At 34.8% G+C, this 72,089-nt stretch overlaps 4 protein-coding genes and 3 pseudogenes across 5 annotated transcripts; 6 read left to right on the forward strand and 1 right to left on the reverse strand.

Moving 5' to 3' along the window:
- Nucleotides 1–4,689: 4,689 nt before the first annotated feature.
- LOC110258257 (olfactory receptor 10AG1-like) lies at nucleotides 4,690–5,658 on the forward strand. Its single transcript, XM_085003044.1, has one exon. It carries the CDS (start codon nucleotides 4,708–4,710, stop codon nucleotides 5,656–5,658), a length of 951 nt encoding a protein of 316 aa, XP_084859170.1. The 5' UTR covers nucleotides 4,690–4,707.
- Nucleotides 5,659–14,286: 8,628 nt separating this feature from the next.
- Nucleotides 14,287–15,246, forward strand: LOC100512761 (olfactory receptor 10AG1-like). Its single transcript, XM_013987104.2, has one exon. The coding sequence runs from the start codon at nucleotides 14,305–14,307 to the stop codon at nucleotides 15,244–15,246; it is 942 nt and encodes a 313-aa protein (XP_013842558.2). The 5' UTR covers nucleotides 14,287–14,304.
- A 6,948-nt stretch (nucleotides 15,247–22,194) lies between these two features.
- LOC110258260 (olfactory receptor 10AG1-like) lies at nucleotides 22,195–23,136 on the reverse strand (annotated as a pseudogene).
- Nucleotides 23,137–34,827: 11,691 nt separating this feature from the next.
- Nucleotides 34,828–35,769, forward strand: LOC100621704 (olfactory receptor 10AG1-like; annotated as a pseudogene).
- A 9,537-nt stretch (nucleotides 35,770–45,306) lies between these two features.
- Nucleotides 45,307–49,729, forward strand: LOC146406241 (olfactory receptor 5I1-like; annotated as a pseudogene).
- A 5,973-nt stretch (nucleotides 49,730–55,702) lies between these two features.
- On the forward strand, nucleotides 55,703–56,638 carry LOC100621807 (olfactory receptor 5W2-like). Its single transcript, XM_085003089.1, has one exon. The coding sequence runs from the start codon at nucleotides 55,706–55,708 to the stop codon at nucleotides 56,636–56,638; it is 933 nt and encodes a 310-aa protein (XP_084859215.1). The 5' UTR covers nucleotides 55,703–55,705.
- Nucleotides 56,639–62,254: 5,616 nt separating this feature from the next.
- On the forward strand, nucleotides 62,255–63,225 carry LOC110258271 (olfactory receptor 5W2-like). 2 transcript variants are annotated; one of them, XM_021081448.2, is made up of 2 exons: nucleotides 62,255–62,656; nucleotides 62,698–63,225. In XM_021081448.2, exons 1-2 carry the CDS (start codon nucleotides 62,258–62,260, stop codon nucleotides 63,223–63,225), a joined length of 927 nt encoding a protein of 308 aa, XP_020937107.2. In that variant the 5' UTR covers nucleotides 62,255–62,257. The 2 variants fall into 2 exon arrangements, with proteins under 2 accessions (XP_020937107.2, XP_084859222.1); XM_085003096.1 differs by having other exon boundaries at nucleotides 62,258–62,667; nucleotides 62,703–63,225.
- Nucleotides 63,226–72,089: the final 8,864 nt, after the last annotated feature.

Consider the following 72,089-nt stretch of genomic DNA (forward strand, 5'->3'; position numbering starts at 1 on the left):
AAGATGTCCTAAACACAAATATGAATCAGAGCAACCCACAAAGAAAAAGGTGTATTTATGGATGCACCATGAGTATGAACTGAAAGGGACTGAGATCCTTCAAAATGAAAAAAGATTTATTTGAAACCTGATTTTTTTCTTAAAAGGAAGGGAATAAAATCCATACACACAGAAACATAATAACTATAATGAGCAGCATACACACAAAAATACTTCATATGTCACAAAGCAGGAAAAATGTGATCCATAAAAATGGAAGAATTTAATCAATAGAAATAAACCACCAATAAAAAGGAGTAATGGTATTAGTACCCAGGGGCATAAATTAAATATTTACAACTGTGAACAATTTCTTAAAGGGAAACATGTTCAATAAAGAAAAGTGAGAAAAAACATATTTTGGAGATGAAATAACTAAAATTAAATAAAAAATAAATTATAAATAAAATAAATTTTTAGAAAGTATTCATAAAAATAAGTAAAATAATAAAAATAAAAAGAAATTAAAGTTATCTAAGATATCTAAAATTAAAATTTGCTGTGAAATTAATATCTCATTATTCACTGAAGGAGATAATTTTAGAGAAATTGAAAACAGAAATAGTGTTAATTAGAAATAAGAATAAATATATAGATTTAATAACAAAAACAGAACTTCAGAAACATTCAGTTCAGTGTCTTACTATTTATTGTACATATTATTGGAATCTCAGAATGGTAGACTTGAAAAGCATTTAAACCATAACAGAAAAAAAAATTAAAAATAAAAGTTAGAACTATAAACCCCCAAATTAAATAATGTCAATAAAGTGTAAGAAGCATAAACATTCAGGAGTGCCAATAACAATGAAATTACAAAAAAAAGGTGATAAAAAGGTAAAAGTAGGCAGAGGAAAAATTATATCATGACAGTGGTAAAGATTTGATTAATGCAGATTTCAATTCAGAAATTAGAACAGAGAGAATGGATGACATTTTTAAAGATCTGGCCAAAAACATTGTCAATCTAAAATGATTTGTCTAATGAGATAATTTTGCAAAACAGAAAGTGAAATTTAAAGAAAATAATTTTATACAACTTTAAGGGAAAATATAGCACCAACTAATTTGCAAACAAAAAATATTAAAGGAAGGTCTCTGACTGGGACAAAATAATACAGATTAAAATTTGGATCACCAAAAAGAGTGAAAAGATATCAAAATGGAAAATAAGACTGCTGATATTAATAGCATTTTTCATATTTTAAATGACATTTAAATTATAAATAGTGGTTGCAAACCAACAACAACAACAAAAACAGTATCATGGTATTTATAAATTAATAAGAATAAAATGTCAATAATTCAAAACAAAAGATAGGATTGTGGAATTGGAGTATATTCTTGGCTTGATGCTCTCCACATGCATTTCTGTTTTATTGACATATAGTAAACAACATTCCCTAACCTTCTCCTAATGAAATCAGGTCACAGTGGATTGACATGTAGATAGATGTGATATGCCTATTATACATAAAGGCTCTTACGAATATCTTTGCTTCCTTATTTTCTGTCTCTCTTTCCTTCTCAGTTTTCTGCATGCTGAAGATCCAAGAGGATGCTGCCAAGAGAACTTGGCAATGGGGACTCTTAGATGAACACAGTCAGAGTTTCTTCATCACTGACAGCAAAAATTGTACTGTGATATGTTTGCAAGATGCTTCTTTATTTTGTTAACTGCTAATACATTTGATGCCTTGTCTCAGTTTTTAGCTTTGTTTTAAAGGGATGGTGATATTTAATGGAATAATGAAATATCCAATTTATTATCCTAATTATAGAATCAGGATTAGATCAGTAAAATCCAATAGACAATGGATGTTCAATTTGTCCCAGCCTGTAAGTAGCTGACAACATTATGTGAGGCGAATCCCTGAGTGCAGTTCTCATTTTTAAATCAACAAGGAACACCTACATGGATACCAAATCAGTCCTGAGAAAGAGTTCAGAGGGTCAACGTGTGAGAGGCATGCTGTAAAGAGTGAAGAGAAGGCTTAAAATACCAAAAAAAAGCCAGTTTTAGAAACACTAATAGTGTTTCAAATTGTCAAAGCATCTAAAAATAGGAAGAAATGAATATGATGATAAATAGAAGTGGATATTGGACTTTTAACTTCGTACCTGATATATTACCTCCATACTTTCCTGGAAGTTGCTAAAATGGAAAAGGGCTTTTGACAGAAAAGCCTCTTTTATTTTCCTTAAATAATCTTGTTTAATTTTTGTTTTGGTTATTCATATATGTTTATTTTCCTTGAAAGTGAATGATGGAAACATGTTTTTTTTTCTTTTAAAATGATTATTTTTAAGATGTCTTGATTTTGAATCAGCTAGATACCTTCACTAATGCCTAAGTAAACATCCTACAGATAAATAGAACTATCTAAATTTTTGTCAGCAGATAAAATGTGCTCTAATTTCCACAAAAGTTAATCTAAGAACAAAAAGTTCCATTTCTGAAAAGGGATCTCACAACCTGATATAGTGAAGAGACCAAGCATATTACATTCATGTGATAAAACATGAGACACATTTTTCTAAAGGTATGAAAATTCTAGGGGTAAATTATTGGAGTAAAAACAGCAAAGGCCAAGTCCACCCTGATTATTAAAAGTCTGAAATACAATAAGTAGAATTTTTTTAAACTTTTTCCAGAAAATACTACCAGATGAGAAAGTGGTATTTTTCCACTAAGTTTCTACCCCTACGAAGGGGGAGGTTTTTGCCCAGAGAAGGATGGTTCATCTGCAGAGAAAATAGTTTTAAAAAATAAATTCAGGTGATTGCCAAACAGAAGGAGTCTTGTAGAAATTAAGTTGATACACCAGAGAAGATGTTCCCCAGGGTGAGCCAAACTATGTCCTATTTAAGAGCAGCTGATGTTCAAAATTCGCCTGAATATTGTAGAATGACAGTGACTTCCTGATTCAAAGCAGGGTAAAAATTTACAGGTTGAAAAAACACGCACGGAGTTCCCATTGTGGCTGAGTGGTTAACAAATCCAAGTAGGAACCATGAGGTTGTGAGTTCAATCCTTGGCCTTGCTCAGTGGGTTAAGGGTCCGGCATTGCTGTGAGCTATGGTGTAGCTCGTAGATGTGGCTTGGATGCCAGGTTGCTGTGGATCTGGCATAGGCTGGTGGCTTCAGCTCTGTTTAGACCCCTAGCCTGGGAACCTCCATATGCCAATGGGTTGGCCCTAAAAGGACAAAAAGACAATAAATAAGTAAATAAAATAAAATTAAAATTAAAAAACGCCCACACTCGCATAGACTGCTTCATGCAAATCCATGAGGTAAGCTATAATTTTGCTTTTATCCTGTTTTATTTAAGAATAGTTCTAAATCTGAGGTTCAAGATACAAAGAAAAATACAGGAAATTATGAAATTCTGTGATCTTTATCTGAAAACAAGTTAATGGCTTATGCTAACTAATATGATTCTTAACCTACTTAATAGTCAAATAAAATTAGATGTATGTCAAATTATAATAATAATGACATTTATAATTAAAATATTCACTTAAGGTAATTTTGAAAACTAGTGTTAATGGAAATAGGGAAATATGGTAGAATATTTGTGTTTTATTTGTCAAAGTATTAAGACAAAAACAATAGTTCATGGGATGAAAGGTGGAAATGGGTATAGCAGATTTAATGAAATGGGGAAATATATATTGGCTTGGGGAAGTTAGAGAACAAATGTCAGTAAAGTGTAAGGAGGATTGTCAGTAAGTGTTGACTGCCTGCTACTGAATGACATGAACATGAAGTGATGTAAGACAGCATATGTGTTTGTGTGCATTTTAGTGTCACTCATATACTTTGACCATTTTTATGTCCAGAAGTAATAGTATTTAATTCAAGTTTCATTTCTTAGATAAAATTGCAAAGGAAAAATAGAGGAAAGGAGTTGTATTTTGCTACAAGATCTATGACAACAGATCACAGAATCTCACATAAGTAAAGAGAAAAATATTTTAATATTTATAATAAATGGATAATATATATGAATTGAGTCAAAGGTTAATTCTTATTTGTCATACACTGTATGGTGGGTGTAAATAGGGAAAACTATTGGATAGTTTGATGGGACTAAGTCCTTCCATATTTAGCAAAACTAATGGGAAAGACACAAAAAAGAGAACAATAATATTACACACATTTATTCCCTCATTAACAAAAGATTGCTTTAAGAAAATTGATTCTCATTGGAATGTAAATGGAAGGACTTAGAACATTTTGAATAAGAATTAAACAAATGCTTTAAGGGAAAAGCTTTGAATTGAAAGAAGAGGGAATAAGTCAACTAATACAGAAAAGAAAATGATGGCTCCAAGGAAAAACAATAGAAAAAAAACCTGTATCATAATTCCACTTTTAATAGAGGTGAAATTAATGCCTCTTAATAGACATTAAGTACTAATGCACACTTATTATTTCTGGTATTATTACATCCAAGTGTAAAATATATGATTTTATTTCTTAGATTGATTTTAACCACACATCAGTTCATTTCTAAGGTTTCAAATCTCTTCTCTTAGAAACAGAGCAAGGCAACAGTGACAATACTTTAAGAGACTTTATAAATAAACTCATACATTTAATCCAATTAATAGAACAGGAAAAGCATTAATTAATTAACCATCTTGAATTTACCATATTTGCAGATGGGGAACAAATTAAAACCAGAAAACTCAAACATCACTACAATAATGGAATTTGTTCTCTTGGGTTTTTCCGATATTCCCAATCTCCAGTGGATCCTTTTCGGGATATTTTCAGTCATCTACCTGACCATCCTGATGTGCAATAGCGTCATAATACTGATAACAAGAATTGACTCCACTCTCCATATCCCCATGTATTTTTTTCTCAACAATTTTTCCTTTTTAGAAATCTGTTATGTAACAGTAACTATCCCAAGGATGCTCATGGACATTTTGACCCAGAAAGGACACATTTCTTTCATTGCTTGTGCTACACAAATGTGTTTCGTCCTCATGTTTGGAGGCTCAGAGTGTCTGCTTCTGACCGTGATGGCCTATGACCGCTATGTGGCCATTTGTAACCCTCTTCACTACTGTCTCGTCATGAATCACAAGGTCTGTGTCCAGCTGGTCACTGCTTCCTGGCTCAGTGTGGTTCCTGTCGTAATTGGGCAAACATGGCAGATTTTCTCTCTGCCCTTTTGTGGGTCCAATACAATTAATCATTTCTTCTGTGACCTCCCCCCAATATTCAAGCTTGCTTGTGGGGACACATTTGTGAATGAGATAGCAGTCTATGCAGTTGCTGTGGTGTTTATTATGGTTCCGTTTCTGTTGATCGGTGTCTCCTATGGCCACATTATCTCCAACATTCTGAAACTGTCATCAGCCAGAGGAAGGGCTAAAGCCTTCTCCACCTGCTCCTCCCACCTGACTGTTGTGGTTTTATTCTATGGAACAGCAAGCATCACTTATTTGCAACCCAAACCAAATCAAGCCGAAGGGACTGGGAAACTGATTTCTCTTTTCTACACTGTTTTGATCCCAACCTTGAATCCCATTATATATACTCTGAGGAACAAAGACATCATGGTGGCACTGAGAAAACTACTAACTAAGTTATTAACCTGATTTAAAGACTCAACATTACAGAAGGGGATTGCTTATCTTTGTCATGTAAATACATCAGAAAGATTTATTTTTGTGTTTCTATGTTCCTAAAAAATGATAGTTAATATCATCACTGCCACCTTGCATTATGTTAAAGGATTTTGTTTCATAGTATTGAGCTTCTGGGTAATCAAAGCACAAATTTTATCTCCATGGCAACCATCTAATCTGAAGACCCATCTTTCCCCTCACTGGGAACCATTGAGTTAAGAGATTGCCTGAGCATTATCATTAACTCAGAGCATCATATAACCAAGGGTTAGGGTTATGCTCTGTGAGAACTTTTCTTTATCTTTCCCTTCACTTCAGATATATTTTCTGCCTTTCTCTGTACCTATCATTGGATTTAACCAATGAGGAAAAAAAAAAAAAACAGCAGCAGCCAAAGATGGGGGGAGCAGGGGAATCAATGTTGTCTTGCATTTTTTTTTCTTTGTTTCTATGTCTTGCAATTGTCCATGTACCTTTAAGACTACAAATTTTTGTCTTCCTTCCTTTATTATGCCAACCCTGATTGTTCTCTCCTAACATCATTTTCTTCCTCTTGTAGCTTCAAGTTTTACTTTGGTAATGTCTATTTAGTATTAGAAATTTTGGAAATTTTCACTATAAATCCATGTCAATGTGTGTTAGGTTCATGATGGCCCCTCTAAATATGTGTCCATTTAGAATCTGCAAATGTGAATTTTTGTAGCTGTAATTAAGCGAAGGAGTGTGAAATAAGCTTATCCTAGTTTAAGGTGGGCATTAAATCCTATGACCAGTGTTCTTCGTTCTTATAAGGGTCAGAAAGAGAGATGAAGTTAAGAAAAGAGATACAGAGATGCAGAGAACATCACATGAAGATGGAAGCAGTGAATGGGAGTGATGCAACCATGAAGCAAAGCCTTCTCCACATGCTCTTCCCACCTGACCAGGATTTCTTCTCTTTGGAGAGAAATCCTGCCAGCACTGTGATTTTGGGCTCTGGCTTCCAGAAATGTGAGGCGAATTTTTGTTGTTTTAAGCGACTCAATTTCCGATCGTTTGTTAGAGTAGATGGAGGAAAGTAATACACCATGTAAACAATGTTTCATTAAAGTGTTTTTCTTTAGGAGTTCCCACTGTAGTGCAATGCGTTAAGAATCCGACTGCAGCTGCCAGGGTTGCTGTGGATGCTTGGGTGGTCCCCAGCCCAGCACAGTGGGTTACATTATCCTGTGGTTCTCATTCAGTCCCTGGCCTGCGAACTTCCATATACTGAGGGTATGGCCAAAAAAAAAAAAAAAGAAAAAGTGTTTAACTCTGAATCCTCTGGAATAAATTGTGTCCTTTTGAAGGCAGTGTTTTGTTTTTAATTTAAATATTTATTCTTTTATTAAAAAACACTGTATCAATGAAATCTAATTTTGTAAAAATAATATTTGCCCAAGAATGACTACTACCTGTTTCTTCAAAAGTGTTTGTTAAAGTTTTTTTTTTATTTTTTTATTTTTTTAGTAGTGCAAATGACAAGGTAAGCAAAAGGAAGGTGTTCTCGGCTGAAACATATTTGAAACTGGAGTACATCAACCACGTAACACTTCACGGCCTCGACTGCAATGTCTTAAAGCCGCTTCACTGAAGAAATCCTAAGCTTTCCTGGCATGTGAGAAAAAAATGTAAAGATTGGTGTAACAGGAGTTCATTTGTGCCATATATTAGATTCCAGATAAAAGTGAGCTGTAGCATAGGTCACAGAGCCGGCTCAGAGCAGATGTTGCCCTGGCTGTGATGTAGGCCGGCAGGCAGTTCCAGCTCTGATTTGACCCCTAGCCTGGGAATTTCCATATGCCACAGGTGTGGACCTAAAAAAGAGAAAAAGGAAAAGAGAAAAAGAAACTAATTTTTAAGTAGGTCTCATATTTGCTCTTGATTAGAGACTGTTTACTAAAAAAATATAGTATATTTTATCCAGTCATTAAATACTGGACAAGATTTTGGGGGACACGTCCAAGAATGTCCATTTTTGCATTACTCACAATGTCAAATGTGGATTGGAATATGTTTGAGATAATTTCATATGGAGAAAAACCAAAGATTGACAGAAATTAATCAAAATGCCATTACATTTAAGATGGAGCATATTTTTGAGTGAACAAGCCATAATGATAGCGTTCAGAATATTTCCATTAAGGTAAAAAGCAGAATTTAGAATACTCATTAAGTATGTATTTTTTCTATGTTTCTATTTCCAATTTTTTTAAATGAACATGTTTAAAATGAAAAGAAAAACATAATATCCTTTATTATATTTATGTCACACTTCTATTTTTTCCTGAAACTAAATCAGAAATACAAATTGTGTTTTACCTAAAAAAATCATCATCATCATCAATAGAAATATGATTCAAGATTGGTGATAGTGGAGTTCTCATCACGACTCAGTGGTTAACGAATCTAAGAACCATGAGGTTGCGGGTTCGATCCCTGGCCTTGCTCAGTGGGTTAAGGATCTGACGTTGCTGTGAGCTGCGGTGTAGGTTGCATATGCAGCTGGAATCCCATGCTGCTGTGGGCGTGGCATAGGCCAGCAGCTATAGCTCTGATTGGACCCCTAGACTGGGGACTTCCATATGCTGCGGGTGTGGCCCTGGAAAAGGCATAAAGAAAAAAAAAAAAGATTGGTGATAGTATTGTATTGTTTTGGACAAATGAATCAATATTTCTATAAATGGACTTACCAAAAACTACATCACATATAATTCTCCAACATTTAAAACAAATGAAGACATGACATCCTTCTCTGGTTAACATGCACTGTTAGGCTTTTTGTTACTAGCACTATAATTAATTTGATAATTTTCATAAATTTGGTAAATTATAAACCTCATATTTTGAAGGCACCATAGCTCTGGTATAAGAAAGAATAGAAAACAATATCAAAATTGCCTCATTAAGTTAGACAACCCATGTGATTATTCACACTTAAGAGTCCCACAATCTTTTGCAAGCACAAATTTGTTGCAATATCATGCTATTGCATATCTTCATATCTTTGCATGCTTTATTGATTAGTTCAAGTAAACACAAATGTGATATTGGTCAATAGTGCCTGCTTCCTCTCCACATACACAATGCATAGGAAAATGTCTCAGATATTTTAAAGACTAAATCATTGTTCAGATTACAATGTAATTAGTTTTTTTTTTTCATAAATGAAGTTGTGTATCTGTCCCTTTCTTGAAAGGATAATTTATATCTCCTTTTTGTGAACTGTTACTTCAGCTTTTTCGTCTTTTATTCTATTTTGAATTTTTTCTCCATATTCAAGAATGAGCCAAGAGCATGTTATTTCAGATCCAAGGTATAATTATTTTTTCCATTATATAAATTCTATTTTAATTTATTTATGGGATTTCTTTTAATTATCCAGAATCATTTATTTGAACACAGGTGTTTTTGTTTCAATTTTTGTGTCCTGCATTCTAAAGAATGTCAAACTGTGCTTACTCCAAAATGATTCCAAAACTATAAAACCTTTTTCTTAGAATGCTTTCATCACCTCACCCTCTAAAATATTTAAATCTGTGTGTCATTTGGGGTTTTTCCTATATAGCATAAGGTATTAAGAAAAGATTGCTGTTTTTTCCTGCCCAGTCGTCCCAATATCCTTTATTTTAAATGTCTGTATTTTACCAATTTGGTAGGTTATCTTTATTAAATGAAAAATTCTCACTTGTATTTGAGCCTTTTCTGGAATTTCTAGTCTACTCCATCAGAAGATTTCTCTATTTATGCATAATACTGCACTGTCCCAATTACGGGGTTTTAGGACTCCAATTCAACATAGCTGAACAGCTTGGACGAGCATCTTCAGCAGCTCAGTCCTGGCCGGGCTCCCACACTCTTGCTTTGCTCTGTCTGTCACCTTTGGTCCACATGTGAAACTTTTCCCACCACTCACTCCTCTCTCAGATTATGGGAATAATCACTGCCAGGTAGTTCCTGATGCTTTGTAACTATCTTTCCAAATACTCCCTGTTATATATGTGTCTTGCAAATATTGTCTCCTCATAATCATAGACTCTTATAAATTACTACTTACTGAATAATAGGAAGTAACCTCCCATTTTTTTTTGTCATGAAAAATTGGCTCTAAGCCAAGGTATTTAAACAATTTAACTGTTGAAAAAAATTCTCCTCCCCACGTTTGAAGCCGACAACTCACAGACTATTGGTTTGGTATCTTCCCCAGTATCTTAGCTGGACGTATTCCAGATCCTCATTTGATCATATGTAAAGTTCAAAAGCATTCACACCTTAAAAATATAAAATAAATTCAGGAAAGGATGGTGACAGGCTGCAAAAGGAAGGAAATTTTTTCTCCTATTCTGATTAATCTTGGGTTAAATTTTTAATTTTGAGCTACATTTCATATATTCGATGGCTAAATTTGGGGTTGCTGAAGTCAATGCCATGCTAGTTGTGTAGAGAAAAATATTTGCCATCAGAACATGTATCACAACAAATACACAGGCCAACCCTCTAACTAGGAATTAAGGAACCTATCAAACAGTTGGATCCATGTGACATATTCATAATCAATAAGGTAATAATTGGATATGGGTCAATTTTGAATGGTCCCAAATAATGTTAATCAACACCCTATTTGTATCTAGGAAATAGAATGCACTGTACCCCCTATTCCATGGAGAGGCTGAAGAAAAAGTAGTATGGGCAGAGTGAGAGCAATCTGGGGAAAATACTATACAACAAATCAGAGTATACCAAAGTGATGGTTCTAATTAGAAATTTAAATGTATCAGGTGGAAGAGATCCCTGGGGTAGAGATAACTATTTTTACTTTGAAAGTACTTTATGTTTAGAAAGAACAGGGTATTTTAAAGGTGGATTGAAGAGCCTTGAGATACAAGTAATTTCACCTGCAGTAATTTAAATATTCAAATTCTCTCTAGTGAGAAAAATCAGCAACATCTCAAGAAAGGTAAAAAATTACTTTATACTGAAATTAAGCTTTACTTCGTATTTTAAAATGTAAAAATAATATTTAACACCTGGTAGAAAATGTGTACTTTTTAAAAAACAACTCCTGTATATTTCTTATTCTATGAAATAATATTTACAACAAAATAATGGCAATAAATAACAGTATTACATCATTTTGAATACTATAAATTGTAAAGATTGTAATTTTTTTTCTAGGTGTAGATAATATTACCGGAAGCTTAATTTCAAGCCAATATATTGTAACTAATAAATGTTACATTTATGTATTCAGCTTAATATTGTAATAGGATAGCTGAAGTAAAGCAATCCATAAAATAGGATTACAATCATTGGGGAATCCAACAAACAACTATTTTAAAGAAAAAAAAAGATATATTTGAGGACTAATAATAAAAATTGTCTTAAGTCAATATTTATTTTAAGTTAATTTCAAGGATTAAGTTGCTAATTTATATCTCATATACAAACATGTTTGAAGTGTGCTTTATTTCACTCTTAAGAAATACATACACAAATCTTGCCTATTTCATGTTATACAAGATTTCATCACCAAAATGTTGGATTTGTACAGTCAGAAATTATATTCTATTCAGCACTAGAATAATTATATTTATGAAATAAGGAGGAAACCATTTATGTTAATTTTTTCATTTATAAAAGTGATACATAGGGATTTCCTGTTGTGGCAGAGCAGAAACAAATCTAATTAGTATCCATGAGGATGAGGGTTCGTTCCCTGGCCTTAATCAGTGGGTTAAGGATCTGGCATTGCTGTGAGCTGTGGTGTAGGTCACAGACGCCACTCAGATCCAGCATTGCTATGGCTATGGAATAGGCCAGCAGCTGTAGCTCCTATTTGACCCCTAGCCTGGGAACTTCCATGAACCAAAGGTTCGTCCCTAAAAAAAGCAAAAAACAAATAAATAAACAACAACAAAAATAAATTGCAAGTGATACATAAAGATTGGTATGTTATTCTTATTATATATAAAATCTCCTTTTCCTCCTTTTTAAGAATGATGACTTCATTTAAAAGTGTCTATTGCTTTACTTAGTTCAGAATCAAATACTAAACACTGTATTATTAGTTGTACAAGCATTTTCTAAGATCTAAATTGATCCCAAGTTGGAAAATAATCACAGTCCTTACCTTTCAGATCATGTGGTGTTAGCAAAATAAAAGGCGTACAAAAGGGATTAGCCAAATTGTAACAGATGAGAAATAATGATTTTAGTAACAAAAAGCTTGGCATAGAATTCACATTTTAAGAGCCTGGAATTTTTCTAACACTCTGATGATTGCTTTAAAATCTCATTCATTTAACCATGTGACAAGAAACTAAATTACAGAAAATTTTTTCATTTTGCTTAAGTAGAGAATAAAATTTAGATTGCTAAAATTTATTAATTTTCTTAGAGTACAGTTGATTTACAGTGTTGTGCCAATTTCTGCTATATAGCATAGTGACCCAGTCATACATAAACAATGACGCAGTCATACAAAAACTTAGTTTTTCATAACAACAATAATAGCTAGCTTTTCAATAGACTTTTATATATGCCAGGACTTCTCAAGTTGTTTCATATGTATTGATTGCATTAATAGTTATAACAACCCTAAGTGTTGGTATAGTTGCTAGCTAAGTTGTGAATGGAGAAAAGAGTGACACAAGGAGATTAAGTAATATGCAGGAGGTCACACAACTAGTATATGGTGAAGCCATAATTCAATTCTGACCATCCAGATAGAACTATATTGTTTGTCCAGGACACTATACTTACACTATGTTGGTGGGCAAAGTCCAAATGCACAAGATGGAGAAATGACAGGCAGAGCTTGGACCAATCTTGAGTCAATAGATGTTTGGGGTGCAATATCTAAGGAGAAACTGACATTTAAGATGTCTCAATGCAGAGTCAGCTCTGGAAATGAGTGAGTGCCTCAAATATTGTACACAAGGACTATACTTATTTTATTCTACTCCTGACTCTGATGAAAGGAAAAAAATGAAAAAAAGTAATTACTAACAAGTAACTCAATAACACAATTTTGCTAGTAAATTTGTTGTATTTAAGAACATATTTCGGGAGTTCCCATGGTGGCTCAGTGGTTAACAAATCTGACTAGGAACCGCAAGGTTGTGGGTTCAATCCCTGGCCTTGCTCAACGGGTTAAGGATCTGGTGTTGCCATGAGCTGTGGTGTAGTTTGCAGATGCGGCTCGGATCCTGCGTTGCTATGGCTCTGGCGTAGGCTGACGGCTACAGCTCGGATTGGACCCCTAGCTTGGGAACCTCCATATGCCACAGGAGCAGCCCTAGAAAAGGCAAAAGGACAAAAAAAAAAAAAAAAAAAAAAAAAAAAAGAACATATTTCACAATAATCATTATAGAACTGTAACTAATAAGTAATCATATTAAAATTGATAGTTAATTTTTTACCAATAGTATGTCATTTAATTATCATAAATAAGGAATAAAACTTTAGAAAATGTAAACAATTGCTTAATATCACAGGTAATAAATCATGAAGTTAGGATTCGAAGTCAAGTCCAATTAAAAAAAAAAAGCCACTGACTTTCAATCACAAAACCAACCTGCAAATGATCGAGTTATCCCTCATTACAAATTTTTGATACTTTTAGCTCTAAGAAAAGTGAGTTTAGAAACTGCTATTTCGCATATTTATGAGGAACCACAAAGGCAACAACAGCACGTAGGGTGAAACATAAAGGCAATATATTTTCTCCCTCTGCCCACACACATACACACAGGTAATGAACACACTCCAAGCTATCCATTTTCCTAGGGTTACTCTCTTGATCCCCCCAACCCTGCACCAATAGCATGTGGAAGTTCCTGGGCCAGGGATCAAAGCCGTGCCATGGTAGTGATAGTGCTGGATCCTTAACCTGCTGAACCACAAGAGAATTTTTCTATTGATTATTTCTCTCTGTATCTTTGTTCCTAGGTAATGTTTCCAAGGTAAAACTCTCTTATACCTTCCACTTAATATTCTACCATAAGATATGTTTTATTCTCCTTTGTGCTGTGAAAGAAAATATTCTCACTTTCTCTCTCTCTGCCTCTCTCTGTCTACTGCCTAATCATATGAATCATATACAAGGGCATATGTGCTTAAGATAAAGTGATAGGAAGGGGATAAATGGTGAAATATGCAGTTGAAAATGTATGGGGAAGATAATTTCTGATATAGTCCTAGTAAAAATTACGGAGGAAATCACAGAGAAGTACAATAAGACCATCAGGAAACATGCATAATTACAAGTGAGATAATATGGCAACTCTCTGGATCTATATTTGACTATTGACTATCACCATTTTTTCCAGTGTCTGTGCTGAGCTGAGAATAAGTTGATTTATTCTGGGCTGTATTCAGAAAGAATGACCTTAAAGGACATTTTAGGGGAGTTTTTACAGTGATAATCTATAGGATATAAGTACAGAAAACAGAAAAAATATAGTAACATACATATATAGTAACATTATTAAATTAGAAACACTGACAGTGAATAGGAAAACCAATTTCCATTAGAGAACGGACACTAATTCATGAAGTTAAAATTAACAGCATATACTAAATGTATCCTTTCCACAGATGAAACACCAAGAAAAACCATCAGAAGAAAATCTAACTAAATTGATGGAATTCGTTCTCTTGGGCTTTACTGATGTTCCCCATCTTCAGTGGTTTCTTTTTGGGTTGTTTTTAGTCATCTATGTCATTATCCTGATAAGTAATGGCATCATATTTTTAATAACAAAACTGGATCCTGCTCTCCAGACACCCATGTACTATTTCATCAGCAATTTTTCCTTTTTGGAAATCTGTTATGCGTCAGTTACTCTCCCTAGAATGCTCATTAATCTTTGGACCCAGAAAAGAACAATTTCTTTCGTTGCCTGTGCTACACAGATGTGCTGCTTTCTTGTGCTGGCAGCCACAGAATGTTTCCTTCTGGCTGTGATGGCCTATGACCGCTATGTAGCCATTTGTAACCCTCTGCATTATCCTCTAATCATGAAACACAAAATGTGTATCCAGCTGGTGGCTGGCTCCTGGATCAGTGGAATTCCAGTCCAGATAGGGCAGACGTTTCAGATTTTCTCTTTGCCTTTTTGTGGTTCTAACCTCATCAACCACTTCTTCTGTGACATCCCCCCAATACTCAAGCTGGCCTGTGGGGACACCTTTGTAAATGAAATGATGGTCTTCACAGTTGCTGTGTTATTTGTCACAGTTCCATTTCTCTTGATCCTTGTCTCCTATGGCAAACTCATCTCCACCATCCTCAAATTGTCATCAGCCACAAGTCGCACCAGAGCCTTTTCCACCTGCTCATCTCATCTTATGGTTGTTGTGTTGTTCTTTGGATCAGGCATGATTACCTATTTAAGACCCAGGACCAGCCACTCAGCAGGAACTGACAAAGTGCTTTCTCTCTTCTACACTATTGTGACTCCTATGTTTAACCCCATGATATACAGTCTAAGGAACAAGGATGTTGTAAGGGCACTGAGAAAACTACTATGTAAATAATTTACCTTATTAAAACTAAGTTGTATTTACAGAAATTGATTCTTTATATATTGGTATTGGAATTTTAACATGTTTAACTCTGTTTATACAATCATTTTTTCCAAATTAAAATTACTTGTAATGTTTAATGTCTCACATAATACATTTATGTACCTGACAGTGAATAACAAATCATTCCCCTGGTAATTCTATAAGTTTACTGTGCAGTGTCCCCTCTCAGTAAGAAATTTAACAATGATTTATGCAATAGTCAATTGTCATATACAATAATCAATCCCTTTTTGGAAACTCTGTCATTTATTTCCATAGAATCGTAACAGCCATTTTAAGAAGCAGGTTGGCAATGAACATTAAATAAAAATATTTTGATTTAGTAACGACTATACAAGAAGTCAATTCTAAGAGAAAAATATCTTTCATTGGGAATGTAGCATTTTAAATGATTTTAGCATATAAATAACAGAACATATTAATCATGATTTATGTTTATATCAGATTAAATATTTCCACATAGTAACAATTTGTTAAAATTAATATTACTATTAAAATATTTGCATATAATTATAAGAGAAATCCACAAGCATAGTTTTAAGAATATTTTCTTTTTTTTTATTTTCCCACTGTACAGCAAGGGGGTCAAGTTATTCTTACATGTATACATTACATTTTTTCCCCACCCTTTGTTCTGTTGCAACATGAGTATCTAGAGATAGTTCTCAATGCTACTCAGCAGGATCTCCTTGTAAATCTATTCTAAGTTGTCTCTGATAACCCCAAGCTCCTGATCCCTCCCACTACCTCCCTCTCCCATCAGGCAGCCACGAGTCTGTTTTCCAAGTCCATGATTTTCTTTTCTGTGGAGATGTTCATTTGTGCTGGATATTAGATTCCAATTATAAGTGATATCATATGGTATTTGTCTTTGTCTTTCTGGCTCATTTCACTCAGCATGAGATTCTCTAGTTCCATCCATGTTGCTTTAAGAATGTTTTCTTAGAGATAGCACTTTCAATGCAAAATTCAGGGAGAAAAAATAAACTTGAATTAAATATATCTGCTATAAACACAAATATGCTTAAACTTGCATACCACATACATGCACACATTGAAAGTAATTAATGTAAATACAATAATCAATGTTAATTGCATATATATCAAAGTAAAATTACTTATTATTGTCTTCTTATTTTTTATTAATATTTATAGTTTATTACAATAAGTCTGTGTTTCATACAAACATGAAAAATAATAAATCTGTATCCACTGATTATTAGAAAAATTGTTATGATCAGTTGCTTATTTTAGTTCTCTGTTTATACTGAGGTAGTTGAACCTTATCTGTATTTATGCTTATCAAATGAACTATTTGTATATGCAGGTAGTAGATCTTTCATGACCTGTCACCAGTACTTAAATGTAAAAAAAGAATGTGGTGATTCTTGTATCTGCTTTTAAAGTTTTTGTTCATAAGTGAAAAAAATCAGTTCTATTCATATATAGTTTCTATCAGAAACTATAAAAATATAATGGAGATGTTTGGAGACAGGACATAAATAGAAGAAAGAGAAACATAATAACTAAAAAAATTCTAGGAAATTTTTCAATTAGAAATTAGATAACTCCTGACACTATTACATGTGGAATGAAATGTGGCAGATATTCAAGTTCTATCATTTTCACTGTCTCTCCTACCTAACAACAGAAAGACAAAAATAAAAAATAAAAAAGGCTGAGAGAGAGGAGTTAACTAACAAGGGGAAAATATTTAAATATATTAATAACTTTAAAAGATGTGAACTGATTCAATAAATTTTAAGGAAAGGCAAATAAGGTATCTGTTCTTGGAGCAGTGTAATTACTATTTTTTCCTAGATAAGGAAGTTCCATACCCCTCAAATCTGTGAGCACTATCAAAAATTGTTTTCTCACTTATATAGAAAACTTAAAAACAAAAACCTAAATATTCACTCATTCAGTGATAAAAGTAAACCAAAAATGCATGCCAAAAATTCTTTAAACATGACAAATATTTTTAGCTAATACACGGGCTTTTTAAATTATAAATATCTTTATTTTCATGACAAAATTTTATTATTTGAATTGTATCATTCTTATAACAATCCATTTACAGTCCTAAAAAGGTATCTTCTTTATTAACACAAACACAAACATTTATTTACATAAGACTCATGCTTGAATGTGTTTGTGTGTATGTGTATATGGGTTCCTCGGGAGAAAAATATTTCTTTCCTGGACTGAAGTCAGTTGTTAAGGGAGGAGCAGAGGTGCATGTAGAATCTTTACAGTTTGATCTTGGGAAGGAAAACATCTGACTATATTAAGAGTTTGAATTTGCATTAATAGCTATGGTTTCTTATATATTAAAGAATATGCAGGGCATAATGATAGACCATCTACTCTCTCTTTTTTTTAAGTATACTATATGGTATGTATTAATGCATATTATATACACTGCAGTTTTTGCTTGAAACAGTAAAGTGCTATAGGTAACTTATGTTGACAAATTGTTCCTTCAGCAGAGACATGCAAATTAAATTTAACTTCACTAAGTCAGATAATTAGTTCAGAGCATTTACAGAGAAATAGAATTGTTATTTCTATTTCAAGGAGATTAAACCCAAAAGCCTCTGGCTATGTCTCATTGTAATGGCCCTTCCCCCACACTGACCAGCCTGGGTCACTCCCTCCTAGAGAAGGAATGTCACCCATTCCTCAGGCCTCCTCTTTCTGACATGTTCCCCATGCAAAGAAGGTATTGCCCAAGACCAATCAGATCAAATATGCCCCCTACAAAAATCAAACAACACCTAGCCTTACTCATGCATGGTGTAGGGGGCTAGGATAGGAGAAATTGGGTCTTCACTTGGATCTGCATTGTGGGGTATAAAGACAAGTGCAGAGTGAGTCTGGCACTCTTTTTTAACCTGCATGCACATGAGTTCTCTCTCTCTCTCTGAAGATGTACTTTTGCTTTAATAAATTTGTAAAACATCTGCTGTTCCGAGCTATGCTGTGGTGAGATGGGGACTGAGGAAACTGTGACTCTATCAACATAATAAAATTAGAAGACAAAGGGAAGGTTGTCATGTGGACTAACAGTAGAATAAGAAAGAAAGAAATTATAAAATACAATTTTTTGAAATATGATACTGAAAATTCAAAGGAGGAGAATTGCTGAATTTTGCTGTAATATGCCATATGCCTTTTATGTGTAAGGCAGATGATCGTGTGTGTGTGTGTGTGTGTGTGTGTGAGTGTGTGTGTACATGTGTGTATGTGCATGAGCATCAACACATTGTAGATGTTAATTTCTAGACAGTGTCATGCAACCGATTTATATTTCTGATGATTATAGTCATAAACATACAGTGGTATATATTGTGTTCCTCGAGGATCATTATTCTATGACAGCCAAGATATTCGTCAAAGCAGTGTGTTTGCTAATTAATCAATGGGCCACCACATACATTTGATTTCCATTTCGGAAGTATATACAAAGATTAGAAAACTGTTTCATAGTCTATAACAAAAGGAAAAGAGACTTCTGTGTATCTTTGCACTTTCTCTTTTAATGAGATCATATTTATAACTGAAATTAAACTAAGATAACATTTAATGAATTATCTCCTTTCTTTCTGTATGATAAGGAATGATAATAGATGACAATGAAGAATATATTACAAAAAATCAAAATTAGTTAATTAGTGAGAAAACAATTCTAGAGCATGAGATTTTTTATTGATTTTTATTTTTTCCATTATAACTGGTTTACTGTGTTCTGTCAATATTCTACTGTACAGCAAAGTGACCCAGTCACATATACATGTATACATTCTTTTATTTCACATTATCATGCTCCATCATAAGTGACTAGACATAGTTCCTAGTGCTATACACCAGGATCTCATTGCTTATTCACTCCAAAGGCAATAGTTTGCATCTATCAACCCCAAATTCCCAGTCCATCCTACTCCCTCCCCCTCGCCCTTGGCAACCACAAGCCTGTTCTCCATGTCCATGAGTTTCTTTTCTATGGAAAGTTTCGTCTGTGTCATATATTAGATTCCAAATAAGTGATGTCATGTGGTATTTGTCTTTCTCTTTCTGACTTACTACACCTAATATGAAAGTCTCTAGTTCCATCCATGTTGCTGCAAATGGCATTATTTTGGGTTTTTATGGCTGAGTAATATTCCATCGTGTGTATGTGTGTGTGTGTATATATATATATATATATATATATATATATATATATACACACCACATTTTCTTAATCTATTCATCTGTCAGTGGACAGTTAGGTTGTTTCCATGTCTTGGCTATTGTGAATAGTGCTGCAATGAACATGTAGGTACATGTTTCAAGGAAAGTTTTGTCCAGATATATGCCCAAGAGTAGGATTGCTGGGTCATATGGTAGTTTCATGTATAATTTTCTAAGGTACTTCCATACTGTTTTCCATAGTGCTTGAACCAATTTACATTCCCACTAACAGTGCAGGGGGGGTTCCCTTTTCTCCATACCCTATCCAGCATTTGTTATTTGTGCACTTATTAATGATGGCCATTCCGACTGGTGTGAGGTGGCACCTCACGGTAGTTTTGATTTGCATTTTTCTAATCATCAGTGATGTTGAGCATTTTTTTCATGTGCTTATTGGCCACCTGTATATCTTCCTTGTAGAAATGTCTATTCAGGTCTTTTGTCCATTTTTCCATTGGGTGGTTGGTTTTTTTGTTGTTGGGTTGTATAAGTTGTTTGTATATTTTAGAGAGCCTGAGGTTTTGAAAATCGATTGTCTGGAAACAAGAAAAAAATAAAAAATAAAAGAAAACAGCGTGATCTAAGAGTTGCTATACAGATAAATTATGTTCCATGTCTACAAACAAAAATAGATGCTGAAAGCCGAGGAGCCCAACTAGTTTCTCATGCACACCTCGAGAAGTCAAAACAGAATTAACTCTGCACAGAGGTTTAAAAAGGCAGGGAAATTTGTAAGCTATTATAGAATGATTTGCATTGGCATTGCTAGGTTAATGCTAAAATAATTTTCATGTTTAAATATGTAGCCATTATCCTCTCAAAAACTAGATTTCATCAAATGTCTCCTTTTCCAATATACTTGAATTTTCAACAAAACTCCTTAACTCCACAATCATCATTATATATTCATAATATTGCTATGAGATAATAATATCTGGCTTTATTACCATTTTATTGGCAGAGAAATTGATACAAAGAATAGTTGAGTTAGTCAAGAATGCAGGGTTGAGAACAAATCAGAAATAAAAATCTGTTATCTATTATCTTGGCTCCTGAACTTGTTCTGTTTTCATTATACTGTGTCATATGCTCATCTAAGAGGAGAAAAAAAGTACATTCAAACAAAGAGCTTAATTATCTTCAATACTATCATCATCACGACGATGGAGAATGTGTTCAATCCTTGATACAAGAAAATCCATGAAGCAGATTATAACATTTACACTCATATATATGTATAAAAACAAAATGACACTGGGCACTGTGATAACTGATGGGAGGTTAAAATGCAAGCCCTCGAAATGAAAATTCAAACTTATTAACCAAATATTACAATTAGAGTGTAACCCCTTATAAAAAGAAACTTATCAGAAGGGGCAAATACCTGCAAGAGGAGTCGAACCTTAAAAGTGACACAGTTATTCAATGATACAGTCCTCAAGTACTTATAAATATTTTTAGAAATAAGAAATTATACGTGACATCAAATCCCCCAAGTCTTTTTACATATTAGGATGTTCATGATTGATTATTTCTTCTCTGTCCTCTCTGGTAAAAAGAGTCTTATTTCATATAAATAAAACCAGGATGTGGAGTTCCCTTGTGGCACAGTGGGTTAAGGATCTGGTGTTAGCCCTGCAGTGGCTCAGGTAGCTGCTATGGCATGGGTTCAGTCTTTGGCCTAGGAACTTGCATATGCTGGGTGAGGCTAAAAACAAAACAAAACAAAAAGCAAGTATAAAATGGGCGAGATTAATTACAGTTACACTAATTTTATTATAATTTGCAGACAGGTCTTAGTGGACATTTTCTATGTGTGTATATTACTATTTTAGAGGTTGAGTAACTGTGAATCTTTGTTTTAGCTTTTCTTTCTTCCTTTCTATGTTTCAAATGTGTTCTTTTTCAATGGTGTGAGAATACTCAAAGCCTTTATTTTCTTTCCACTGCAACTTTGAAAAATCTAGTGAGCTATAGTAAAGAAGTTGGAATTGCCTTTCAGCAACTGGTGAATATAGTTAAAGGAGTGTGACAGAGCCAGATAAGATCTCTGATAGTCAGTTGCCATGGACTCTGGAAAGAAGGGGGAAGCAAAGAGCCAGACGTTCAGCTCCCTCTAGAGACACATGGAAACATTTTCCTAATTTGTACTAAGAAAGAGGGTGCAATTAAAGGTTTTTACTCTGTCTGTAAATTTTGCTTCATAATTAAACATATGATCTAAGATTTAGTCTTGCATCCACTCCCTCAACACATCTAGAGTAAACATACCATGAAAATAATGTGTGTCATAAAGACAGATGAGATTGCCAGCATACATTAGTAGCTGAAAATTGTAAAGAAAAACCCTATTTCTTCTACACATTTTAAAACACAATTCTAACAGTTTAAATTATCTAAAAGTGTTGTAGGTGGGTAAATTTATAATGTTTTGTAAAAACGTAGATTTATTCTAGAGAATTGAGCATTTGCAAATTAAATAATTTGCTTATTAAAATGCAGTCACAAGTGACTTTAGGCAGGGAATGAAAAATACATAATAATTGTAAGTGATATAATAATTGTGAATGATTACACTATCAGTAAACATAGGAAGAGTGAAATTAAATCATAGTTCTGTGATAGCTATGAGCCATATTTATTTAAAAGTGAACTTCAAGATCCTCACACTAAATTCTTAAGTAATAATTTCTTCAAAGCTGCAATTACATCCTTATTTCTAAGCCTGTAGATTAAGGGGTTAAAGAGTGGAGTCACAGTAGTGTAGAAAACGGAGAGCATTTTGCCAGTTCCTGCAGAATGATTTGATTTGGGCCATAACTAGGTGATAGTAACAGAGCCAAAGAACAAAAGCACAACTATCAGATGAGAAGAACAGGTGGAGAAGGCTTTGGACCGACCTGTGGCTTAAGGCAACTTTAAGATGGTAGAAATTATTTGGACATAAGAGCCCAGTATCAGTAGAAAAGGAATCATGGCAAATAGTACAGCAACTATATAGACACATATCTCATTAAGCACAGTGTCCCCACAGGCCTGCTGGATCAATGGGGGGATGTCACAGAAAAGGTGGTGGATTTGGTTGGAATCACAGAAAGGCAGTGAGAACACCTGACATGTCTGCCTTATCTGGACCGGAATTCCACTGAGCTAGGCAGCAACAGCCAACTGGACGCATAATGCATAATGCAGAGGGTTGCAAATGGACACACAGCGGTCATAGGCCATCACTGCCAGAAGGAATGCCTCTGTGGCACCCTGAACAAGGAAGAAGCACATTTGGGTGGCACAGCTTAGTAAAGAAATGCTTCTCTCTTGAGTCCAAAGGTTCATTAGAATCCTGGGGAGAGTCACAGACACATAACAGATTTCCAGAGAGGAAAAATTTTCCAGGAAGAAATACATGGGTGTTTGGAGAACAGAGTCCATCCTTGTGATTATTATGATAAGACCATTTCCTGTTAAGATGAATATATAGACGAGAAAGAAAAGTCCAAATAGAAGCCCCTGGAGGTTTGGAAGTTCAGAAAATCCCAGAACAAACACCATGACAGAAGAGAAATTGCCTTCTGATATTTGGTCCCTAAGCATCTGTGAAAATAAAGAATTCAGCCCACAAAGTCATTTTATCTGCCTGAACTGCAGTTTGCTCAACTATGAAATATGTCTGTACACTATGCTTTCATAAGTCACAAAGTCATTAAGAATGAGTCCTATCAAAACAACTAAATTGACATTAAATGTTAGTTTTTTTAAAAAGTTCATTACCTCACAAAACATAATCCATCAGTGGGAGTCCCCATCGTGGCTCAGTGGTAACAAACCCGGCTAGCATCCATGAGGGTGTGGGTTCAATCACTAGCCTCACTCAGTGGGTTAAGGATCCAGTGTTGTGTGAGCTGGGGTGTAGCTTTCAGACATGGCTGGGATCCTGAGTTGCAGTAGCTGTGGCATAGGCCAGATCTGATTCAGCCCTTAGCCTGGGAAATTCCATATGTTGCAGGTGTGGCCCTAGAAAGAAAAAAAAAATTCCATTGGAAAACATTCCTATCAGGAATTAAATCTGCTGAGAGATGGCCGTGTTTTCTTGTTCCCACAATTAAATTGTTGTTTTGTTATTTAGCTTTGTGATAGGAATATCAAAATCTAATTTGAATTAAGTTAATGAAAATAAATTAAAAATAAAAGTAATGACATTAATTATACAAAGAGGTTTGACAAAATTGGTTTGTAATATCCTTTTCCATCAATTCTTTTTTCTATTATTACTTTTAAAATAATTTTATTTAATCATATTTTGATTTAAGCAGTCTCAAATTACTTTTAGATATACCATAGAGTTATAATATAAAAAATAAGCTGGAAAAGGTGATTTGGGGATGATTGTGATTTTTTGCATTCTAACAATTCTTTTTTTTTTTTTTTTTTTTCTTTTTAGAGCCACACCTGCAGCCTTTCTAGTTTCCCAGGCTAGGGGTTGAATTGGAGTTGCAGCTGCTAGCCTATACCACAGCCACAGCAGCATGGGATCCAAGCCACATTTTCGACCTACACAACAGCTCACAGCAATGCTTGATCTTAACCCATTGAGTGAGACTAGGAATCAAACCTGCAACCTTGTGGATTCTAGTTGGATAAGTTAACAGAGCCACATAGGGAACTCCTGTATACTAACAATTCTTATAGTCACTTTCTTTCAATTGAAAGAAGTCATAAATTACTCAGTAACAAAGATATTTATCAGATCTCAAAAACTGCTTTTGCATTGTAGTTTTAATTCTTGGGATCTATAGCCATGCTTTTGGTTCAAAACATGGTAATGGAGGAAAAGAAATATCAAAGGGTTTTTGAGTCCAAGCAGAAGGCTGTCCTTCCAACTCCCATTTGCCTATTTCCAACCTTTTCCACTAAAGTGGTCTATAAATGGCACATGTGTCCCAGGTCCTTTATCAGGTTCTCTTAGGTCATCCAAGTCTTTCGTGAAGTCTGTTGTCTCCAAACACACTCTCTCTAATAAACACATTGTACAAATATTTCTGTGATACCAACAGCACACAGTTGCACTCTGTAAGAGTTTGATTCACAAAGTGCTTGAATAACACAAAGTTATTCATCCTGGTGGTCTCTGCAGTTATCCTACTTATGGTGCTGAATAAAAGGACTTGCACATATTCCACCATCTAAGGGTTGTATTAGAGCATGCAGCTTCTTGAAGATAGCCTTATATGGAGGAAGACATTACTTGAAATAAGCTTGCAAACTATCAACAAAGTTGGTAAAAACAGGAAACTAATGAGTACCTACAGTGATTCACCACTACATTAGATGTATTTCACAGATGCTGTCTTATTTAATCCTCACGATGGTGTTGTGAGGCAATTCTGTCACCATTTTACTTAGGAGTAAATTTCAACTTATGTTTGTTATATTAATCAGCCAAGGTCACAGCCAGGAAATGGTGTTGTTGAGATTTAATGGCAGTCTTTTAAAACTCAAAAATCTAAGTTACTTTTGCTATAACAGGTAATACCAAGGGACCCCAGAATGTAAGGTTTGTATGGTATATCCTCTCAGGTTATAATGTATGTAACAACCCAGTAAGTATTTGATTTATGAATTAATAACAATTTGCATTATAAATTAGTTTTATTGAATACTTAATTAATAATTGTGGAGAATATGCTGTTCTCATTCGTGTGCTTTGTGTTCACATCAGCTTCTCCCCTCACACCGAAGTCCTGTATTTTTTTTTGTCTTTTTTTTTTTTTTTTTGCTGAACCCATGGTATGTGGAAGTTACTGGCCCAGGAATTGAACCCATGCCACAGCAGTGACCCAAGCCAAAGCAGTGACAATCCTAGATCTTTAACCCACCAGAGCACAAGGGAATTCTGAAGTCCTGTCTTAATTTGACTCCTATTCTAACAGCTGAGTGTTTTTGAAAAACAAAGTAGAACAAAGTAAAGTTAACAAGTAATTGAAAAACAAATTGAAATTAATAATCTACAATTGAGTCATTAATTACTCCCACAGTACTTGAGGCAAGTTCTGAACAAGAAGTAATCCTAAGCATTTTTTGTTTTTTTAAAGCTGAACCCATGGCACATGGAAGTTCCCAGGATAGGGGTCAAATCAGAGTTACAGCTCTCATCCACAGCCACAGCAATGGCAGGATCCGAGCTGTGTCTTTGACCTATACCACAGCTCATGACAACACCGGACCTCTGACCCACTGAGCAAGGCCAGGGATTGAACCAGTTCCTCATAGATACTTGTCAGACCCCCTTCCACGGGGCCACATGGGAACTCCCAGTTTTTTAATTTCCATATGTATTGTGAATATTAAATAGTAATTGCATGATAAAGCCTTTCAAAATGTAGGAAATAGGATTATTAAGCAATTTATATCCAATTTCTAATTTCCTCTTTAATATTATAGTAGCATAAAATATTTCCTTAATATAAAAATATTGAGCATTTTCCCTTTGAATCTGGGAATTTTTTTTTCAGTTTCTTCCAGAGTACCATTCATGAAGAGCTTTATTATAATTTCAAAAGATAGTATAAATTGGTCTATAAAACTGACAGATATTATATATTAGAAACTCTGTTGGGTTCATATATTATCCCTAAACATTTTAATAACCCAGAATATTTGAGAGAACTAAGGCTTAAAGAAAAAGTACACAACAGTTTCTGACTACAAATCCTATTCTAATTCCACTGTATACTTCAGACTCAAATTAACAGTTTCTACTTGTGTTAAATGATTTTATATTTGATTTCCAAAAAAAGAGTTTTAATGAAATTAATATGTTTTAAAACAAGGAGAATATTATTCACCATATCAAGCACCAAGGCTATTGACATTTTATTTTCTCAAATGATATTTAAACAATATGAGAATCAGGGACTGAATGAAATTTAAGCAACAGAAAGAAGAAAGAGAGAGAGAGAGCAGGTCGGGTCGGGAAGCAGGAGGGAGGGAAGAAGAAAGGAAACAAGGGAGGAAGTGAGAGAAAAGCCACAACCTACGAGTTTTAGTAATTTAGTATTTTTAGTATTTTCATACTAAAATATTCACAGCAGAGTTCCCACAGTGGCTCAGCAGTAACGAACCTGACTAGTATCCATGAGGTTGCTTTTTTGATATCTGACCATGCTCAGTGGGTTAAGGATCCCACGTTGCTGTGGGTGTGGTGTAGGTCAGCAGCTGCACCTCCAATTCCACACCTAGGCAGTGAACTTCCATGTACTGCACCTGCGGCCCTAAAAAAAGAAGCAAAAATAAACAAAAAATAAATATTCACCTTAGTGATTAGTAAAATATGGTTGCCCATTTTTTAAATACACTAAATTCATGCCTAACGTTGGAGATGAGATTTGTACTATAATTTGATCTCATATATGTATCCTTTCATTGTACCTAGTGAAGAGAACAAATAAGTGGTATTTCACTATTCCAAAATTTATACTACTCACAATCTTCTTTTCCAGAAGTCCTTCAAGGTGACCAGTAGACAAGGACCTGATTCTTTTGTTCTTTTAATTGAGGCTTTTTTTTTTTTTTTTTTTTTAATGCAGTTGAGTTCTTTACTCAGGGATGCAGGACAATTTCCGTTGTACTTAACTAATGACTTCAGGGATCCAAATTCCCTTGGGTAAGGACGAAGACAGTTATATGTGTCGTCAGATTTTGTAGTATGTCTTTAATCAGAAAAGTATTAGACCAATGAATTTTTGAAATACCTTAAAATTTTAGATTCCTTTTAAGATAGGGTTTTTTTGGAAATAATTCATTTCATTGATGGTCATGTGCAAATAATGTGAGAAAAAAGAATGTATAAATGTATGTGTAACTGGGCCACCATGCTGTATAGCAGAAAAAAAATAATGTATTAAGGAAATAAAAAATTAAAAAAATAAAATAAAGCTATTAAAAATAAAATAATCAATTACTGCCTTCTTCGGTAAGTTTTCTTATATTAGATTTTTTTCAACACTGCTTCAATAATTTTGTTACAACCTAACAATATATTTCAAATTTTTTTAATTGTTTATCTCTTATAACAGAAAAATGTGGATGTTGCCTGAAATAGAGTTTAACTTACCAAGTTTACTCTGTTAATATACTCTGTTAATATGCTGTAAATATTTGGACTTACTGAACTTTGATATTTAAGATGTAATTTTCTAAGAAAACCAATTTAAAATGTAAATCACACTTTTGATGAAAAAGTTCATGCTCACCTTTACAGACTGGAATGACATTATTTCCTTCATCAATACAGTGTTTTATATATTGTTTTATTGAAATCGAGTTTTAAACTTTTTGATGTTAGGAGTTGCAAATACATTTCTAAAACTTTTTTTCCTTCAAAACAAATAGTGCCCTTTAAATATTTTTTTTCTATCTTGTGGGAATTTGTCCTCTTCCATATCACTTTTTAATTGAACTACCTCATTATATTTGTCATTCAGATATTTTGGAAAGCAGCCAAAAACATCTCTGGCCATAGCATTCCTATGCAGAGATGTCTTAGTCTGTGTTCTCTCAGGCATTTTGTTTTTCTTGTGCTTTGTGTTTTTTGTTTTTTGTTTTTGCAAACTCAAACAATCAAATGTCTTTAGTTACATATTACTAAGCTTTTAATTAGCACTTTTATTAGACTTTAATTTAGGTATTCTCTTGACGTTTACAATTTAGATACTCACCTGACCTTTATAACAGTTCCTAATCTCTTACTTGCATATAAAAGGCTTTTGTACAGAAATTCAAAATGCACCATAAGTGGAAGAATTTATAAAATCAGAGTATTTGTGAAAGTAATTCAGGGAAGTGTGAATTGACTAAAGATGACTAAGATGAAAAATTGTTGTTTCTAGGGAAGAAATAAATATCATGTAAAATTTCAGATATACAAAAGTAGACAGAAAAATATGGTTAAATCCCTTGAAATAATAAAAATATATAGACAACTTTTTTTTCACTAATATCATCACCATGTCTTTACTCACTGGATCAATATTAAGTTAATTTTTGTGTAAGGTTTAGGTTTATATTGAGGTTCAGCTTTACGGGTTTTTTTTTTTTTTTTTGGTTTGTTTTGCATGTCCAATTTATCAACACTGTTTTTAGAGACAATATATTTTATCATTTGAATGGTTTTGAAACTTTGTCAAAACTCAGTCATGTTTGTGTGGGGTGATTTTTAAATTAAGTTCCATTGGTCTCTTGCTCCACCACTGTATTGTCTTTATTCTTCTAGACAATAGAATATGCAATCTGCATATGTGTGTGTGTGTGTGTGTGTGTGTGTGTGTGTGTGTGCTCTGTTACAAAATTCAGTGTAAAACTACACCAGGTCAATTGAAGCAGAAGTACTAATGGCCCAGACACTTCAGGAATGAGGTTTTGTATCATGCCACCAAAGACATGGCCATGACCAGCTGAAGTGCTTTGTGGGGGCAAAGGAATATGGACTAGATGTTGGAAGAAGGGAGTTATCACAGTTAGTTACAAGTAATGGGAAGTTGCAGAAACAGGGACTGTAATCTGTAATTGTTATGAGTACTTCTTCTTCATTTTATTATGAATATATCAAAATATCAAGAACCAGAATGAATGTTACCCCAGAGATTGTATCTTCTTTTGGCAAAAGGATAAGCATTCTTTTGGTTGTATGTAGAATACTTGTATCATGCTAAATGGATTTATTTCTTTGTTATTGTCTTTATTTGGAGATCAGTAGGGCTATGGAGATTTGTATGGTTGTCAAGTTGACAAAGGATAGACTCTGACAGCTAGTTTTATGGTAACATGTCCAGGCTATAGTACCCAGCTAGTCAATCAAACAATAATCTAGGTATTCTTTTCATATATTCTGTAAAAGTGATTAATACCTAACACCAATACATTTTAAGTAAAGGAGATCACCTTGTATAACGTAGGCCTCAACCAATCAGTCGGAAGCTCTTAAAAGCAAAACCGAGGTTTCCCTGAGGAAGAAATTCTGACTCAAGGCAGCTTCTTCCTGAGAGTTTCAAAATCAACAGTGATAAAAGAAACAACAAACTAATCAGAAAATGTACCAGAGACTTTAAAATATATTTTACTTAAAGGAATACACAGAAGTCAAATAATTTCATAAAAGATGCTCACCAGCATTAGTTATTATTAAAATACAAATTAAAACCTAAATGAGCTTATCCTACACATACATATTCAGTGGCTAGAATTAAAATAAAATAAATCACAAAATAATATAACTCAAAATTGGTAAATGAAGAGATAACCCTTTATTAATGAGAGCTTTCAAAGCATTAATATGTTTCTTATTTTTCATTTTTTAATTTTTTTTGTCTTTTTTTAGAGTCAAACCTGTGGCATTTGGAGGTTTCCAAGCTAGAGGACGAATCGAGCTGCAGCTGCTGGCCCACACCACAACCACAGCAACACCAGATCTGAGCCACATATGTGACCTATACCACAGCTCATGGCAATGTCAGATCCTTAACATACTGAGTGAGGCCAGGGATTGAACCTGCATCCTCATGGGTACTAGTCAGACGCGTTTCGGCTGAGCCACGTCGGGAACTATAGCATGGACATATTTCTAATGTGGGTTTCTCCATGCCTCTATCCATTCTTCTTTATACAAGTATAAATCTATTCCAGCTTCCTATAATTAAATCTAATACTCTCCTCCATTATATTTTGTGAGTGTGTGTCTCTATGGGTTTGTTTGTAGGGGGTGTTACAGAAAAATTATTCTATCACTGCATGCTCACTAAGCTGAGAGGAGCTCTAATTAAGCTGAGGACACCAGTGGCTGGAAACTCAATAAAGGAACTACTTGGAATTTTAGGTTGTGACTATGGAAGGGAATTGAGGATAGAAACAGGCAGTCTCATCTCACTTGGCAGTGCAGCGAGAAATATTCCCAACCTCTATTCCAGCTTGGTGTGATCTTGTAACTAAAGTTGAGTTTAGGGACTGCAATCATGCATGCTGTGTTTAGTTTGTGTATCGAAAAAGGAAGAAGTGGAGTTCCCGTCATGGCTCAGTGGTTAACGAATCCGACTAGGAACCATGAGGTTGTGGGTTTGATCCCTGGCCTCACTCAGTGGGTTAAGGATCAGGCATTGCCATGAGCTGTGGTGTAGGTCGCAGATATGGCTAGGATCCTGCATTGCTGTGGCTCTGGCCTAGGCCGGCAGCTACAGCTCCTATTAGACACCTAGCCTGGGAACCTCCATATGCCTCAGGAGTGGCCCTAGAAAAGGCAAAATGACAAAAATAATAAAAAAATAAAAAATAAAAATAAATAAAAAGGAAGAAGTGAGTGCTTCCCTTTATTCCCACTCCCTTTCTGTGTTCCAGGAGGTGAAGAGGCCTGCTGGGCTAGTGTGGATGTGGAGATGGAAGATCCGTGTATAAAAAGACATAACTGCCTCCCAACAGCCCTAGATTTCCTATGTCTGAATTTACATTGACAGAGAAAAAAAATTCTATTTAACCTAAGACATTGTACAATTGCATCTTCTTTAGAACATCTTAGTTTATGCTGAAGGTAATAAGTAATTATGCATTTCTGATTTTACAAGGCTTGCATTTCTTAATAAAGAAAAAATCCAGTAAGAGAGGTAGATAACTTAGAGAAGGAGTGGTATGGAAAGATAGGGATTTTTGTTGTACCAACTCCTCGAGTGGCAGGCAGAAAGATTTAGTTCAATCAGGAAGGGGCCTGGGGAACAAGCTAATCCCCAGAGTAAAGAATAGTTCCTATTTAAAGAACACTTTGTTATGACAATAGAACATATTATAGACACTGGTTAAACTCTGTTTCAAATGAATATGAATTTCCTAATTGTCCGCCAAAATCTCATTTTCCCTCTGTCTTTTAACTCAATCCATAAAGGTAAGATTCTATTTTAACTTCAATCCAAACAGGTAAGCATGAATCACTTTTTGTCCAATAAAGACTTTAGTTTTAAACATATCAATATATATTTAGCATCTACAAAATAATGCATTTTGGAGAATTTACAAGAGAACTTCTTTGATGTAATTGTTGTTTAATTTCAAACCCTGATTCAGACAGCTTTTGACATTATTATTCTCATCATTATATTATCAAATGAAAAATTACAAATTTCTTTGTAATATAACTGGCTAGTATACCAAAGATTATGGCTCTCTTCATCATCATCATCATCTTAGGTTTTAATAGTTATTAAGCAATTGCCTGTAATAAGCAGGTGTTTAAGTAGTTTACATATATTAAATCTGGGGATATCTCATAAAAATTTAATTGCATATAACTAAAGAGTAAGACAGTGGATGGACCTTATTAAAATGGGTTTGCATCCTTCTCATGCCAAAGGAATCATTAGTTTGTTAAAATTAAGTTCAATGGTAAATGAATCTGAAAATACTAAGAGATAATAGCATATTTTCATTTTTATCTTTGGAGATGTCTCCTAAAGAAAAAAGGCTTCTGAACTGCATTCACTAACTTTAGATTATTTCTTATTTTCTATTTGATTTTATGAACTTGCTCTAAGTAGTATCAAATGTATTGTGATATAGCTGGTATACCAAAAAAAATAATAACTATTAAAGTTGAAAGACCAGAAAAATAAACACAAATTATTTTAGTAAAAACAAAAGTGGCTACATTTACCTGAATTTAGTATTTTTCTTTCTGAGTTTTATAAATAGAAGCACAAAATGTTTCCAAAAGTCAGAAACCAGCAAATGTGTTGCAGGATTTAAGGAACTCTTTGTACCTGAGTTTAAGTTTAGAAGGTAAGTACATATAGACAGGATTTGAAAAATTATTTCTTAATTTGCAAATGGTTTTACATTGATAATTCCATTTAATAGTCATAAATATTGTTTCATTTTACAAATGATAAGTTTAGGTTAAAATTGTTTTCAGTAAATGTGGACACTATATTCTTGGCTGCAAGTTTTATTGTTCTTTGTTTCTCTGGCTGTTTTTTGTACCTGAGTTTCCGTATGCTTTTCAAATGCACTACCTTACTTGAAGAGTAAGGAAAAATTTAGAGAAAGGGTCAAAGATGAGAGGAGACCTTATACGAAGAGCAGATACAGTAAGAAGAATAAAGCAGGTGACAGTCTCTGCAGACAATGGTGAGCCCAGCCAGTGTAGATGCATGCTGCCTGCTGGTCTGAAAAGATTGCTGATTCATTCAACAAACAATTTTAATCAGTGTCCAAGTACTACACCTTATATTGAATTAATTAAGTGAATAAAACATGAGTAAAGGTGGCAGGATGAGATAAACAAAAAACAAACAAACAAAAGGTATGGTCGTGTAGATCCAGACACATGAAATCATTTCTTAGTAGTATCACCTATCAGCCATTAGGTTCTGAATGTTTTAAAGAAACAGTTATAGCATTTTGACATTTCCTACAATCACATTTTCTTGGGGAGAAATGCATATAATGGGCAAGGATAAAATACATTTTGTACCTTAATATGGAGTCTGGAATAGTGTAGATGGAAATTACTTTTTTTTTTTTTGACTTTTTGTGTTTTTAGGACTGCATCTTCAGCATATAGAGGTTCCCAGGTTAGGGGTCTAATCCTAGCTGTAGCCACTGGCCTACACCACAGACACAGCAACACCAGATCCAAGCCACGTCTGCAACTCACACCACAGCCCAGGGCAATGCCAGATCCTTAATCCACTGAGCAAGGCCAGGTATCAAACCCGCAACCCCATGGTCCCTAGTCAGATGCAATTCTGCAGCGCCACAATGGGAACTCCAAGAAATTACTATTTAACTTTCCCTTTCTAACTCACAGAAAATCCTGGGATTCCCAAGTTTTAGATGAACTGCTGCTTCTGCCCCATTTATGTCTACATTTTTGTAGCTGAAATGTTGACCATTGTCCTCCCTTAATTCTTGTAGAATATGGATATAGGTGTCTCTTTGTTCCAAGTACTTAGTCTCTTTGGACTTTCAAATCAGTTAACACGTACCATGAAAGTTATATACATCATATGGCAAACAAGGAAGCAATTTGCTACTTCTGCCAGAGGGAGTGAAAAGAGTATAATTTCTAACCCCCATTCCTCCCCTCCACACATACACACACACACACACATGCTTGAATATACCAGAAGGAGGAGGTCAGTCTGAATGCTGGGTAGGAACTATCGCTTACACCTAGGGGACCATTCCAAAGAAGCAATCAAGTTGACTCACTTTTAATTTATTCAAGCAGTTAGTAAATAAATTTTTGTGAAACAAATATGCTCCACATAGCCTAAAAAATGTACAGAACATAAAGAAAGTTATAATCTACATAGAGCATAAAGAAAAGTACAATATAAAGATGGATCTAACATATTCACATGCCTGAACCAGCAGACATTTGTGTGCAAAACAGAGGAGAAAAGGAAGAAGAAAAATGAAAGAGTGGATTAAATGGATATAGCATAATAGTAGAAAATGTTGAGGAAGTGAGTGATTTGGGAACTTTCTCAGAGATGAGTTGTGGCTGCTTTCTCTTTCATACCAGAAGGGTGGAGGTGTGAGCATTCTAGTTAGAACTGCTTTCTTGAAAAATGCTTGGTGTTTCTGCCTCTTACCTGATGAGAGTTCCTGGACAGGAAGACCACCTTAGAGTTTCTTTCCTCTTGACTGAAAAATTTGAATAAAAGTGACTGTTTAATTTAAAGACCTTATATTGAAAAATTAGTTAAAAATTGAAAAATCATCCCAAATATTGAGTGGTCAGGTCATTAATTTTGTTTATAATAAAATAGATTAAATAGAAAATCATAGGTAAACAGGACATTAAAATAACACGGGAAGGCCATCACATTAAAAAATTATCTTGCCTGGCTTACAAAATATTTACTTACACAATAAAATTAATTTTGAATTGATAATAATGTAAAACCGAATTGAGAGGTGAGAAGAAGAACACGTCAGCTGGAAGAAAGAAATCACTGATACAACTGAACATAAATTCCGATTTTGCATTTTTGAGTGTTCAGATGACTAGCAAAATTACAAACGTATCTTCTGAAACAAAGAAATATGATAATATGTAACAGAAAATGGAGGCTAAAGATTTTTTCTTAAAAATATGTTTACTCGCAATGAAAAAAATGTGCTTCACCCTTAATAGACCTCTTATCAGTTATAGTTTTGCTTTTATAGGCAACCGGAAAAACTGAAAAGAGTATCATCCTGTTTTACGTAAGAAAATGAGCCAAAGAGAGTGGAATAACAGTGCAGCAGATTAAATCATTCCCACAGATGAAATATGAAGAAATTCAATCAGAAGCCAATGTGTCCACAGAGATGCAATTTGTACTCCTGGGATTTTCTGACCTTCCAAACCTCCAAGGGTTACGCTTTGGGGTGTTCTCCATCATTTACATCATGTTCTTAATCAGAAATAGTCTCATAGTAATAACTAGGCTCGACACTGCACTCCAGACACCCAGGTATTTTTTTCCTGGCAAACTTTTCCTCTTTGGAAATCTGCTATGTGTCTGTCATTCTCCCTAGGATTCTGGTCAACCTTTGCACTCAGGATAGAAGCATTTCTGTGCTGGGCTGTGCCACTCAAATGTGCTTCTTCCTTATGCTGGCAGCCACTGAAAGTTTCCTCCTGGCTGTGATGGCCTATGCCTGCTACATGGCCATTTGTAACCCACTGCACTATCCTCTGGTTGTGAACCACAGGATGTGCATCTGACAGGCCATGGGCTCCTGGATCTGTGGAATCCCAGTGCAGATAGGGCAGACGTGCCAGATCTTCTGTCCGCACTTCTGTTATTCAAACCAAATTAACCACTTTTTCTGTGACATGCCTCCCATTCTGAACCTAGCCTGTGGAGATGCTTCTCTGCATGAGCTGTCTGTGTATGCAGCAGTTCTGCTGATTGGTGTCATCTCTTTTATGTTGATACTTGCCTATTTTAGCAAAATCATTTCCACTATTCTGAGGCTGCGAACATCCAGAGGTCGGGCCAAAGCCTACTCCACCTGTTCTTCTCACCTGCTGGTTGTGCTCTTATTTTTTGGATCTGCTATAATTACATACTTAAGGCCCCAATCCAGTCATTCTCCAGGAATTGACAAACTTCTCTGTTTTATACCATTGTGAATCCTATGTTTAATCCCCTGATATACAGTCTTAGGAACAAGGATATGATTGCAGCACTCAGAAAATTATTACTTTAAAAATAATTCGATGAGTTTATTTACAGACATTTTAACTGTTTGCCACACAGTATCAGAGAAGCACGTTATATTTTACACTCTCTTTTTAAGACGCTCATCACTATAAACATTAGTTTTAAGGTGTTTTAAAGTACCTAGAAAAAATTTTTTTGATGTTTTTTAGGCCCACATGGCACAGTGAAGTTCCCAGGCCAGGGGTCAGATCAGAGCTGAAGTGGCCGGCCTGTACCTCAGCCAGACCTGAGCTGCAGCTGTGACCTACACCACAGCTCATGGCAAAGCTGGATTCTTAACCTAGTTAGCAAGGCCAGGAATTGAACCCGCATCCTCATGGATATTAGTCAGGTTCCTAAGCCACTGAGCCACAACAGAAAATCTTTAAAAAACTTTTAAATGCTAATCCACAATTTACTGTACTTAAATATTTACTAGGCCAAGTATCTTTAATACTCTAGGCCTAAATAATAATCTTGTCTTATGCATAAAAGCCAAATGTGCATCACATTTTTCATTTAAAAACCATAATTCAATGTTATTATTTTGAATTAAATTATACTGAAAATACACAAGATTATTTACACAAATTTCTGCCTATATCTTTACACTTGTATTTGTTTTGCATTCTTTGATGCTATAACATGGAAACTGGCCAAAAGCAGTTAAGTAATGAATTTTGGAAGGAAGGATTGAATGGGTGAATGGGCCAATAAATATTGCTACCCCCTACCTCAGGCTCCTGACAAAATCTAGAGCTTTCAGAGAACCAACAAATATTGGGAGTATGCAGTCATGTGGAATTACTCTAATCACAATACCAAAAGAAAAGCTTTCAGGCACTTAGTTCTCTGCCTAAGCACATGTTATACCAGCATCTTCTGCTTGTGTCAACTCATTTACTTTGTAGATATCTCTATGTTCTACTTAGCAGTTTTGGCCCCTAATTTACTTTGAATTATTTCATCTTTTTCATCACTTTACCCCAAACAATATGATGCCAATTCACATTTTATTTTATGTTATTTTTTTTGCTTTTGAGGGCCACACTCCACTGCATACGGAGGTCCCCAGACTAGGGGTCATATTGGAGCTATAGCTGCTGGCCTACACCACAGCCACATGCAGGATCCAAGCCTTGTCTGCGACCTACACCACAGCTCATGTTTCTGCTGCATCATGATGGAAACTCCTACATATTATTAATATATCTATTAATTTAAAACATAGAAATACATTTGGAAGTATTTTTAATTTTTTTTAAAAATTTTTAAATTATTTTTTAAATTAAATAGGGTAATAAAAATACCCAACTGTATGACACTAATGTGCCTTGCCTACTCGTCCATGTCTTAACCTGTTTTACAGAGTTTAAAATATTTAAGCTTTTGAAATGATATTATAAAAGAAAAGGGGCTTCTGTCAATTAGAGTCATTAATGCCCATCCTCCCGATTTCATTCTCAAGGGCTGTCATCTCACCTCCAGAACTTGAGAATGAGTTTTGGCTGGCAGCCAGCAAGGAAACAAGGTCTTCAGTGCTAGAACCTCAAGGAACTGAACTTTGCCAATAATGTAATTGGGCAAGAATAACTGGATCCCCACTAAAGTGTACAAGTAGAAATGAAGCCTTGCTAACGTTGATTTTTGTCAGTGAGACACATTTTGGACCTGTGACCTAAGGGGCTTTAAGTCATGCAATTTGTGATAATTTATTAAAATAGCAAGAGAAAACTAAAACAGAAATTCACATAAAAACATGTGGAAAATGTTGTAGACCTGCTGAGGAGATACAAGCATAAATCTTCTGTCTCCAAAAAATTTAACTATAGAGTTTGGATTTTTTAAATATTCAGTTTCCCAGCCTTCTTTCCAGCTTGTGTGAGATTATGGATCAAGTCTTGCTAATAAGGTGCATGTAGATGTCACGAAGTGCTTGCCCTTCCTTTCATTCTTGGAAGGATGCAGATGTTACTGGAAAAGCAGGAAGATATAAGAAATCTGGCCCTCTGATGTTGTTACTTTTTTATTTTATTTTATTTTATTTTATTTTATTATTTTATTTTATTTTATGTCTTTTTTTTCTTTCTTTTTGGGGCCACACCCACAGCATATGGAGGTTCCCAGACTAGGAGTCAAATCGGAGCTATAGCTGCTGGCCTACACCACAGCCACAGCAATGTCAGATCCAAGCCATGTCTGCAAACTACACCACAGCTCAGGCAATGCTGGATCCTTGATCTGCAGAGCGAGGCCAGGGATCAAACCTGCAACCTCATGGTTATTAGTCAGATGCATTTCCACTGCACCACAACAGAAACTCCCCATCCCCTGCCTTTAGGATAACTGAACACTTTGGGTGTTTTCTTTGATGCGCATGTGTATGGACTTTTGTGGCTATAGACAGCTATGAACACAGACACATTTCATTAGGACTTTGCAGGAATTTAATGTATGCTGAGTAACAATGGGAGAGTAGTAATAATAAAAGTCTTAGAGTGACGTACTGGTATTTCAAGGAAAAGAGTTGCCTGTTTCTGTAGTTAATGGTTTTCATAACTATAGGATTCTATAGCCAGATATTGCAGAGTGGTCTTTGCACAAATATCTTACATTTTAAAAACTGCATTTTGTCATCAACTTTTGTTGCTACTCCGATATGATTTTGACATTATACAGCATTGTTAAATCTGCAGGCTTTGCAGATTTTCTTTACAAGTTGGCACACAAAGAATAACAACCCTTTTGTCATCATTTGAAATAATATCTCAAAGTTGGGAAAACTGTTGCAAGAGTTTATGATTAATAATATCTATATTGGTACTGATACCTGGCCATGTTCCAATCTCTCCTTTGAACAGATACAATCGTGAAAATAAATTCCTCTAATTAAAATTTTGTCGTTAAATAAATCTGCTAATTATTTATAAGTGGCCTTATAAAGAAGAATGAGTTATTATCTGGTCTTAACATATTTTACTTTTATTTTTTGTCTTTTTAGGGCTGCACCCACAGCATGTGGAAGTTCACAGGCAAGGGATCAAATCGGAGCAATAGCTGCTGGCCTGTGCCACAGCCACAGCAATGCCAGATCCAAGCCTCATCTGCAACCTACACCATATTTCACTGCAATGCTGGATCCCTAACGCACTGAGTGGGGCCAGGTATTGAACCTGCATTCTCATGGATGCTAATCAGATTAATTTTACAGCGTTGTGCAAATATTGTTAGATTTGTGGCAAACTTACATGTACTTTGTTCTAACATCGTGAACATTGTCTATGGGTCCCTCTCTATAATCTAGCATTAGAGTGTCCGTGACAAATAAATGACTCTGGGCAGCAGCAAAGACCTCCTGTCATATCTAACTGAGATTATTTCTAAACATGCAGTCTGACCTTGGAAGCAGAATTGTCAAGAGAGATTCATTGGTAAATGAGGATAAAATATACTATTTAGACTGGATCAAGGGAATAGCAATGCATGAAATCATAGTGCTGCTTTTGTTAATTGATAGTATTTTAAAAATTATTTTTAACTTACATATAGTAAATTGTAAATTTATATGTAAATTAAAATGTGCTTCTTTGTTTTACGTTCTGTGAGAAGTTCAACAAATCCATTCAGCCATGTAACCAAAAGTGCACTCAAGATACAGAACAGTTCTACTGTTATTGAGCCCAAACTCATTCTGCTCACCAACCACACAGCAAGCCAATAAATTGGAGACAGAGTGTTGGGGAAAGGAACAGTGACTGTATTTGGGAAGCCAGCAGACTGAGAAAATGAACTGATGTCTTAGAAAGCCAGTTTACTCAAGTCAGAATTCAGGCTTATTTTATACTAAAAGGATGAAGGGGGTGGGTGGTGGTTGCAAATTTCTTGGTGTTTCAATCCTTTTTTCTTGCAGCTGTCCACATAGGTCATGTCATGATGTGCCTATAAACCTCCAACAAGACAAATGTTATTGTCTGTTCTGCAAATTTTTATCTCTGTATGATTGGACAAACCATTATACCTTTAAATTTCAGAGCCTTAAGGGTTGGCTACTTGTATATTTTAGGCTGTGGGCCATATTATTTTTAAATTTAATTTAACTTTTATTTTTTAATGGATGTACAATGTTGTGTTCAAGTGTACAGTGAAGTGATTCAATTACACATACACATATGTTCATTCATTTTCAGATTTTTTTTCCCATATGTTATTACAGAATATTAAGAAGAGTTCCCTTCTTAAAGCAGGTCCTTGCTGATGATCTATTTCATATATGGTAGTGTGTGTATGTTGATCCTAAACTCCTAATTTATGACTCCCCTAGTTTTCCCTTTGGTAACCATAACTTTGTTTTTGAAGTCTATGAGTGTTTTGTAAATAAATTCATCTGTATCAATTTTGTAGATTTTGCATAGAAGTGATATTATATATTTGTCTTTACAACATTCCTAATTCAAAGCAAAAGTGGTAAGATCAAAGGTTAAATCAAAAGATCTAACATGCAGTCAAATTTGTTCTCTATTACAATTCTCTATTGTCACTGTCCATTCCACAATCCTGTGGCGGAAAAGGGGTGACGACCACTCTGGCTACTTCCTGTTGAATGAGGGTGATGAGGAGGTGATTTTGGAATGGAACTGATCAGCCCTGGACAGGTTCCTCTTATTGGGTCCTCATCTGGAGAGGGGTTATTTTTAGCACAAATCATCAGCTCAGGATGACGAATTGGATGGTCATTTGTAGTAGGACCATTCTGTATTTTTGAATCTATTGCAAGGGTGCATCTCTCCCATGATGGGCACTATTGTGAATGTGCCTCACACAGTGTCCTAGAGCACCTCAGGGATCAAACCAATTCCTTGGGCACTACATCTCCAGAGAGTTGTTTTTCTTCTTTTTTTTCTTTTTAACCTGGAGCAGCATTTTTTTCCAATGCCCTTCCTCCTTACACTAAGGATGCTGTATTCTCCCCAGTGGTGGCTTACCTCTTTTTGGGTTACTTGACTTCCAAGAATCCCATGCAGCTGCCAGAAAAGTGGCATTCCCTTTTACGTCTTCTTTCTTCTGTTATTGTTCCCTGTTGTCGAACAATTTAAAAGCAACATCTACCAATTGAGAAGGGTTCAGGGCCAAATGCACCACCTCACTTTTGTAATTTTCTTCTTATATCTGGGATACTTTGCCCAGTGAGTTCATATTTAACACTCTCATGTAGAGTCCTCAGAGCCTTCATCTGTGTAGCACCAATTAGCTTGATAAATTCTTTCTATAAACTCAGAGGGACCATTATTGGGTTTTTGGTGTAGTTCTGAATTTTGTTTAAGCTCTTTTGCCTGGGTACCTTCTTTCAAAGACCCACTAAGATATACTTCCTATAATGCTCTAGGAGTGAAATGTCTCCATTTTAGGCTCAGCAGTAGGAATTTATATTATCCTGTCATATTCCATAAAGAAGAGTTTCTCCTCTTAAAAGGCATTTGATAGTTCATGTAAACTACATTTTCACCTTGATTTGACAGTTTCTCTAGGACTGATTTATGGTTATATTATTGTTAGCATTTTCTAGTTTGATGCTTGTTCTAGAACGTGAGTTCAACTTTCATTCAATTGTACTTAAAGTTACAAACTTATGTACTTAAAGTTACAAAGTTATGACTGGTCTGTCATAAAGTTAATCCAGGCCCATTGGGGTACTGACACCAAATATGGGAAATATAGAATCAGGGGTTTCTGTTTGATGGTGGTTTACTGGAACCTGAGAGTCAGAGTTTCATGTGCAGCGAGAAGAACGATATCAGCTTACTGAAGTGTCAGAAGAGTGCCTTAAAAGAAAATTTAAAAATATGGAGGAAATATATGCAGAATGAGAAAAAGAATACTGTCTAGCATAATTAGATATCCTGATTACACCAAAGATCTCTAGAAACCCTGAAAAAACAGAAAATTCTTTAAGACTGAGAGATTTACTAACTTGATGATTACATAGTGTCTGGAAGGTGTAAACACTCTAGATTCTATAGCAAATTGGAAGTACTTTTAAGTGCATTCATTCTCCAGCAGTTGCAATATGAAAAATCATTTGCTGGGAAAGTCTGTTTTCCTAAGGCTCATTCTTGGTGAGCATTGTAGGTATTTGGATGAAAGCAGCATACATTTTGCTGATGAACTTCTATATCACATTAGTTGCAAGTTCCAAACCAAAGATCTCTAATATGAACACACTTAACCTTGTCACTTTCTGCTAAATTCCTTATTTTTCAATTAATTTTTATTAAAATATACTTGATTTACAATGTTCTGCAAATTTCTGCTGTACAGAAGAGTGATCCAGTCATACATATATACATACACATTCTTTTTCTCATATTATCTTCCATCATGTTCTAATTCAAGAGATTGGATATAATTCTATATACAGTAGGACCTCATTGCTTATCCATTCTAAATATTATAGGCAATTCCTTATATTTAAATATTCATCCTATAATTAAACCCATTCACTAAGTTGCTATTCTAGATGTATTTTTCAATTCAATATGATTCTTTCTAATGATTCGAATTCTTTGCTGAATGTCTCCACACTCTTTTCAGTCTCAGTTTTTCTTTAAGGTATTATTAGAGTTATTTTCAAGTCCTTGCTTGCTGACTCCAATTTGTGGTTCAACATTCATTTGCTTTTGGCATTTTTCCCCCGAGTTTATTGTTTGTAAAGTCTTTCCTCTTCCCATGTTTAGTCCCTTGTTCACTGCATGCCATAAGTGGCTGCAAAGAAAGATGGTCCAGATGATTTCTCCCAAGGGAGGCTAATCATTTCTTCGATGAAAATAAGACTGATAAATTCCAACCAATCAGAAACTGACCCTTGGGTTCTTGGCAAGAAACATTCTTCTCCAATTACCCCTGTTACAAAGGCAGAGAGATTCAGGGCTTTCACTTAAGAACTAGAGCGCTCTTCATCTCTTCAGCAAGAAGGGGATGCAAAATCATAATCTCTAGTATTTCAGAGGTTTCTGGTTTATATATCTAATCTCCCACCCAAGCAACTTAAAAGTTGGCAAATGTTCTGAAAGGAAGATCACTGTGTGTTTGAGGCCATGCAAATCTCCAGCTTGACACTCTAATATTATGTAATGACTAGAAGTTCTGCAAAATCCTGATTCCAGCTGAAGCCCTCTTCCAGAGCCATACCTGTATTTTTAGATGCTATATGTGCCTAAATTCTTAAAGAAATATGGCGTTTGATTGTCAGTGTCAATAACAAATCCCTCCAGAGTTTTACTCTTTTCTATTTTATTCTCAGGACCCAAATTCATATGTCCTTTGTATCCTAAGCACTAAAAAAAATAATGGAGGGAATTTCACTTTGTTTTCCCAATATTTTTAGTGTTATTAGTTGTTGTGTGTTGAGGCTTTGACTGTAGACAATGTCTTGAAAGAGAATGGGTAGTTTTATCCTTTAATAAATTAAATTCTAAATTATTTTATTTTATTTTATTTTATTTTATTTTATTTTATTTTATTTTATTTTATTTTATTTTATTTTATTTATATTTTTATGGCTACACCCATGGCCTATGGAAGTTCCCAGGCCAGGGGCTGAATCCAAGCCAGAGCTGTAGCGGCACTGGAACTTTAACTAACTATGCTGGACTAGGGATCAAATCTATACTTCCACAGTGACCTGAACCACTGTAGAGACACTGTTGGACTTTTAACCCACTGTGCAGAAACTCCAATAATTGCACTTTTCAAATGTAAATTTGTAAAGAAAACATATTCAAAAATTAGTTTTATGTAATATATTTTTACACATTTCTCAAATTACTTATTCGCTTCATTTTTTTTTTTTTTTTGTCTTTTTGCCATTTCAGGGTCCCAGGCTAGGGGTCAAATAGGAGCTGTAGCCGCCGGCCTACACCACGGCCACAGCAACATGGGATCCGAGCCATGTCTGCGACCTACACCACAATTCATGGCAACGCCAGATCCTTAACCACTGAGCAAGGCCAGGGATCAAACCCGCAACCTCATGGTTCCTAGTTGGATTCCTTAACCACTGAGCCACGACAGGAACTCCGTTAGCTTCATTATTATTAAAAGTATTTTTTAAAAGTTGAATTTCCAGGGTGGCCATATCATACTAATATGACTAACTTTTATTTTTGCTTTAAGAGTTACCTTGCAGTTCACCAACTCTGTTACTAAATTGTTCCAAATTACAAAATAAGTCCAATATCCTGTGCAAGAATCCCACAGTAAATAAAGAGGAAAAATAAATTCAGACTTTAGCTTAGCATAAAATGAAATTTTGATTTCAATAGTTCAAGCTTCCACAGTGTAGTGGAGTCATTAAACTCTATCCCTGAGAAACAATTAAAATGAAGTTATCTGACCATTTTTCAGTCTTGATTTGGAAGTGAATTTTTGCATTGGAAATAAATTTTGACAAGATTCCCTCTAAGTTTCTGCAAACATAAGGGTAATTAATTCTGTGCTGTGAAAAAAAAAAAACTATAGAACCTGTAATTATTATAGTTCCACTAATTGCAGCTAGCCCTGAAATATCTTTGTTTTACTGGAACAGTCATACACAATGTATGTAAGATTAATCAAGTTGATGATGAGAACCTCTATTTTCTAACTGGGATGGTTTTGCCTCATTCCCATGTTCTCAGGAATAAGATGCTTATTTATAAGTTCTTCCATCTCAGAAAACAGCTGCTGATACCAACCATGTTCTACAGAAACTTACACTGGGCTCACACTTCAACCACCCCAAAAATATCAACTTTCAGTACTGATAATATCAGGTAACTTTTTTTTTGAGTTTCCATGTGGTTTTTAAAATAATTTAAATAATGATAGTTACTTTTTTAAATGCCCGAACTACTCACAAAGAACCTCTGCAATATAATGGTATTTGCAGCAACATGGATGGACCTAGAAATTAACATAATAAATTAAGTTAGTCAGACAGTGAGAGACATGCTGTCACTTATACCTGGAATCTAAGAAATGGATACAAATGGACTTATTTGCAAAAGAGAAAACAGACTCAAAGACTTTGTAAAACATGCTTACTAAAAGTGACAGCTGGGGGTGGGAGGGATGGACTGGAGTTTGGGATGGTAATGTTCTCAAATTAGGTTGTGATGATGGTTGTACAACTATAAATATAATAAAATTCATTGAATTTAAAAATAAACAGAAAACAAAAACAGAACCAATCTCCTATGGGTGGGCATTAGGGTTATTTTTAATTTTGGCCAAAATATAAAGAATATTCTGCAATGAACTCTCAAAATATATATATATATAAAAGAACCTCTGCAATAAAGAGTGGGTAGGATTTCAAATGTCATTAAAAACAAGCACAATACTAATGAGAAAAATTGTCTAGTCAAACTAAGACTAACAGGGTTGTTATTATAATTATTAAGGTATTCAAAAAAGTAATTCGCAATGGTAATAACCTGCAAATTATTCCCTAGGAGCACCTTGGAAATGAGCACACTTGGAATCCTTCAATTATTAGGTCCCCAATGGTATGAAAATGTACGTTAACGTCCTTGGTTCTATTGGTGAAATTATTTATCTAGGTAATTGGAAAGCAGCTCCTTCCTTGGTAAGTAGTTTTGGTGGTTACCAGACTGGCTTTATTGGTGCAGAAATAGGCTTTTGTGGATGTGAGAGCAAGAACCACTGATTTGGTCTAATAGTTAAGAAACCACAGTATCAGTTAGTATTGTGCCCATAAAAGAAATCTAGCTTATACCACTCTTTCTTACATAGCTCCCACAGGGACCTGAAACACTTGTTTAAATAAGATTTCCTGCTACAGATAAGAGAACTGAAGCAGTGCTGTCTACTGATAGTTTCAATTAATTTATTTTCTAGTCTAACATTGTTTTGTTATATCTTGGGGGAGAATTTAGAGAATCACAGCATTCTGGTTGGTTCTTTCTGTTCATTCCCTTTTAAAACAAGAATCCAAGTTCCACCAACATCTGCTTTTACCACGTGCTCCTCTTCCCTCTCCCGTTTCTCTACCTGCAATTCTTAGGCTACATGAAAGCTCAGCACAAGTCCCCAAGAGTGATGCTCTCTGTTTTCAGTAAATATGTACATCATTCCTCTCTTCCTTCAGCCACTCTGTGCACTTCAGCCTGTCTCACAGTGGCCCCACTATTGATGCTCTTACCACCCTCATGTTGCTCTCAGGAGCTCTGACTTCAGACACAACTGAATTTGAATTATGCTTGTCACCTACTAGCTGCATGACTGGGAATATTACTCTAAGCTTCACATACTTATGCACAATATGAAATTAGTAATGAGAATCTAGCTTATAGAAAGCCAATCTAGAAGTCAGGAGCTTGAGGTCCAAACCTGTTTTCATTACATCTCAGCTCCCAAACTCTTTGTGCCTTGATTCTCTCCTCTGTAAAAAAAAGATGATAATGATAGTAACTGCATTGTAGCTTTGTTAGATTTTTTTAGTGATAAGTAAATGGATTACCTATTGTGTGTTTAGAATATTGCATTTTATAGTATAATCATTATAAAAAGATAAACATTATTAATAAAACTTTGCAACACAACGCTAATCATAAACAAAGAATAAGAGATAGCAGTAGAGCAGTTGAAACTAATCCTTACTGTTTACTTATTATGTGTCAATCTGTCTGAAGTCTGACAACAATAAGGGATAGACAGATTGATCAATCAATCAATAACAATCAATGATGGTTGGTAGATAATTTTCCTAATTCGACCCATATAGCAACCATGTGAGATATTTGGTGTCATTATCAAATCTCCCCTGCTCCCATAAATTAGTACAGATCTAAAATATATATATATTATATATGCTATATATGTTACAGTACATAGTAATATATAATACAGTATAATATAGTACTATATGTTGTCCACAGATTAAAATAACATAACCATACATGTCATATATATTATTTTAATCTATATGATAATGTATACTACTATACTGTACTGTATTTTATATTACTAAATCTGTATTATAACATTATGAAGCATATATAAAAGTATATTTTAATCTGTAATATAATAATGAAAATACATATCTCACATGGTTTCTATATGGGTGCAAGACCACACAGTCAATATGTGGCCAACATGAGATTCTGATAAAATTCTTATTAACTCTAAAGTCTGTTCTTATCATTTATAAATACCCTGATTACTTTGAAAACAGGCAAAACAAGAATAAATTAACTGCTAACCTAATGTAGTGTCATTCTGAGGCCATAAGTCAGCACATTGATTCTTGCGATTCTCTTAGGCTTCTCTGTACCTATGCCAAAGGGTGGATTTAATGATTAGAAGATACTGGGATGATGATGTTCTTAGCACTATCACTGACATAATGATATTTACATAACTGAGAGAATGACCTTAAACCATTTTGTTCTGGCACACTGTGGCAGCACTAACATAGCCAGTTGGATAGTGTGTTCACTTTTTATGTATTTCAAGTCCCTTCTTCAAGGTTATTTTTGTGTGTGTGTCTTTTTAGAGCCATACCTGCAGCAAATGAAAGTTCCCAGGCTAGGGGTTGAATCAGAGCTATAGCTCCTGGCTTATACCACAACCACAGCAATGTGGGATCCAAGTCACTGTCTGCTACATGCACCGCAGCTCACTCACAGCAATGCTGGATCCTTAACCCACTGAGAGAGACCAGGGATTGAACTCTCATCCTCATGGATACTGGTTGGGTTCATTACCATTGAGCCACAATGGGAACGCCCCATTTTTCAAGGTTGAGATAAAATTTATTGCACTTTAAAGTCAGATTCAAATCCACCTACTCCCAGAAAATTTTGCAATACCAGAAGCAGGAATTGGCATCATTTTTAGACTCATCACCCTGAATTATACTAACATATAAATCAATAATTGTTCACTATTTTCAATTGTTCATATATATCAGTGACAATGCTACATAGAGTCATATTTTTAAAAATCAAAAGTTAACTTATGACTAATTTTTTGCCCCCTTTAGGCAACTAAAATTCATTGAGTGCTTACTAGAGGCCAAGAATTGTAATGAATCCCAAAGAGAAAAACATATTGACATAATATCTTGACAGGATTTATGGAATTACACTAAACTTTTTCCTGTCAAAAACGCACTTACTGGAGTTCCCATTGTGGCTCAGTGGTAACAAACCTGACTAGTATCCATGAGGACGCAGGTTCAATCCCTAGCCTTGATAAGTGAGTTAAAGGATCCAGTGTGGCCCTGAGCTGTGGTGTAGGTCACAGATGAGGCTAGGTTCTGGTGTTGCTGTGGCTGTGACATTGACTGGAAATTGCAGCTCTCATTCAACTCCTACTCTGGGACCTTCCACATGCCATGGGTACAGCGCTAAAAAGACAAGAAAACAAACAAAAACTACCTTACAACTGATATTTACTGACTTTTTTCCATTTCATTAATATCATTTTTACTTTTTATTTTTCAAAAATGAGCTGAAGTATATCTTATTAAACCACTCCAACCACATCTGTCAAGAGTACAGCACACTACTACCTATAAATCCTGGACAGAGCTATTTGTTCTACAGTTATTACTACAAAATATATGCTTACATCAATATATTTTAAATAACATATATATATTTCTTCATATCATCATTTTATTCATTACTTCCTTTAATTCTCTGGGTCAGCCTTTGAACTATATTTAGGATACAGAAAGGTAAGAAAATTCAAACATGATCAGACATGTCCGTCCAGTGGAAGAACTAGTCATTAATCAAACAAGTCAAATAAAACTAGCAATCATGAGATCTAACTAGTAATTCTGAAACATATTTCTCAGAGTTTACATTTGGAAGGATGTCTGGGCTGGGATTCTTTATTTGATTGCCAATTTGTTTGTTGAAACAATAAAATAACCTTATATGCATTTTTTTCTCTTTCTATCAATATAATATTTTAGGACGATAGAATTCTCATAAGAAGAAAACAACACACAATATGGAATTTACAGATGGAAACTATACCTTGGTGACTGAGTTTATTATGTTAGGATTTCCAACTCGCCCCAAACTGCAGCTTGTCCTGTTTCTCCTGTTTCTGATTCTGTACAGTATGATTTTAATGGGGAACATTGGATTAATGATGTTAATTAGGATCGATTCGCACCTTCAAACACCCATCAATTTTTTTCCTTAGTAACTTATCCTTTGTAGACCTTTGTTATTCCTCGGTCATTGTTCCTAAAATGCTGGTCAATTTCCTCTCTGAGAACAAATCAATTTCCTACCATGGCTGTGCACTGCAGTTTTATATTTTCTATATGTTTGCAGATACAGAATCCTTCATCTTGGCGACCATGGCGTACGATCGCTATGTCGCCATCTGCAACCCTCTACTATATACGGTGGTGATGTCTCGGGGCATCTGTATATGGTTGATTGTCTTGTCATACTTTGGAGGCAACATGAGTTCCCTGGTTCACACGTCCTTTGCGTTTATTCTGAAGTACTCTGATAAAAATATCATTAATCATTTTTTTCTGTGACCTCCCTCCTCTGCTTAAGTTATCCTGCACAGACACGTCACTTAATGAGTTGCTTTTCTCCATATATGGCAGCTCGATGGAAATCATCTGTTTCATCATCATCATCATCTCTTACTTTTTCATTCTTCTCTCTGTCTTAAAGATCTGCTCTTCCAGCGGGAGGAAGAAAACCTTCTCTACCTGTGCCTCCCACCTGACTTCAGTCGCCATTTACCAGGGGACACTTCTCTTTATTTACTTGAGACCCAGCTACCTATATTCTCCCAATACAGATACAATTATCTCTGTGTTCTACGCCATTATCATCCCTGTGTTGAATCCCTTGATTTACAGTTTGAGGAATAAAGATGTAAAAGACGCCACTAAAAAAGTCTTCAGATCAAAGGTAGATTCCTCATGAAATATCAAGTTCCAAGATTCCTCTGAATCCTCACTTAACACAGGAGGAGCCTGCTGCAACCTTAACCACACATACACTACATCTCCCACAAGCGATTTTATCAAACACTTTTTTTTTCACATAGCCAAATGCATTTTGTAGCCCCAGGATACATGAAAACATTTAAAAGTTTCAAAATTGTTTCCAAATAGTAGTTGGACCACTGTCTGACTTTTAGCAGCCTGGAGTTCATGTTAGAATGGGTTGTAATGGATGTCTTAAGGGATATAGAAAATACTTTAGAAATGTGTGTGTGTGTGTGTGTGTGTGTGTGCGCGCGCGCGCATGCATGTGCTTTTATGTGCAGACTATCTCATTTACAAGATTACTTTTACAGGATTACTATATCAGGAAGGAATCCAGATTCCTTTGCTTCACAAGCCAGTGCTTGTACCCAGCTAGTGAGCTGCACTTTGAATAATTGACTCATTTGTTCTCTGCCTCAATTACCTGCAAAAAGGGGAGAACAGAGTACCTTTATCATTGATTGTTGCATGTTTAACTGACTAAATGGTGAGAATAGTGCCTGAACTATTTTAAGCACTTGATGGATATTAAATATATATATATATAATTAAAATGCCTATACTATAGTAAGATGGTGAGAGGAAGGAATATTAGAAAAGCTATAATACAAAATTAAATCCATTTTCATAAGTGCAGTTTCATAATATGTTGAACAAACTTCTATACCAAATCTGCTCCAAAGTAATTTAAAGAATTTTTTCTAAGTAGCAGCTTAAAGAATGTAGGTTAATTGCAGGGCAAAGTATTTGTTTTCCTCTCTATATTTTATTTTTTGGTATATCAAAGTATTACTAAAAATGTGGAACATCCTTCTATGACATCTCAGAAAAACTGTCAGCTACCACATATAAAACCTGTCTTAATGGGCAGATCAAAGCCATGACAACACCAATAATGTGCATTTGAAGACTGAACTTAGGGAACATATAGCATTTCAAGATATATTTCCATAACTGTTTTTATTATTATTTTTACTTAGTTGCCTCTTATATATCTTTTTTGGTGAGCTATCTGTTTGAAATATTTTCCCATTTTTAAGTGGATTGTGCTATTGTTTATGAGAATTCCTTTTATATCTTGGCTACCGATTATTTGCCAGATATGTGGTTTGCAAATCTTTTATTCAGTTTATCTAGCATCTATATTACCTATTAGTACATAGGAGTAATAATATTTTATAAAAATATGGAACAGTAATTAGAAATGATTAGTGAAATTTTTTTTCCTGATTATATTCTATTCATACTACTTCAGTTTTCTTTTACTATATAAACACTATCCCAAAAGGCCATGGTTTAAAAAAAGACTATTGGATTGTATTCTGTTGTTCTGCATGTTGACTGAGGTCATGTGTTATTCACTGAGGGGCTAGGTTATGCCACAGGGTCTCTGTTATGGCACAATGATACAAACAGCTAGAAAGGTTGACTCACCTGGTTCCCTTGTTCTCTCCAGGTAGTCACATGGCCTGTCACATGGTTTATCCAAAGATTAGTTGGAATTCTTACATGATAGCTCATGGGTTCCAGAAACTGTCTTATAAAGGCTGGACTCAGAGGTGACATCTAATATTTCCTCCAATATCTGTAGTTACAGAAGTCAAAGTACAGCAAAAATTCAAAGGGACAGTAAATAGGTACGATCTAAGGAAATTCTGTTAAAAAAAAGTACTGCCATATTTATTCTGCCCAAACTATCATCATCCTGTTATAGAACTCTAAATTATATATCCCAGATTCTTTTAGAGGAGCTTTTAATATTTTATAAAAAATAATGAGTTTGTGTGTGTGATCTTTTGTTCTATGATGTCCATGAACTTAGCAAATACACTGAATGAAGCAATACATGAACAGCACATACACAGAAAGGAAAGTGACAGGCACATGAATCATCCAGGTCATGGTGAAAGCAGGGTTTGGTCTCCAACCTTTGGAAGTTGCCAAATCACACCTGACATCAAGATATTATCAAAGTAAAATAAGTATGGAAAATTCACTGCTACCTTTTGGGAAGGATTTATAGATGCTGAGGAAGTGAAACTTCCAGTACTCAATTTTGCAAAGAACAAATATGGATAACAGCAAGTTAAAATTATTTCAGTCCTAAACAAGAATGATTATTGTATCAGTATACATCATATCCCAAAAGTACAAACATATCCAACTGATAAAAACAATATATCCATAAATGAAATATTTTTCAACCATAAAATGAAAAAAAAAATTGGCACATGCAATAACATGGATGAATCTTGAAAACTTTATGCTGAGAGAAAGAAAGATGGCACACCCACAAAACACATACGGTGTAATTTTGCTTATGTGATATGTCTGTAATAGGCAAGCACAAAAATCAGAATGTAGATTAGTGGTTACCAGGGTCTGAGAGGAGAGAAACTGGAGTGATTGCTAAGGGCTATAAGTCCCTTATTAGAGTGAAAAAAATGCAGGGAGCAGAGAAAATGTAGGGACTCAAAAAAAAGGACCTTGCCTGAAGGCAGAAAAACCTGAAGGCAGGTTCCTAACCAAGGAAGGGAGCTCACCTGAAAGGTACAAGCTGAAGGTGGGCTTCTGGTCAGGATAAAAACCTGCCTGTATGGTACAAGCTGAGGGCAGGCCTCAGGTTACACAGCCCTCATTTTGATGTTGATGGGGAAGAATTGGGGCTTTCTTGGGAAAACCATTTCCATGTTTGTGCTGGAGAACATGGATTGTTTCTCAGGTGACCTGGTCTTTCTTGTTGTTTTATTTGTTATTCAGTTTTCCTCAGTATTTCCTGATTACTTGCTTATTATTCCCATTTTCTATTCTTATTTTCCCATGGTGATTTGTGATTTAACAAACTTACAACAATAATATAAAATTTCATACTGAAGGACTTTCCCCTATTTAAATCCAACTTAATTAAAACATAGTGTTTATCTATTAACTAGTTATACAGTAAACTTTAGAGTTAGGATTTTAATGAGGTTCATAGAAGTTAGACATACATTATTCATGACCAAAAGACACCTAGCTATGAGTTATAGAAGCTTCTAAGTGATAGCTAGTTAAGTTGGTTTATATTTTCTTACACTGTCTCCTTGCCATAATGCTTTAAAGATAAGCCCCAGTCTAAAAACAAGATTTGTGAATGCCAAATTTTTTTGTCTGTGACCTTTTCAACTTGTGGAGACTTGCTGGCCATGGGATGATTTGTACTGAGTCTCCTCCTTTCCACATGATGTATTGTATCTAATTGCCCTTAAGTTGTACTCACTAAATTTAGTTAAAACAAAGATCTTAGAACATGATGTATAGCTGCTGTACCACGTAAAATTTAACTGATGTATTTTTAACACTATGATGTAATCTGTAGTTAGAAACTGTCTACATAATCAACCACTTATGCCAATAAAATTTGAGGAGTCCAGCGCCCTGAAAGAAGGGACAAAGAGGCTGTCTCCGTTGCAAAAGCCAACACACGTCACTCTCCTATCGGGAAAATTGTACACTCCCTGGCCTCCAGAGCTGGCCTCAGGCAAAAAAAATATTCTGGAATTAGATAGTTGTGATGGCTCTATGACCTTGAAAATATACTTTAAAAAAGTATACATACTCAAGGGGTTAATTTTATAGTATATATATTATATTAAAAAAAATAATGCCACTGGAAGGTAATAATACTCATGGTTTTGGTGAAGGAGGATATTTCAAAAAGAGAAAAAACAAAATAAACAGTAGAAAACAGTTGCAAATGATTAAGAGAGGTCTATTTGAGTTCCATTAGATTCCTACTTTCAACTGAGAAGGAGGTAACTGTGAATCATATTATAAAAATAATTCTCAGTTTTATCCTTAACACAGATTGTACTGGTTGCCATAGTGAACCACTGAAGTTCAGCCTTTGCTAAAGTTGATTCAGTAATCATAGGGGAATATACAGAACCAGAAATATAATTAATGACATGTTTGCATGACAACAAAGCATAAGGAGAGTAGCTTCAGAGATTTAAATCCCAACTGTAGCTGGTAAAATAAAATGCCACCTTCCCATTGTTCAGCTACCCATGGCCTCTTCATCTCAGGTAGGTTAAGTCTCCAAAATTAATAATGTGTGTGGGGGGGTACTTTTTCAGAAAAAAAAATTGAGAGATGTGTAAATGAATCATTTATGCTTCTTAACTCAACTTAAACACTGTAATTTTATGGCCACAAATGGTATTTTCTTCTCAGAACTGAAAGACTCTAACTGATATTATTAGCATGAATACAGTAACATTTAAATAGTTATCCATTTTTAAAGTTTAATTTTATTGGTGTATATTTGATTTACAATGTTGTTCTAGCTTCAGGTGTACAGCAAACTGAATCAGTCATACTTTTTTTAACTCAAAATCAGTCATACTTAAAAATATATCCATTATTTTTTCCCATATATGTTACTAAAAACTTTTGAGTAGACCTTCCTGTGCTATAGAGTAAGTTATCGTTAATCAACTGTTTTATGCAGTAGTGTGTATATGTTATTCCCACCCTCTCAGTTCTTCTCTCCCCTCAACGGTTTACTCTAACCTAGGTTACTGAAAAGCCTTTGCTCCTTTTATCACTGGGAAAGTATAAACATACATTTAAGGGGTTTGTTGTTGTCTTATTTCAAAAGTAATCAAAGTTCTACATTACAAATAACATCACGTAAAAATTGAACTTCTTGTGAATCATATGTCATAGTTACTTAGCTCCAATTGGTGTTCCCCTTGTGGTGCAGCAGAAATGAATCTGACTAGGAACCATGAGGTTGCAGTTTTGATCCCTGGCCTAGTTAATGATCTGGTGTTGCTGTGAGCTGTGGTGTAGATAACAGATGTGGCTCGAATCTGGGATTACTGTGGCTGTGGCATAGGCCAGCAGCTACAGCCTAAAGCTCCAATTGGACCCCTAGCCTGGGAACCTAAATACGCCATGGGTGTGGCCCTGGAAAGACAAAAAGAAAAAAAATATATATATATACATCACCCACATTCCAGTTCTTATATGTCAACAGAGACATGCACACATGCAAACATATAACACACATAAATAGACACATACAGGAGATAGATAAGCCAATATATTTCAGAAGCATTTATTACCACATATCTCATCTCCATTTCATAATATGAAAGTGCTTTTAAAATCCAAAGAGATGTAAATGTCTGTATTATATAAGGTTGTTTTAACTTCTTTTAAGCATTGTCCTATGATAAGTCAAAAGATTCATACTTTGGCACCAGACAATTCCCACAAATAGGTGACAGAACAATAATACAGGTCTAGAGACCTGGCCAATATTACTTATTTTATGTCCCACCAAATACTGAAAAAAAAAAATAAACCAAAACCAGAAACATAAATATTTTCATTATTTTTAGTCAATCATATATTCCTTGTTTCTGGAACTTATATGAATACTCTTAATGCAATCATGATCCTGAGACACCAAAATTTGTAATCATTTTTGTATCCATGTGAAAATCTTCATACACAGAAGACGCTTAGCCCATAATGTACAGCTCCTAACCTGCTAACACCTGTGTCTCTTCCATATAATTTTGAAGAGGAGAAGAGAGTTAAATTCATCCAAATTTAATCCCTGAGGTAAGGTAAGTAAAGCAAGACAAGAGTTGTAGAAAATAGCATATCTCATGAGTGACATGATTAGATTAGGTCAAATTTCTCAACTTTATTTCTCAGATAATTTTTGCTATTGGGAAGACAGTGCAATACATCTTTCCATAGTGGATACATGACTGATAATTTTCTGACTATAAAGACACTTATAGAAAGAAATCGAATCCTGTCATGATATTTTGCAGATGTACAGAAATATTACATTTGCATGTGTCATTTTCTTGAACATTTTTCTCAGAAGTTTAGACAAGAACAGAGAAAAATGGATAGAGGGAATTGCTCCTCCTTGACTGAATTCATTTTCTTGGGCATTTCTAATAGCACGGAGAATAAAGGGACCCTATTTGCCATGTGTCTACTTGTTTACCTGATTAATCTTCTGGCAAACCTTGGAATGATCACGTTAATTCGAATGGACCCCCAGCTGCACACGCCCATGTACTTTTTCCTCAGCCACCTCTCCTTCTGTGACCTCTGCTATTCCACAGCAATTGGGCCCAAGATGCTGGTGGACCTATTGGCCAAGAGCAAGGCAATCCCCTTCTATGGCTGTGCTCTGCAATTCATGGTCTTCTGCATCTTTGCAGATGCTGAGTGTCTTCTGCTGGCAGTGATGGCCTATGATCGCTACAAGGCCATTAGCAACCCCTTGCTCTACACAGTCAGCATGTCCAGCAGAGTGTGCTCCCTGCTCATGGCTGGGGTTTACATGGTGGGAATGGCAGACGCTTTGATACACACGACACTAGCATTCCGCTTATGCTTCTGTGGGTCTAATGAGATAAACCATTTCTTCTGTGACATTCCCCCTCTCCTACTGCTGTCTTGTTCAGATACGCAGGTCAATGAGATAATGATATTCAGCATTTTTGGCTTCATTGAATTGAGTACCTTTTCAGGAGTCCTTGTCTCTTACGGTTATATAATTCTGTCTGTCTTGAAGATCCACTCGGCTGAGGGGAAGTTCAAAGCTTTCTCCACCTGTATTTCCCACCTTACTGCTGTTGCAATTTTCCAGGGAACTATGCTTTTTATGTATTTCAGGCCAAGTTCTTCATACTCTCTAGATCAAGACAAAATGACCTCATTGTTTTACACTCTTGTGATTCCCATGTTAAACCCTGTGATTTACAGCTTAAGGAACAAAGATGTGAAAGAGTCCCTGGAAAAGCTGAAGCTTAAAAGGTGGTTTTAAAAGTGTATATCTCTCACACACACACACACACACACAGAATCACAGATACTGTGAGGTTTCCATTTGTAAAATTATTTTGCATGATGCAATAGAAAAAAGTTGTATCAAATACATCAAATTAATAGATGAATATGTGCTATAAAGCCCAAATTTTAGAAATATTACAGGTCACAAATAAAGCTTGCTTCATTATGTATCAAGAATTTATGAATGGAACTTCCTTTTTGTTGAAAAAATGTTAGCAGTTTTCTAATTTTGTCAAATTTTATTGGTTTCATTCTTTCATTTAAACTGTAGTCAATTACCTGAAGATTTATTGTGTGTTTACTGAGAGATCTTTGAGCATTTAGGTCTTTTATAGGCTATGGCACATACTATAATTGCTATACTAATGAACATAAGTTCAGTACTAATATCAAACATAAATTAACTAAACAGCTAAATAATGCATAAAAGTCTCAAAATCATCAGGAACTTTTAAAAAATTGAGGGTTATAAATCCAAAACAAAATATAAAAATAGTATTTCTTTGCATCAATATATTCAGTCTTAGATGTGACAATTATTCAAGTTGGGAGAAAAAGACAGTAGGCAGAGGATATGATAATTAGACATGCTTGAGGTGAGCAAGCCTATGCCTTTTTCATGTAAAAAAGTCACGTCTGCCACAACATGGCTGCACTCTGAAGGCATTATACTAAATGGAATAAGTCAGACAGAGAAAGATAAATACTATCTGCCCTACTTATGTGTTGAATCTAAAAAGTTTGAACTCAGAAATAGCGAGTAGATTGGTAGTTTCTGGATGGTGGATGAAATGGGAGTTGTTTCTCAAAGTGCACACATTTTCTGTTATTTGATGAATTAATTCTGGAGAGCTAATGTATAGGGTGATTCTCATTAATAACTCTGCTTTGTAAACTTGAAATTTGCTAGGACATTAGATCTTAATAGTCCTCACTCAAAATACACACTCAAAATAGGAACTATGGGAGTCAATGCATTTTTAAATTAACCTTACCGTGATAATCATTAAACAATGTATACATATATTAAATCTTCATGTTGTCTACCTTAAACATGCTATATGTCAATTTTATGTGAATAAAACTTGGGAAGTAAAAGAAGAAAAGAAGCTTATGAGGGCAGATGAAAAAAATTTGGTAAGGTACGTCACTGTGCTATTATTGTCAATTATCAGTTCTTCTGCCACATCCTCCATGACAATTTCATTTCCAGAAAGCATTCTTCTTCTCAGCCCTGGTTGAATGACTCTCATTTTCTTATTGTGGTTCACACTCATCTGGGTAAAGCATAATTTTATTTCACCCTGTTTGTGAGCAATCTTGGCTAAAGGACTGAGCATTCCATTCCTGTTTATCTAAAACACTCTCTGTTGTCTGACCACAAGACAAAAGTAAGAAAATCCATAATAAACCAAAACATCAGATAACATTTTTTGAGTATTCATTATATCTAAGCAGCAAGGTAAATAAAATGGTGCAGATACTAAAATACTGGATCCATAAAGATATGCATATTAATTACACTAGGAGTAAAGAGCTATAAATTCTTGGTGTTTGAGTATTTCATCTGCTTTCATTCTTGTAAAATATTATGTGTGAACTTGCATTTATACATGTTCTTGGTGAGACTATATGTTCAGTCCTTTGCTTCATTTTAATTGACTGTTTTCTTATTGTTGAGAGCTCTTCATGTACTTGGGATACACGTTCTTTGTCAGATATACAGACATATGATTTTCAATGATTTTCTTCACTTTTGGGGCATATATACATAAAAGTAAATATAAATGTTTCTAAAATAGTCTCTCTGATGTGTTTACCAACACTGTTCTTGTATTCTTTTGTTACATCAGTAGTATTCCAAAACTACAGGACTTAAGGACCATTAACTCATTACTTCGTTCTTTCTCATATTGACTGAGGTCACATGAAGCATTCAATGGAGAGGTTGAGTAGCTGTAAGGTCACTCATATCTGGCCCAGGATGAGAATGGCTAAAAGATAGATTCTCCCCTTCTCACTCCACAGAAGCTGCCAGATGTTTTATTCAGGTTAGTGGGACTTCCTACATGCCACCTAATAGTTTTCAGACACTGTCTTCTTAAAGGCTAGACTCAGAAGTCACTTACGACATTTCCACCAATTTCTGTTGGTCAAAGCAGCTAAAGCAGAATGCAAAGGGAAGATAAATAGGCACTGTATCTCTAAGGGACATGTGTATAAAGTGTAAAGCTATCTTTAATCTACCCAAATGACCATTAGCCCCTTAGAGAACTACGTAATTACTAACTTCACATTTATTTCTTAATAGCTTTTAATATTTTAATTAGATGTGTGAGCATGCCTACTGTGTCTCTTAAATTTTGCTGAACATATACTTGCAAAGTCACTTTGTAATTGACAGTATTTGAAAAGCACACACACAGTAGGGAAAGTGACAGGTATTTTGATCATTCAGGTCATTGTGAAAGGAGGATTTGTTCTAGGACCTTGGGAAGTAGTCCAGTCACACTAGATACCTACCAAGATGATAAACCAAAGTTTTAGGAGTATGAAGAGTTTCATTGCTATATGTTGGAGAGGATTAGGGGAAGACATGAAAAGGAAGATTCTGGTTTTTCTTAATGTTGCATAGAACTGGTATGGATAATATCAATCAACTTATTTAGGAAAAATACGAAACTGATGATTTAGAAAAAACATCACTCATGCACAATTTTTTAAATAAGTCAACTTTGCACCTGTGTGTTATATCAGTAGAAAAATCCCCAAATAGAATATTTCTATTTTTGTACAACATTATCCACTTTAATAGACAGAAAAACTTAACAATAAATATTTAGAAAGCACTACTTTCAAATCCTTTAACGGTGCAGTTTAGAAAATACAAAATAAGACTTAAATTTAGTGGAGATATTCTGAAATAAATATAATTCAGAGAAGAGTGTACTATTGAGAAAATGAGGAGTTACAAAGACTGTTAATTGACCTCAAATACATGGTTGGTGGATGGGAGTGAGACAATGTGTGATGATGAAAGCAGCCTTGAAAGGTAGAATTGACAGGAAGCTTATAGCATCATTATTCATGATGAAGGGTAAAAACAAATTGCCTCTAATGAAAGAACAGATCAACAACGTGTTTTATATCCATAAAATTAAATATTATTCTGCCCTGTAATGAAACAAAATTCTAACACATTCTACAACTTGGATGGACTTTGAAAACCTTTTACTGAAGAAACCTGACCATAAAAAGACATATATTGGATGATTCACTTTATAGGAGATGACTGAAGAGGAAACCACATAGAATCAGATAGTAGAATAGTGGTTGCCAGGGCTGGGGTATGGGAGAAGAGGGGCGACAGGCAATAGGTATGGACTTCTTATTGCAGTGATCAAAATGTTCATGAAGTAGACATTGGGATGAAATCTATTAAAACCAAATAACTCTATACATTAGGAGTTTGACTTTTATGGCATATGCTTTTAATAATAGCTTTTAATAATAGTACTACATTTCAATAAAAATGATGATCCAAAGTGTTGTAATTTTCCTAAAAGTGGTCATGAAGAAGAATATTTCCAAAACACAGTGAACAATCCAATGGAGTTAGAAAAGATTAAGAAGGGATCTGTTTGATTTTCATTAGATTTCCTCTGACTGGAGGAGGAGGATATTGGTGGAGAGTAACTGTGAAATAAACCATAAAAACTGTTTTCAATTTTCTTCCTACCATAGATCAATTTAGTGACAGCAGTGAAGGCTAAAAGATCAGCCTTTCCTAATTTGTTTTTTAATTCAGAGGGGAATATACAGAAGGGGAAGTATAATTAATGAAGTGTTTGCATAACAACAAAGCCTAAGAGCAGTAGTACCTTCAGAGATTTGAGTCCCAGTGTGCTTGGTAAAATAAAATGCCATCTGCCTATTGTTCAGGTAGGCAAGCCCTCCTTACCTAGGGTGGGTTTCAAGGTCTTAATTTAAGTGTGAGAATAAAAGCTTACCTTTCTGGAAAAAAAAAAAAACTAGATTTGTGAATAGAGCATTTTATGCCTGATTACTCATTGAAATTTTTATTTAATGGCTAGAAAAGATATACTCTTTTCGGAAGAGTAAGAATCTTTCAGAACATGTTAATATCCACAATGTAACATTTTTATTCATTTTATCTTGCTTTTGGTTCATGGGAGAGATAATATTTGTTATTGGGGAAATGTATATATTAGGTTAAGATATATTTTGTTTTACTGGAAAACTAGTGTCAATACAACATTAAAATAAAAATGTGAAATTCATCTTCAGATGTACCATTTGCATTTATTCTTAGGCCTAAGGAAAATCTCCACTACTTACTTTCTATCCTCTTATACATTAAAAGTATGTACACATGTAAATACATGATACAGGTATAAATACACACAATCACAATGGAAAGAAAACTATGCATCTTACAAGCATTTATTGCTGCTTACTTCATTTCTATTTTATAATTTAAAGGACTATTTAAAATTTAAAATGATGAAAACATGTGTGGTAAATTCTGTTGTTTCAGTTTCTCTTAGCTCTTTTCTTCCACTAGTAAAGGGACTTGTCTTTTGATAATAACAGCTCCACAAAGAGGTAATAATTATTGTGGAAAATCTAAAAAATAAACTTCTACAAAATAGGTCAGTAATATGATAATACTTATTTCATATCTCACTAAATACTAAATACAACATACTAATACCAGTGAAGTATATGATTTTTTTATTTAGCACTGATCATTGATGCGTTCACTGCTTCTAGAATTAGACAAAGATTTTTAAACTAATCAAGTTTTTCAGAAACAAATGTTGTAAACATTTTTGTATCAATGTGAATATTTTCATGCAGATAAAAATGCTTAATCCTATAACTTACCAGCCTGGTATCTCTATCACTGGTGTCTCTTCCATATAATTTTGAAGAGGAGAAGAGAGTTAAATTCATCCAAATTTATTCCCTGAAGTAAGGCAAGTAAGACAGTGATGACTTCTTTAAAATAACCTATCCCTTTTTTCCTTTTTTTTTTTTTTTTTTTTTTTTGCCTTTTAGGTCCTGGCCCATGGCATATAGAAGTTCCCAGGCTAGGGGTCAAATTGGAACTATAGATGCTGGCTTACAGGTCTATGTCACAGCCCCAGCCATGTGGGATCTGAGCCACATGTGACATACACCACAGCTCAGGACAGCACTGGATACTTAACCCACTGAGCGAGGACAGGTATCAAACCTGTATCATCATGGATCCTACTTGGGATTGTTAACCACTGAGCCATGAAGGGAACTCCCAGAAAGTAACATATCTCATGAATGACATCTAGATTCAGATCAATGTTCCTCAACTTTATTTCTCAGATAATTTTTGCTATTGGGAAATAGAATAATACATCTTTAAATAGGGGATACTATTTAAATACTGGTTAATATTATGAGTATAAAAAGGCACTCGAAGGAAGAAATCATGTTCTCTTTTACAATATTTTGCCAATGTACAGGAATGTTACACATGCATGTGTCATTTTCTTGATCATTTTCTCAGAAGTATAGACAAGAACAGAGAAGAATGGATAGAGGGAATTGCTCCTCCTTGACTGAATTCATTTTCTTGGGCATTTCTAATAGCACGGAGAATAAAGGGACCCTAGTTACCATGTGTCTACTTGTTTACCTGATTAATCTTCTGGCAAACCTTGGAATGATCACGTTAATTCGAATGGACCCCCAGCTGCACACGCCCATGTACTTTTTCCTCAGCCACCTCTCCTTCTGTGACCTCTGCTATTCCATAGCAATTGGGCCCAAGATGCTGGTGGACCTATTGACCAAGAGCAAGGCAATCCCCTTCTATGGCTGTGCTCTGCAATTCATGGTCTTCTGCATCTTTGCAGATGCTGAGTGTCTTCTGCTGGTAGTGATGGCCTATGATCGGTACAAGGTCATTAGCAACCCCTTGCTCGATACAGTCTCTATAGAGTCTCTATAGCTTTATAGAGCTCTATAGAGTTGAGCATGTCTAGCATGTCCCTGAACAAGGCTGGGGTTTACATGGTGGGAATGGCAGATGTTTTGATACACACGACACTAACATTCCACTTACGCTTCTATGGGTCTCATGAGATTAACCATTTCTTCTGTGACATTCCCCCTCTCCTACTGCTATCTTGTTCAGATTCACAGGTCAACGAGTTAATGATATTCACCATTTTTGGCTTCATTGAATTGAGTACCTTTTCAGGAGTCCTTGTCTCTTATGGTTATATAATTCTGTCTGTCTTGAAGATCCACTCAGCTGAGGGGAAGTTCAAAGCTTTTTCCACCTGTACTTCCCACCTCAGTCTCATGGCAATTTTCCAGGGAACTATGCTTTATATATATTTCAGGCCAAGTTCTTCATACTCTCTAGATCAAGACAAAATGACCTCATTGTTTTACACTCTTGTGATTCCCATGTTAAACCCTGTGATTTACAGCTTAAGGAACAAAGATGTGAAAGAGGCCCTGGAAAAACTGAAATGCAAAAATTGGTTTTAAATATTTATACTACACACACATAGAAATTGTATTTATTGCATTTGTAAAATTAATTTTCATGATTCCAGAAAAGCAATCATGTCTCAAATACTTTATTGATAAAACGGGTATTTATTTTAAAGCCCAATCTTAATAAATGTTTCAATACCCCAAATATATCATACTTCATTATGTGTTTAGAATTTATATATATTACTTCCTCTTTGTAGAGTAACCCTTTCTTATGTTGCCAATTTTTTAGTTCATTCTTTCATTCAAACCATAATTTTATATATTTGAATTTATTGTACATTTACTAAGTGAACTTGGAACAGTTAATTGCTTTGAATTAAGCTTTTAATAGAAAGTACATTAAGTAGTATCCATACCAATCAATCTTATAAGCTATTTTAAGTAACTGACATTAAGTACCAAATAAGTCATTCTAATGTCAATATCATCATGAAGTAAATACAATAGATAGTAAATCCAAGGAAAGTTTCCAAATCTAGTGTAAAAAGAGGTTTAACTGAATTTTCATTCTCAAATATAAAAAAGACTCATGTTGGGGTAGGAAAATGTAGCAGGCAGACAGTATGACAATTAGAGAGGTCTGGAGATGGAAAAGCTTCCACTCTAGAGGTAGACTTTTTAGAAATAATGAAGTTTTGAGGAAGAAAAAAAGTTAATTCTACCCTCCTATGTTCTGTTGGCTGATCTAAAATTATATTTATATGAGATAGATCAACAAGAGAAACAAAACACAAATTTAATTTAATATACATGAGAAGAAACCTATGTAAAATGTCTATAACATGAGAGATTCCAAAGACAGGTAAAAATGAGATATATATGGTATCTTTAACAAAAGAGAAAGGGGTAGGAGTCTGAAAATTAAAAGCAGAGGAAAGCACTTCACAGGAAGACAATATAAACAAATGTTTCCTTGGTTGCACAGAAACAATGAGGCATAGAGAAAAATTTTAGTTCGCTTTTTTAAGTTCCTCCTCCCTGTCCATACACCTAGTTCATATTATTCTATAGCTATCTACAGAATATTTCCCTTCCTGGAACAGATCCTCTAGCTAAATACTTTTAGGCAGTTAAGGGAGAGGTACAAAAGAAAAAAAAACTTTCTGAGTTGTCTGGGTCTTAAAAATATTCAACTGGAAATAATCCTCATACCAAAGAGGCGTATTTGGGGGTGACAAATTTTCCTCCCCTACAAAATCATGGTTCCCAAAACATAGACGGACCATTAGGGCTTTACGCTAATTGAAATCCGTCAAACAGAGAAAGAAAGCTACCCTATGATTTCCTTTGTATGAGGACTCTAAAAGAGTTGAGCTCAAAGAAACAAAGTAGAATGGCGGTTACCGGGGCTGGAGGACCAGGGGTAAGGGGATGATGATACTGAGCAAGTGGTACAAATTTTCTGTTGTAACATGAGTAGCTTCTGGGGATCTAATCCACAACGAGCTGACTAAAGTTGAAACTTGCCAAGAAAGTATATCTTAAATGGTCTCAACACATCAGAAATAAAAAGGAAACAATGTGAGGTAATCAATCTGTTTATTAACCTTATAGTAGCAACCTTTACACAAATTGTAGGTGTAACAAAAAATACATTGTGGACCTTAAGGAAACTCAATGTTGTCAGTTGCACCTCAATAAAACTGGGAAAAAAAGAAGAAAAAATGTCCAATTGGTTAGGTTATAAAGAGCAATGGAAAGTGCCTTGGCAAAATATATCACTGTGTTTTAATTACAAAAGTCAACTCCTTTATCAACCTTCCAGGAAAATTTACTTCCCTTCTTGCTCCTTCTGGATCCTATTTAAACGTTCCTTTTTTTGCAATGCCTAATAAGCCAATGCCTTATTAGGCATTGTTTTAAGCATTGTTTTAATAATACCTTGTTTACCAAATTACTGCCTCTATTATGAGATGGTGAGCATTCTTTGCACAATGATTGGGCATTCCATTTCTGTTATCAAAGCACTGCATATGGTCTGGAACACAACATTAGAAAACAAACAACTCAATAATAAATTTAAAATACCAGATAACATTTTTGAATGTGTATTAGAAATTAGTACCCCAGTTATGTATGTATATGTTGTGTGACAAATACAGAAATAAACATATGTACATGTAATATAAATGTTATATAATGTATATACACATTTTATGTCTTTTAAGAAGGTACATTAAATGTTTCTGGATACTAAGGTAATTGATCTTTAAAAATCTTCATAATAATTACACTAGAAGTAAAGAGCATTCATCTGTGTATTTTCCTAATATCAATATTTTTCTGTCTCAGCTCTAGTTTCTGATGATTAAAACACTAAATCAGTTTTTTTGAGATACATAGATATGCCCATATATTTGAAGGCTCAAATAAGACTCGGGACATTTTTAATTATCCATTACAATTTTAGACATTACAATTTAAAATCCATCAAATGTCTTAGATTTTCCATCTGACATTTTTAAATGCCCTTGAGTGAAAACCTTTCAGAAAGGAAGTAAAGCCCAAGAAACTCTTCTGCTTTTCAAGGGAGCATTGTAGGACACTATAACCTATCAGAAGTTATCATAACAGAAAAAAACCCCATGAATAATACATATTTTAATAATCGGCTTTAAGGGTTTCCAATATACCATATACTCTTAATTAACCAATACTCTTTTGAAACTGTCACTTATGAGCAGTAGCATGGGAAAAACACTGTTTGGAAAATATAAATCCAATAAAAGTAGAGTATTACTGTTTAAAATTAGAGAACGTTGATATGTAATCTGATTAACCCACTTCCCTCTTATGATAGCTATATCTTACAACATCTAAATAGTGATTTTATCTGCATATTGATTGTTTTATATGATCTAGTGCATATTCATTACATAACAAGAATTTTAAACTCTATAAATGAATTTCGAAAAATAGCATTGATTCAATAAACTTTAGGCTTTCCTCTCCCTGAATTTTAAGCCAGAGGGATGCAAAAAAATTTCAGAAGATGAAATACTTATAAATAGAACACTTTTTAGTGGTATGTTATTCCAATTCAGAATTTCACTCTCACTTTGAAGGGTATATCCACATTTATTAATGTTCAGGGAAAAATATGACTATCTAAATGTAGGATTATGACAACTGCAATTGAAATGTTAAGTATTGGTGAGAATGTGAATCATTCATATACTTTGAGAACAGAAATGAGAATTGCATAGTACTTTGTAAAACCTTATGCTTACGTCTGCTAGACCTGGATGTATAACTATTCTATGTTCTAAACACAGCAAAGCAATGCAAAATGAGTGAACATATTCACTCAACAACATGCATGGAAATATTCATCATGGAATTATTTTCAGTAGTATAAAACTGAAAGCAACTTAAATTTCATCAACACAATAGTACAGTAGTCAACAATTTTTTTAAGTGTTAGCTATTGTACATTTTAGGGTTTTTTAGCCTTAAATTTGTTATCATAACCACTTATGATTACCCATGTCTTATCCTAGAGCATAAATACATAAACGGTATGCCCCAACTCCAATAAAACTTTATGTACAAGATTCCTGAGAGCATATATTAAGAAATGGTGTTTCCCACATCCAATGAAGCTGCATGCACCATATTTTCCTGACATCTGCCCTAGATTAGATAAACTACTTCATCGTAAACCTGCATATTGGAAAACTACACAGCAGTGAAGATGAATTAGATACTTCCACATGAAACAACATGGAGAAATCTAACAAACATAATACTGAGTACAATGAGCAAGACAAAAAAGGGGAAAAAACTACAATTTTACTGCTATACACATCACGAAATTACAAACTAACTTATGTTGGACATCAACTTGAAATGGGTCTATGAGATGATTTGGGAGATGTTAGTCATGATCATTTTTTGTCCTAGTTGTAGTTGAAGGGACCCTTTTCATTTCTGAAACCTTATTTGCAGGGTAATTTTTCTTTTTCTTTTTTTGTAATTTTTTTTGTCTTTTTTAGACCGCACCCACAGCATATGGAGGTTCCCAGGCTAGGGGTCGAATGGAGCTATAGCCACTGGCTCAAGCTACAGCCACAGCAATGCCAGACACAAGCTGCATCTGTGACCTACACCATATCTCACAGCCACGCCAGATCTTTTACCCACTGAGTGAGGCCAGGGGTCAAACTTGCATCCTCATGGATGCCCATCAGATTTGTTTCTGCTGAGCCATGAAGGGAAATCCTATGGGGTACTTTTTCAAATGAAAATTTTCTATATATGTATTACACTCTAAATAGATTTTTCAAAACCAAAGTGTTTTCTCTATCAGATTGTAAGCAACCACAAGATTTTTTTTTCAATCTAGTAGTTTCTTGTTCGCAGTGTATTCATAAAATTCTCATATTATTAAAATTCTCATATTATTGCTTGTAGAACAACTGTGTCTTTGTCCACACACAGGCCATTCTAACGTTTCCTCTGGAAGCAAAGAAATTCATGTACTTTGGAAACAATATTGTGAAATAAAACCTGTGTCAGTGTTTCTTGGATAGACAACTATTTTATGAAAAATGTGATCTCGGAGTTCCTGTCATGGCTAAGTGGTTAACGAATCTGACTAGGAACCATGAGGCTGTGGGTTCGATCCCTGGCCTTGCTCAGTGGGTTAAGGATCCAGCATTGCCATGAGCTGTGGTGTAGGTCACAGACATGGCTTGGATCTGGCATTGCTATGGTTCAGGTGTAGGCCGGCGGCTGCAGCTCCAACTAGACCCCTAGCCTGGGAACCTCCATATGCCACAGAAGTGGCCCTAGAAAAGGCACAAAGACAAAAAAAATGTGATCTTCTGGTAGACACTTGCTTATGCACTATGCTTTTAGTGCCACCAGAGTTACCCAGAAACCTTTAGATATACATGAATTCTTTTTTTGTTGTTGTTGTTGTTTGTTTGTTTGTTTGTTTTTGCTACATTTGTAGCATGCACAAGTTCCCAGGCCAGGAATCAAACCTGTGCCACAGCAAAAACAATTCCAGATCCTTAACCTGGTGAGCCACCAGGGAACTCTGAAGATGAATTCTTTTAACTTACTTCAGTTTGATGTATAAAATTTCTCCTAATATATTTTTCCAACTCTTAAAAACTCCATTCTTAGATGAGAAATTCTTCAGTAGCTAAATTGGGTTATTTAATTTGTAATAATAGCGTAGCTCCAGAAAGTCAGGTTTAAACCACTGAGGAGGAGAAAATGGAAAGCAAGTGGATCTACATGGTCTGAAGATCAGCCTTATTTAAGAAGCTAAGTTTAGGTCTTGGTTGAACAAAATGTAACAAGAGGGAAAAACCTGAGAGAATAACTAATTTGAAAAGAATCTGAAGAAAGGAACAAAGAAAATTTCACATCCTCAAAATGGGTGCAAGGAAAGTAAAGAGTGGTAATAAATAATGTGAGTAACACAAATGCATCCCTTTCTTGGATTTTAACGAGTAGACAATTACTAGCAAGCAGTTATATGGTTTGTCCTTTGGCTCAACAATGTCCCCCACAAGAATACACTTAGTATTTTAGCACTGGGGCTCATCACACGAAGGATGACAACTGAATTTAAAATCCATCAAAATTAATCACTAAGAATCTTTCTTCCCAAATTTTAAAAATTCTCACTGATGTTTTTTTGCCTGATAAGTGATCTAGCTTTATAGAAAACAAGGGAAGAAAATAGCAGCAAATAAACATAAGAAACTTATAATAACCCCAAATTCCCAATCCATACCGCTCCCTCCCCCTCCACCTTGGCAACCACAAGTCTATTTTCCAAGTCCATGATTTTCTTTTCTGTGGAAAGATTCATTTGCGCCATACATTAGATTCCAGATATAAGTGATATCATGTGGTATTTGTCTTTCTCTTTCTGACTTACTTCACTTGGTATGAGAATTTCTAGTATGATAATGTGACAAAAAAGAATCTATACAAGTATGTGTAACTGGGTCACCATGATGCACAGCGGAAAATTGACAGAACACTGTAAACCACGTATAATGAAAAAAATTAAAATCATTATATGTAAAAAAGAAACATAATAAAACAAACACATGAAAATAAATCTTGTATCCCTGTTAACTTCCAAGTGAGATTTCTAAATAAACAAGAAAGCATCTGGAGTTCTCAAGTGTATCCCTGACATATCCTGTTAATAGCAATTTAGAATAAATTAGATAGTATATTAAACATGTGATACTGTATAGTAAAAAAAGAGACAATATATGAAAACTCCTAATACTATTCTAAAATTGTTTCTTGTCCCTTGAGTCCATTTGAAAGGATTTCCATAAAGATACATTGGATATGGTGAATTGTATTAAGCACACAATCACTCATTTGCTTATGATATATATAGTTGAATAGGCATTTCTGTATATAAATTGCCTTCTTTCCACTAAAATAATATTTAAAAAGCCAAAGATGTATTTACAATTGTATAAAATCCAGAATGTGGATGAAATAAATGGGTATACATTAATATAAAGGTGTACAATGCCTCTGTTCAGAATATTTTGTATGTAAATATATTTATTGAGGTCTCATTTTTTTTAGAAATCAGGTAGTATGTACAAGGAAACATGGTTATCTCTATGCAGTGTGATTTGTGTTGAATTTTTCCATTTTTATATAGAATTGTTAATTGTCACAATAAGTTTAATGGATGTGCATGTGTGTGTGTTGCATTGTCTATTATGGAATTAAAACAAGGCAACTTTTGGGGGGATTGGTAATGCATAAATAACAAATGTTGGTTGAGTGGAATCCATAAACATTTTAACCAGGTGAAATGATTGGAATTTGAAGAGAACAGGAAAAGAAGCATAGTGGGGAAAGTCTATATTTCTATTTTGATAACCTTACTTATATGAAATATTCAACAATAAACCATATGGTTATATTTTTCACTCCTTTCTTTTTCTTTTTCTGTTTTTGCATTCTAGGGCCGTACCCGCAGCATGTAGAGTTCACAGGCTAGAGGCTGAATCAGAACTGCAGCTCCAGTGTACACCACAGCAACAGCAACATGGGATCTGAGTCATGTCTGCAGCTCACAGCAACACTGGAGCCTTAACCCAGAATCAAACCTGTGACGGGTTCATTACTGCTGAACCATGATTGGAAATCTTTTTTTCCCCTGAGAATCAAATATTGAAAACCCAGGGAATAGACACAGACATAGATATATATTCTAAGTTATTCCAGAGACAACACTGAGTGGGCATATAGAGCCACAGCCAAGACAAACCACAAGTTTAGTCACAGGTACTAAAATTTCTGGATGGGAAACTTTTTAAAAAAATTTAAAGTTGATTTACAGCATTCTGTCAATTTCTGCTGTAGAGCAAAGTGACCCAGTTACACAAATACATACATTATTTTTCTCATATTATCCCCCATCTTGTTCCATCACAAGTGATTGGATATAGTTCCCTGTGCCATTGCCTATCCACTCCAAATGCAGTAGTTTGCATCTACCAGCCCCCTACTCCGAGTCCATCCCACTCCCTCCCTCTCCCCCTTGGCAACCACAAGTCTGCTCTCCATGTTCATGAGTTTGTTTCTTTTCTGTAAATGATTCATTTGTGCCATATACTAGATTCCTGATATAAGTAATATCGTATGGTATTTTTCTTTCTCTTTTTGACTTACTTCACTTAGTATGAGAATCTCTATTTCCATCCATGTTGCTGCAAATAACATTATTTGGTTCTTCTTATGGCTGAGTAGTATTCCACTGTGTATATATCACATTTTAATCACATTTTAATATGTCAATGGACATTTATATTTTTTCCATGGATGGGATCTTCTTATTAGTTTTTTCTTTCTAGTTATTTTCTTCTTTTCACCAAAATAGAAAATATCACCTCTAGTAAACAAAGTTGCATCATATATTATGGAGAAAGTATTTATTAATTACATATTTTTACACAGAGTGAATTAGGGGAGAATTTAGTGATGTAAATGCTAGGTGCTATTGAACGAAAATTATATACCCTCTAGTAGATTCAAAAAGAAACAACATAATATTGGCTATTTTCTATTCAAGTAAACTTTTCTTCAGTTAAAAACAGATACATGTTGGGAGTTCCTTCTTTTTTACTGTGGGTAAGTATCAGACTGTAGCTATTCAGAGGCACAGGTTTGATCCCTGGCCTGGTGCAGTGGGTTAAAGGATCCAGTGTTGCCATAGTTGCTGTGTAGGTCGCAGGCGCAGCTTGGATTCAATTCCTGGCCTCAGAACTTCCATATGCCATGGGCGCAGCCATTTAAAAAAAAATAGAAATGGAGTTCCTGTTGTGGCACAATACAACAGGAAAAGACTCCAACCAGGAACCATGAGGTTGGGGGTTTGATCCCTGGGTCCTGCTCAGTGGGTTAAGGATCTGGAGTTGCTGCAAACTGTGGTGTAGTTCACAGGTGAGGCTTGGATCTGATGTTGCCATGGCTGTGGTGTAGGTTGGTGGCTACAGCTCCAATTCGACCCCTAGCCCATGAACCTCCATATGCCATGGGTGTGACCCTAAAAAGCATGAAAAAAATGTTATTTTTTATAATAAAGGCATGAACTCAAAATAAAGGTTTTTTAGTGTTACTATGCATGCTACCAATTTTAAAAGTAATCACTATTAAATTATAGTCATAAGTGGCATTTGATGTTAATTTGAGAATGTATATAAATGTGTGTGTCTATATATATATATATATATATATATATAGAGAGAGAGAGAGAGAGAGAGAGAGACATTTCCTGACGAGTACATGTGTGTGTGCTATAGGAATGACTATAAACATTACCCCCACCAATTATTAAGCAGAATTAAAGG

Source organism: Sus scrofa, chromosome 1, assembly GCF_054392235.1.
Source record: "Sus scrofa isolate SSC_HxYL_T2T_F1_AM1 chromosome 1, Sscrofa_HxYL_maternal_Yorkshire_Landrace_v2.0, whole genome shotgun sequence".
Lineage (NCBI taxonomy): Eukaryota > Metazoa > Chordata > Mammalia > Artiodactyla > Suidae > Sus > Sus scrofa.

What these genes read in the sequence shown, in the direction of transcription:
- LOC110258257 (XM_085003044.1), top strand. Translation starts at nt 4,708, where the DNA reads ATGGGGAACAAATTAAAACCAGAAAACTCAAACATCACTACAATAATG.
- LOC100512761 (XM_013987104.2), top strand. Translation starts at nt 14,305, where the DNA reads ATGAAACACCAAGAAAAACCATCAGAAGAAAATCTAACTAAATTGATG.
- LOC100621807 (XM_085003089.1), top strand. Translation starts at nt 55,706, where the DNA reads ATGGATAGAGGGAATTGCTCCTCCTTGACTGAATTCATTTTCTTGGGC.
- LOC110258271 (XM_085003096.1), top strand. Translation starts at nt 62,258, where the DNA reads ATGGATAGAGGGAATTGCTCCTCCTTGACTGAATTCATTTTCTTGGGC. An exon ending in CTCGATACAGTCTCTATAGA is followed by an intron (nt 62,668 to 62,702) that starts GTCTCTATAGCT and finishes TATAGAGTTGAG; the next exon opens with CATGTCTAGCATGTCCCTGA.